Source organism: Liolophura sinensis, chromosome 5, assembly GCF_032854445.1.
Source record: "Liolophura sinensis isolate JHLJ2023 chromosome 5, CUHK_Ljap_v2, whole genome shotgun sequence".
Lineage (NCBI taxonomy): Eukaryota > Metazoa > Mollusca > Polyplacophora > Chitonida > Chitonidae > Liolophura > Liolophura sinensis.
The window spans coordinates 8,389,482-8,461,570 of NC_088299.1; the positions used below are offsets into that span (position 1 = coordinate 8,389,482).

The window sequence follows — 72,089 nt, forward strand, 5'->3', positions numbered from 1 at the left end:
GAGAGGTTTTGCACGCTAACGCGGCGCGATGACCCAGATGCCTCTCATCAATGCAGTTGCTACTAGTTCAAGTCCAGCTCATGTTGGCTTTCTCTCTTTTCGTATGTGGAAAGGGCTGACTGCAGCCTGTAACCAATTTTCCTCCCACCATAATGCTGGCCGCCGTCGTATAAGTGAAATACTCTTGAGTACGGCGTAAAACACCAATCAAATCAAAAAATCAGTCAATCCTAGAACCGCAAATCAAGATTGTAAACCAGCTCCATTCAAACATAAACATTGCATATTTGATGCATTCTTTATATTATCTGATAATTAAAAACTTTCTCCTCGATTTCGGGTAGACGAGATAAACTTTAAAAAAAGAATATCCTTAGTTTTGCAAATTTCTCCTGAGATATAAAATATATTTCGATTTCAGGCTGAGATCCCTTGTTTGTTCTACTTGCATGTATGAGGGATGGTAATGCCTCTAGGAATCCCTCTACAGCAAACAACACGTAATAAATCTGAATCATGCAAATCACGAATTCCCTCAGGAACTATAGCCGTTTTCCCACCAACAAAAGAAAGAGAGAGAGAAAAAAAAACATTTTCTGGATGCAGTAAATATATTTCACAAAAGATGTTTTCCAAAAAAAAAATTCGGAAACAGCCACGCATATAGATAACTCCTAGACGTAACTATTTAAACCGTATGTTCATAACAGGAAATCCAAACTTGATATGTGGAGAGATCTGTTGAACACATGTTACTGAACCGTTGATTTACCAGATGCTACTTAGACTGGTTTCACTGAAATGTGTTCCTTTTCCTGATACAGCTTACGAAACAGTGTGCTTGTGTCATGTTACATGCCAGAATGAACAGTATTCTATACTTTCGACAGAAACGGTATAAACTTAGAAATGAAAAAAAAAGTAAGGCAATACCATGACAAATGAGGAAAAGATGGCTGATCACAAGACTATTTATTTATTTATTTCTCTATTTATTTATTTTTTTATTTGATTTGTGTTTTACGCCATACCAAAGGATATTTCACTTATACGACGGCGGCCAGCATTATGGTGGGAGGAAACCGGGCAGGGCCCGGGGGAAACCCACGACCATCCGCAGGTTGCTGACAGACCTTCCCACTTACGTCCGGAGAGGAAGGCAGCATGAGCTGGGCGATGACAAGAACATCATGTAGCAATGTTTCGGTTACGTCATTTTATCTGGCTTCATATGGCATTGGACCACATGGCAAGAGAGAGAAGAGCCAGGTTTAAACTAATTGGATATAAGATTAAAATTTCTTACTTCCTGTCAAGTCATTGTGATTTAATTGTTAAGATTAGTATCCCATATACATGTTCGAAGACTGTGTTCCAATACTAAAACTTTCTACACTGAAGTTCAGAGCATCAAATTTCCTGATGACACCGAAATCGCAGCCCAGAGCAGCCACGATTTTTGCAAACCACTCCGAAGTCCAAAGCAGCAAATTTCCAAAACACATACTGGTCAAATGGCGTTTTTATCTCCATATACGATATGTATCTGTATGTCCTGACTCTGTAAGAAGGTTGTTACCGGTTAATCATAAAGTCTTTGGTATAGACCTACTAGAAAACACGACTGTTTCAACTTCGATGCTCATTCATTGATAAGATTCACCAATGTCTAAAAGCATTATGGTTCGTTTTCTCTCTGCCGCCTGCCCAGAGATTGATTTTTCCAGACAAAAATGTTGTGTTTTTTCCTCCACTCCAGCATCCTGATGTAGATAAAAGCCCCTCGACATCCTGGCGCAGACCGTCTTTTGGTGGCTCCTGTAGAGACGTCTGTCATATCGCCTCCGTGTAGCCTCAGACCTCAGCTGGAGAAAGAAGTCCCGTTCCGTTTTTTAACCCTTTTTTCTGGCCAACATGCCAGTAGCGATTATGATTTTTCATCAAGCCAGTTCTGTGGCTTTTGACTGTTCCCTTTAATCCGAAGACGGTATGTCTCCGCCGGAAAAGGACTTCATACGGATGAGTCTAATCGTTCTGTAATAACTTGGTTTATTGCACTGAAATTTAAGTCTGGACAAAATTATGAAACTTCTCTTAGACAAATTATTTAATGTTTTGGAAGCGCTTAAGTACTGGTCCGTTTTCCCGCTGTGTGTTGTATACAGAGGGCTTGCTGAACAATTACACCGTAGATTTAAGGGCTATAGCATTACATGCCTCTATGCCCATGCAGAAAAACAGATTGATCAAAAGAATGAGAAAGCGATAGTTTTGATAGATCATTACATAATGATATTGGAGTTTTAGTAGCTTTGATGCATATATTCCGTCAAAACTCTACCCAGGCTTCAGTCATTTTGTTGGTTATGCTAGTTTAACTATTAACCGTTTTCAGAGTCACCTTGTTCATGTTTAACATTCAGGCAAACGAATTATCTCTATGTCTACCCAGCACATCCAGATTCTTGAATAGTCTCAGCCAATTTTCAGCACTTGAATCAGCTGTACCTCAAAAGTGCACACATATATACCAAACGACCATAATACTGTTACCTTAGCCTATTTGTTGATTTATTTATTTGACTGGTGTTTTGCACCGTATCCAAGAATATTTCACTTATACGACGACGGGCAGCATTATGGTGGGATGAAATCGGGGGGAAACCCACGACCATTTGCAGGTTTCTGGCAGACCTTCCCATGTACGACCGGACAGGAAACCAGTATGAGCGGGTCACAGCGACGGCATTGGGGAGAGGCTCCTGGGTCATTGCCCCGCACTGGCATGCTAATCACCTTGGCCATTTGACCACTTTAAAAATGGCATCCTCCAAAGTGATTGTACTTTCTAACCGTACAGACAATACTGTTAAAATGTGCCATCATTAGGGCTTGTGCGCCGTATAACGCACGGTGAATCATTAGTCGAAATGCTCAGACTAGTGACGTCTAATACATTGTAATAAACATTACTGCATATTTTTTTACCTATTTCTACTGAAGCCATGGTGCTAGGGGGTGTATTAGTTGCTACTGTTAAAGCATTTACACGAAGAGAAGAAAACCTTATTGAATTGACAAGAGACCGGATTTCATCCGTACAATACACGATTATTTATCAACTATCAAACTACTGTCACTACTCTGAATTTACTCTCTGTGCTGCCATCTTTCATGGAGCACTGCATGACGATAAGCCTCAAGCTTTTCCCTTGAAAGCCATTCCGTAATGAAGTTTTGTTCACCTAAAACGACACACTATTTTTCAGCATGCAAGTGCCCAGAAGCTTAAAAGAGTTTGGGGACCGAGAATTATTGTCCTGGCACATAACGAATGTTATTTCAGCTTTGTGTACTCAGCAACCCGTGTATACGGAGAACACTGTTGTGTAGCTTATATATTACCTCTGAACGAAGCTGACATTCATTGATTAATGAGCTCACAAATTATTCATACAAGGAAATGAACTTTCACTTCAAAGTTGACTTTTTGTCACTGTCTGCTAACATATTCGTGATAAAAAAAGAGCTTCAAACGTTGACAGAATTGAGATGTACACCACATTAAGGCTTATAAGCACACCTTGTGTACCAGACTACTTCAATGTAAGAGTGTCCAATTGACACTGAGCAGGTTTCGTTGGTTCAGTTTTGTTAGGATTTACCATGCCGTACTGACAACTTCCTTCCGTTAGAAAAGTCATTTTATTTATTTAGTTGATTGGAGTTTTACATCGTACTCAAGATTATTCTGTTAAATATGACACACATATTTTGTTAATTCAACATGAAGATTCTGTCAGACTATTATAATAGGATATGTTGAATGTTGCGTTATAATACTGATTGACCGGATTGAACGAACTCACAACGACCGCACTGGTGACAGCTTTCCTGTGTCATTGTGCTGTGCTAACATGCAGCTGACCACTATTTCTTGGAGGTGCCAAAAGCCGTTTTAAAATTGTAACTAATCAAGGAAACCAGACTGAAGCCATACAGGATTCTTGTTAAAGAGCAATTAACTTGTCGATGACCACCAGATGCATGAAGGAATTCTTGATCAGCGTCAGCATTAATCCGTTCGTCCATTCTTAACTATGTAGAACGCAACTTCAATTCCATTATTCGGTCTGTATAGCATGAAAATTACTTGATTATGGACAAGTACGTCTGTTACATATCACGCCATTTTGCAACCAGAGCCATTGATTCCTTGACACTAACCAAACCAAACTTCACTGAATTAGATTTTCATTTAACTTAGCTATGCCTTAGTCGACTTGTTCGCAGCTAAATTTGTGGTGTTAAGAACGATTCCTGCATGTATTCCTGCATGAAGGCGAGTCCGGAAAAGGAGCATTTATTGACACCAAACCATGCACCAAGAAAATTCTGCATATCTTGTCTCAAGCCAAATCTCAGCCCAAGGAAGACAATCCTTTTTGAAACTTGAAGCCAATAACTGTTCCTTGGAACTTGAAACCCCAAATAATGCTTTCGAGCCTGCATGGGTGCGTGTCCCATCCAGCTGAAAATAAGACAAATGCATCCCAGAGTCTTTGACAGTACATCAGTCGGACCTTGGAAACAGCAATCAAAGAACGGTTTCTAGATCCAAAAAAGAACGGATGGTTAACATCTAAACTCTATAAACGAAAAATTCTCTGGAACCTGAAATAAAAGATCTCTAGTCTGTTGATAATGAAACATCAGAAATGAGCGTTTCCTTGATACGGGAATCTTGCCATTTCCTTATCGCTGGCACTGGACATAACAACGAAGAACTAACAATTTTTTGATCAACCAACGACTTCTTTGAATAATTCCATGCGAAAGATTCCTAAATTACGCCTCACTAAATATTTATATGTCGAAACACGCATTCGTATACCAGCCGTCAACAAAGATGGGCATTCCAGGTCAATAATCGTAAGGCCAATTCCCAAAACAAACAAAGACAAACAATAGTCTTTCACGTATACGTTGGCTGAGGCGTTCTCATCTGTGAGAAAACACAAAAGAACAACTAGAGTAATTGTTTTTAAAGTATGGTGCAAAGATTTTTACCCGCAGAACTACAGGTCATTATGTATGCCATACTGGTGGAAGATAAGTCACCTCCAAAGAATTTCATGTGATACCACATCAAAGCCACATGGCCGCTGTGCACTGCATGTGAACAGCCATACGAGCGCTGTGGACTGCATAAGAACATACTGGCGTTGTGGACTGCATGTGAACAGCAGTGCATTCGCTGTGGACGGCATATGAACAGTCATACGGGCGCTGTGGACTACATATTGGGAAAACTTCCGATATCGTAATCTCGAAAATTGTCCGTCGACGCAAAGATTGACCTATCGTCTTTTTGTGTCCAAGAGATTGAATGAATGATTATGGCTGAACGCCAAATCGTAAATATTTCAGCCATATCATGGCGATCCTCGAGATTGAAATACAAGCATACGGGTTTCCTTGAAATCGAGACGACAGTGCATTCGTTGTAGGCCTAGTATCTGTGGTCGCTTTTAATTTTGCGACCACAGATACTGGCATTACATTCTTAAAATAATTATACACCAGGCCTCGGGATCACGAAACCATGTTAGACTTAAGTCAAAATTTTAATCATTAAATTTGGTAAATTCCTTTACAGCATTTTATCTGGAATTTAAGTCTAAGATTTAAGTCTAAGATGGCTTCATGATACTGGAGCCTGACAATTAAAAATCCGTACGACCGCAGAGGAAGCCAGCATGACCTGCATGGACTCACAGCAACTACACTGATGACAGACTCCTGAGTTTATGTGCTGCGCTAGCACTCTAACCACTAGGCCACGGCACGCGAAAACGTCTGCAGCAACCTGCGGATGGTCGTGGGTTTCCTCCTGGCTCTGTCCGGTTTCCTCCCACCAGAATGGTGGCCGCCGTCGTATATGAGAAATATTCTAGAGTAAGGCGTTAAACACCAATCAAATAAATCAAATAAATAACTAGGCCAAGAAGCCCCCTCCGCCCCTCAAACTTAGATGAAATTTTAAATAATGTCAAAATTTGTGCCAGTTTTGATTTGTAGTTTTCTCTGAAATCAATCACAAAACTCAACCGTTAATTGATACACAATATATTGAACAGGACAAACAACTGTTATTGTCAAATTCAAGCCTGATTCCATACTGCGAAGCATCATAGAATTTTAATTGAAATTCAAATATTTCACATCAATAACAGCACAGCTGTGCAATCAGTATTCCTTAGAACCACATCAACACCTCGTTTGTAAATACCATCAGCTAAACAAAACAGTTTGTAAAATTTTGGTAAGAAAAACCAATAAATTCCAAAATCCAGTTGTAAGTTTTAATCTAAATTCATTTATGGGAGGTAAGAGATCAACACTGGTTTCTAGCAGAAATGATGAATATGCCATAAGAACAAACAACTGCATAACATAATGTATTATGAATGATATGCTGTCAGACAGCGCTAAAATAATGGCGAATCTCAAATTTTCTTCGGAGTCAAAGACAAAATTGTTCTCTAGAAGGCAACGCTGAAGTAAAGAAATGAAGAAATATTGCCTGAGATGAAATAAAGGGTGCCCAATGGGGATAGCGAGAACAGTCGTTGAGAGAGCGGAAAGTTGAAGAAACAGAGCAACCACAATTTTATTTGGATTTGATGAGACAAGATAACTCTGCGAAAGCCTGAACAAATTCGGTGCTAAAGTACTCATACTGGGCTAATTTCCACCAAACTTTGCCAGTTAAATTTCTTTCAACTTTTTATGGTGATATAACAAAATTGTTTGGATCTTGAAGCCATATCAGGCGACATGCATTACGGCGATTAATGAAAGAATCATTGACTTGTTCACCACGACAGTGTAAGGCGTTCGAAAACGTTGCTGGTGGGCTGAAGTGTCAACTGAAGGAACACTTTTGTTTCCACACAATCTTAAGAGGCCTTCAGCTATTATCCACAAACAGCAATGTATCTTCTCGCCGTTTGTATAGCAAAATAATTTGTTTCCAAAATTATTAATAAAATAATATCACATGATTTTGGTTATCATTCACTCTTTATACTGTTGACATAACTTTTCTAGCTTTCAACTGGTGAAAAACATTCAACATCAAACCATTACCACTTAATATATCATTAATAACTGACACATAGCCTTAATAAGCATACTTCACATGATTATTTTAAAACTGTACTGATATGTGAGTTCTACGTCTGAATAACCTTTTGAAAGGTCAGTGAATCTGTAAAAAAAAGTCACATAACAAAAATAAATCTACAAAACGACATTAGCACCTATAAATACCTTGCTGAATGCAATACAAAAAGCAAGATTCGTAATACCACCATACACCTAAAATTTTAATATTTTTCCAGTAAAATATGAATTTAATCTGCTACCAAATCAACAACAATCATGGACAGCAAAAACATCACAAACGTGTCAAAATCATAAACTGGACAAAATTATGAACAGAGAAAATGAAACAGGACAAAATCATTGACCGGACAAAATCGTGGAAAGGAAAAAAAATTACGAACTGGATAAAATCATAAAGGAACAAAAACATGGATAGGAAAAAAATTATAAACTGGACAAAATCATGAGCTGGAAAACAAGTCAGCGCGATCATGCTGCCAAGTATCCTCATTACCACTGTCAACCAATGTCATTTATACCAATGTACAGAAACAATTTCAGTCTGAGTAATTAGAATCTACCTCTATGCCTTTCCCAAGCCAGCACCAAATTCTTTAATGTTCCTGAATATGATGTCCATGAGTTAAGTGACGAAACTCCTGTCAAAACCACTGAAACACACTCAGTGTTTTGTCACGAATCGCTGTAACTTTTTTCCCATTAATTATTTTTCAGTTTTTAGTTCCCCTCAGCCAATATCATAACTCCCTTTACTAAATACATTCAGTTGTCAGCATTATCAATTCATTTATTATTTTCCTCCATTGATAAATATTAAGCAGATTCTTGAGCGAGTTTGTAGGTGTACAGGCTGCCTTTTTGAGCATATGTAGTTACAGTCTTTTCTGACTTCTTTTCAGAAGAGCTCTCTCCATCAGTGTTTTCTTCCTTGAATTCTCCCCATCCTCCGCCACCAGGAGATTCTAGATGGAAGCAATCCTAAAAGACAAAAAAGAACACAAAATGTCAAATGATTTATAACATTCGTGCTTCAAGAATTCTTTCTTCTTGTTTATTTTTCTATTGTAATGATGTTTACAGTTTTTACATTCCACTTCGGAATCATACAATATAAAGAAACAAATTAGTTACTTATTTCTCTACAGTGTATCACTGCATCTACATACGTGGCCATGATTTGGCTGCTATACCGCTGTTGAGGGGAAAAAACCATCATCGTTCAATCGACCATTTGAATTACTCTTTTTAGAGCTGTACCTGCTATTCTGTATAAAAGAGCAAGCTTGTCCTGACCAGTGTGTCAAGACAATGGCGATGTAAGAACTTCAAGTCAATACATCAAATTTACTTCAAGCACTGACTGACATACTGACAGGAAACATTTCAGCTTTTACATAAAGGTTTCCATTCCAAAAGCAAAATGATTACTTTTTTTATTATGTCATAGGCATTACTACAATGTACATGTAAGTTCGAAACCCACCATTTGGCTTCCTGTGATCCTTTTCACAACCCACGACAATGAAATTTGTGCCCAACGTAACGTCCATGACATTATTTAGTGAACACATATGTCGCAATGGCAAAAGCGTTTGACGGAGAAATTGTTGCCGCCTTGTAAAACAAGCACCTGCACATCATGATGGTAGTTACATTCGCATACCGGCTCTTAAAATCGTTCTGCCGAGTGCTGCATTTGATCTAAAACTTTGTCCATGACAATGTTACTCATTTTCCCGTAATCGGGGAGATTTATTTATTTATTTGTGTAGTGTTAGACTGGTAATTTACGTCGCACTCAAAAATATTTCAACGAACGAGAGGAAGCCAGCATGACATTTGGAGAGATGTGTTATCCTAGTTAATCTCAGAAAGATGGTTTGAGGTTTGTTTCGAAGACAGGTTTATATTCTACTGGGAAAAATATAAGTTTCACCAGCAAAAGTAATATTTTATGAGATCCGTTTGCCTCTAAAAATGTTCTTTTTGAAGGGAATTTTAAACGCAAATACATCATTTTTCCCTTTATAGTTCACACACTGTTGACATAGTGTTCACGATTGCCTTCCCTTTTCTGTTCATCGTGATTAGTCAGTTAGCTCGTTGGAGAAAAACATCGCCAGGAAACAATGTGCTCTTCAGAACAGTCAACCTACGTATTAAGGCAAGCTCACTGAAAACTAACTTCCTTTTTGGAAAACTTGCGTGTATAACTATTCCTGGATGATCTCCATTTCCCAATCAAGCAAGAGAAGAGCTGTACTATACGCCTAACAACAATGTCACACGGAAACAACAATGTCACATGGTGACAACAATATCACATAGTGACAACAATATCACATGGTGACAACAATGTCACAATGTGTTCTGTAGGCATGGGAATATATGGTCAGAAAAAATGCCAAAGTTTCTCAAGGAAGTTTGAAAACATTTTCCCGACCTCTGAATACCACTAGCAACCATCTGTTCTGATGAAATCAGCTGTTTTAAATTTTTTCAAAATTTTTAATTAAAAATGTCTGAAATCAGCCAACTGGAGGAAACTGGAAAAGTTCGAGTGAAACAGTCACGCAAATGTGGCGGGGGTCCGGGATATGTCACAGATGACTCTCAGTGATATTCATATCCACGCATGTACCGATAGAGCACAGTCGACCTAACAACTGAAAAAGTGAAGCATGGGGATCTCGGGAAATTCTCTGTCTTATAATGGGATTGAACCCATGTCTAGTGTGACCTAGCGATTGAAAAGCAAGTACGTTAACCACCCCGTCCATGACACCCTCCAAGGGGGATAAGGCTGAAAAGTTGGAATTGTGGTTTCTTACAGTGCAACTCACATTTGATTGTCTGCACACACTTAACTCAAAAAAGCTACATGTACACGTATGTATCCTCAAATTACCTCTCAAGAGACCGTGCTTATTTTGGCTGCTAGAAAATCCTTCAAAAAATCCCTGTATCCACATGACAAACCAATTTTGTCTCCTCTGGACCTGGGTCTAATTTCCCATAAGGTTTCATGGAAAGCTTTTTTGACAATATTTTTTAACCATCCTGTTTAATTCAATCTACATGTACTTTTCGGGCAGTGAGAGAATGTTAACAAAGCAAGGAAGACAACGTACAGCTTATGAACAGCCACAGGAACTGAAAGTTTTCATTTTTAATGACGGAAAACATCCATGCATGCTTTGGGTTTTATGTTTCAAATTTAGAAAGAGTTTTGAGTACAATCTATGTAACCTCTGTGCTATCCATGTTTTCAAAGTGCTATACATGTAGCTGGTTGGATAGATATATCTATGCTGAGATTTTTACGTCGTACTTAACAATTTTTCAGTCATGTGACAACCAGGAGTTATTAGGTGTGTGTACATGTACGGTGTCTTCTTGTTGCAAGGCGAGTCCATGCCGCCAAAGTGCTGCTGCCAGAATAATCATGTTGAAGACACCAGACAGGACACCCAACCCAGCCACATTATACTGACACCGGGCCGACCAGTCCTGTTTCCTTTCTCTAACCTCTCAGTGCTGAGTGCCGAGGTAGCAACAAGTGGCATTTTTAAAGTCTCTGGTATGACCTGACCTGGGTTTGACCCTGGGTGTCCTGACTTCGAGGCAGATACTCTAACCAATAGGCCGCTGAAGTGGTCTAAGTGTCTATGGACCCATAAATCCCTGATGGAAATCAACCCCCGGCGGCCCTGATGGAAATCAACCCCTGGTGGCCCTGATGGAAATCAACCCCTGGTGGCCCTGATGGAAATCAACCCCTGGTGGCCCTGATGGAAATCAACGCTCAGGAAAAAGTACCTGTCAACCCACCTGACCCTGAGGCAACTAGATTTCAATGTGACGAATGATCATTTTGTATAGCAGTCAATCTATTTCCGCTCAACATATTATAAAACTGTACCCAGTGAAACTATTGCCAGATTTTGTCATTATTTGCTTCTGCTTTTCAATACGATCCATTTTACAGGAACCAATTAGACTGCAGGTTGTAAATGGCATACCACAAGATCACCACTAGCAAACTTGTAGCTGGCTTCTAGCACTCTACTACCATTCACCTGTTGTAGCTTTTATTTGATGATGGGTAAGAGATACCATTACTGCTGTGTTCAATAGACTAATTATGAGCAAATCATTTTCCAAATATTTGACTCTTGTTCAATGCCATACTAAAAAATATGTCACTTACTGAAAAATATGTCACCATGATGGCTTAAGGTGGAGAAATCCAGCCCTGTATTAATCTTTGGCAAGCGAATGAGGTATTTTCCCACATGTGAGGTCAAGATATGCACACCATGTTGGTGGAAGACAAGTAGACTTCAGCGAATATTAGATAGCACAAATGACCAAAAGAAAATACTAAAATAAAGTATTTATCAGAGGAAAGACCATTAAACACTGTCCACGAAAATAGTTTGATATATTTTTTGAGAATTTTTCTAACGACTAAAATGCATGTAAAACATAGGATTCTATGGTGGTCTGTTGGGACCCAGAGGGTATCAGTGATGTCACAGCAATATTTTTGGATTGAAACAGTTCGTATCAAGATCCATTTGTTGAATGCATTCATAGCTCTACATGAAGATACGCTTTGAATGATGAAATATTGCAATCTACGTGTGTCAAGTGGCAAAAACCTGAACTGGTCCCAACATGGTCAGAAAAGGCCACAACAGAATCCAAAGTTCTAAATGTATTGTACTACGTCGAAAGATATTCCAAAAAAAAAAAAAAAATTCAAACTATTTCCCAGACAATATTTAATGGTCTTTCATTTGACATGTACTTCATGCTAGTGTGCTCTTTACCTTTAACCACTTCAGATCCACTGCCAATTTAAATGTCCAAGTATAATATTTTATCAGTTTTCCTGTGACAACCAATCTACATCAGGCTCACCTAACAGGTAAGCTGATGGTTCGGTACTGGGTGGCCTCTAACGAAACTGAAGTCTGCCTTGTAGTAGTAATTAACTAGGACAGGCTATTCTTAATCTACTATCTTTTTCTGTAGACTTTCATCACCTGTACTTGAGAAAAACAATTCTCATTTACTGAAGACAATTGAGAACTTGACAAACACATAACAAATTTAATGTACATGTAAATCTGTCTCAAGTTATACATCTACACGTGTCATATACAGCAATGGACAACTGTACAGTGTACAGGGTTCTGCAAATTCATTTTTGTTCATTCTGCCTCAGCAGATTTGTGCCTGATGTATCATGGTCTATGAACAATTTGGTACTGAATCATTTCAGTTGTCACCTAAAATTTGTCTGGCATACCGTTGATTGCAAATTCCAGTGGTTAAATATACAGGCAAGGACAATGTGAGACACCCATTGCTTTATGTACTAGTGTTAACACGGCTGGTACAGCTGTATGACTGATCATTGTTAATTACATCACCAACATCACATATGTCAAACACTATCTGATAACAGACAAGTTTGAGGGATACTGGAATATTACAATCATGGCCAAAAATTATCACTGAGGAATACTGGAATATTACAATCATGGTTAATAATTATCACTGAGGGATACTGGAATATTACAAGCATGACTTGTAATTATCACTGATGGATACTGGAATCTTACAAGCATGGCTTGTAATTATCACTGAGGGATGCTGGAATATTACAATCATGACTAGTAATTATCACTAAGGAATGCTGGGATATTACAATCATGACTAGTAATTATCACTGAGGAATACTGGTATATTCCAATCATGACTAATAATTATCCCTGAGGGATACTACACTATTACAACCATTATCACTGAGGGATGATAGACTATTACAATTTGGACGGGTAATTATCACTGAGGGTCACTGGGATATTACAATCATGTCTTGTAATTAGCACTGAGGGATGCTAGAATATTACAATTTGGATGGGTAATTATAACTGAGGGATGTTGGACTATTACCATCATGACCAGTAATTATCATTAAGGGATACTTGTAGTTATCTCTCAGGGATGCTGGCATATTGCAATTATGCTTGTAATTATGACTTATCCCTGAGAGATGCTGGACTATTACAATTATGGCTAGCAATATTCACTGAGGGATGTGTAATATTTTACATAAATCTGTCCACCTAAGTCACAAGTAGTGTTATTAATACATATCCTGCTGGTAGTAAGAACAGTTTAATGCCATACTGACTGGCTCTATTTCTCTATGTATAACTACTGTGGACTCAAATGTTGCCACTTCAACATAGGATCTCCTATCTCTCATCACAGTCAATCAGCAGAGATTCTCTATGTCTTTGCTCTTTGCTAAGACATGCTATATTATTTTCAATGCTTTTATGGTCAAACTTTTAGGCAGATCAGCAATATTTTAACATGACTGGTCATATGGCTAACAGAGTACATACCCCAGTGTTGACGGGAATTGAGGCCTTAGCACCCACATTGATGATCCTTCCGTCCTTGTGGCACACCAGATTTAAGCCTGAACGTCCTGGAGCACCCCCTGTTGGCAGATACAGTCAGCAAGTCCTTTAAGTCAGAAGGTTTGTCAGACACCTGTTTACTCTGGGCATTTTGGTTTAGCACTGTCCTCTATAAGTTCATCACTGCTGTTGTTTACAAGAAAAATTATTGAGCAAGGAATCAAACTAACAAATCAATCATTCCACCGTAAGGCCCACCACCTGATACTACTGAGATGGCAGCGGAAAACCTTCACTGACATGTGCTTCAAATATATGCATCTTTCAGAAAATGTAACATACCATGCATGCCATATGGCTGGAACACTCTTCTTTCTGAGAGGATAGAAAGAGTCAGTGGTTTCCGGAACAGCATCTCCCTGACAACACCATCACCTCCATGGTAACGACCTTTACCCCCTGTCCCAGGGTTCAGTTCAAAGCGTTTCAGTACAACTGGGTATCTAGAAACAAGAGATTTTATGTAAATTAGTTCACTCACAGCGAACAATATTATTTTCATTCATGTTATTATAATGAGAAAAGTTTTCTCTTCATGCATCAATATGGTGAAGTTGACAGACAAAAGTCTTGAGGCAACATTTAACGGAAAATATTTTAAAAGAGTTAAATATTTTAAAAAGAGTTCTCAGTGTGCTTACTTCTGAGTTTCAGGTTTGCCAAAAGGGTAATGTATTCAGATTAAAAACCCTACCCTACCTGCACTGATCAAATTACATGTATGCATGACTTCTGACAAATCTTACTCAGGGCTAAGCATATCGAAAAGTCCTTTATTTTTATTATTCCGCTTTGTTCATCATATTTTTTTTAGATGCACAAAAAGGATATTGACACTCATCAACAATTTGCTTATGACCACTGCAAAGCACAGAATTATCACAATAAAACAAATGCACTTTTATTTCACCTTCTCTCTAGGATTTCTGGATCAGTAATTCTTGTGTTTGTCATGTTGGTGTGAACACCACTCCGGCCGTGCCAGCTGGGACCCTAAACAACAACAACAATAAATATTTATTTATTTATTCGATTGATCTAATGCAGTACTTAAAAATACTTTATTTAAACCACAGCAGCCAACATTATAGTGGTAGGAAACTGGGCAGAGCCCGTGGGAAACCCACTACCACTCAAAGTTTGCTGGCAGACATTTCCACATATGACTGGAGAGCAAGCCAGCATGAGCAATGACACTGGTGAGAGGCTCCTGGGTGACTGTGCTGCACACAAAAACAATACCAACAGCGACTAAATTATTTATTTACAGTGGTGTTGTTGCCTGTTCACAGTACAACTGTCATAAAGCAAGAGCACTCAGCTTTCTGCATTACAAAAACTTGCAGTTAAGCCACAGAAAGTGTGCGCAATACTTGGCCAATAAGTTTCATCCATATGCAATCAACACAGTTGTAATACAATGTAAGAAGCATTTTCGATGAAATTTTCGATGAAAATACAACTCTACGTATAGACCTCACAAATCCGTCCTCACTTAGCCAGATTTTAAAAGTGCATAAATCAGCAAAGCAAGTAAAAATAAAATAATATTTCATTTTTGCCCCAATAAGCAGCTCTATAAGTCGCTCAGTCCGTTGGACAGTCAATAAGAATTTTTACCTCCTGTCTATCAACATGGGCCTTACAGTCAAATTTTTGACAACCTCCGTGTACCTGTGACTTGGGCCATTTACTTCAATGATAATGAAGAGTGAGTGAGTGCTTGGGGTTTAACATCGTACTTAACAATTTTTCAGTCATATGACGATGGAGAGCATGTAATGTGCCTCCCTGTTGCAGGACGGATTTCCCACCGCTCTTTCATTTAGTGCTGCTTCACTGAGACGCCTTACCAAAAGCAAGTAAGGCGCCCCCCCCCCCCCCCCCACCCCTTTCCGAGTTATTATACTGATACGGGTCAACCAGTCATTGCACTATCCCCTTCATGCTAAACGACAAGCGGGGAAGTTACAACTTCCTCTTAAAAGTCTTAGGTGTGACTGGATCCATTACTGAGCCTGGGTCTACTGCTCCCCGAAGAGGACGATCTACCAACTGTGCCATCAGGGCTTGTTTGATAACGCAGAGCCTGAATGCAAAAAGACTTTGACTTCTTACAAGACATCAGAGGTATGATAAAACTGTGCTTGTTTATGTCTACACGGAATTTGTGGAGCAGCTTACCGCACCAGCTCCGCCTGCCACTGTCTCATAGTACCCTCCGTCCTCATCTCCGAAAGTTGTGTTGTTCATACAACCCTGTGACAACACAAACGCCCAAAGTAACTCCTCCATACATTCCCAGTGAGATATCTGGCAACCTTGCTTACACAAGTAGAATTGGATGTCAGAATGCTGAACAATTTGGGTGACTGAAGTTTTGAGTTCAAACTCTTCTCTCGCTGAAGGTATAAACAGTCCTTACCTTAATCATCATGTGTCAAAAATGTTAGGCAACCTTTGTTGACATTATTTCTACTTAGATCCTGACTCACTGTGTTTTGAAAGCAAAAATGGCGTATTTTTCCGTCAAGTTCACAAACACTCAGCACCTCAATTTTCTCAATCATTTGTCTACTCCAAATAACTTTTTATAATCTTTTTTTTTTAGACGCACATGCTATAGTTTTTACCTTCAGCGACGAACTCCAAACTTCCCTAGAGAAATGGACTGAAATGCTTTCTACATGTACAGATTGTCACTGAGCATTACGCCCTACAAAGTAAAACCAATTAGTTTCTTATTTTTAAAATCATAACAACATAGGGTAATGTTCGGCATGACAGTTCTTTAATAGTTAAAGGGAGACAACTTTGAAGCTTTTTACAACACTCTTTAATAAGCCTTCTGCCACAAAATCCACAAATCATCATCAAAACTGATGAAAACCTCACAAGCAATTAATTACACAGGACCACCCTTACCTGGGAAGCAGCACAGGTAGAAAAGGCCTTAAAGATGACATCTGTTACTCGCTGTGAGGTGAGAATATTTCCTCCCACTACCGCAGCGTTCTCAGATGGATTCAAAAGAGAACCCTCTGGGATGATGACCTTCACGGGTTTGAGACAACCCTGACAAAATAACAAGAAATTCAGCATTTTCAGCATACTACCAGCATACTTTCAGGATACTACCAGCAAGGATTTTTTTTATTATTTATATCATTAATGTTTAACTCTGCCTTCAGGAATTTTTCTCCTTCACATTTATAGGTGCTGAGCCCAGCATAAACTGGTAGACAGCCCAGCTTCATGAATGTGTCTTTAGCCAGTAATGAAATATGTATAGCCTGACTGTTTATTGTTTATTTATTATGTCTTTATTTAATTGACATTTAACACCAAATTCAGGAATTTTTCATTTGTATGTGTATCATAACATACCTACTGAAGTGCCTGTTGTTAACCACTACCTTCTGCTAGGCCGTTGTTTATTGAGTTTAATGTTTATAGACAAACCAACTGTGGAGTTATCAACATAGACAAATCTGTAATATTCATAATTAATAACAGCAGCCTGCAGATGGTCGAGGGTCTCCTAACACCATAATGCTGGCTGCCATCAAATAAGTGAAATATCTGCGAGTACGGCATAAAACCTCAATCTAGTGAATAAGTGAAATAAATATAATTAATGTAAATAATGACAAATGGTTTGTAATAGCTACTTTTTGCAAAAGCATATAGGATAATTATGATCTGACAGTACTGAGTGGGAATCCCTTATCACCTAAAACACAAGGAAAATTTCAACAGCATGAGTCATCGAGGCATTAGCCTATACAACCATAAATTAAATCATTTTGCAAAAAGTCTTTTTCAAAAGTATCATCACTACAATCATTTTCTCTCTAACCTGATTCAGGGGAACGTCATGTCCCACCATGCACCTCAGGCAGTAGATCAAGGCTGACAGAGTTACTGCCCTTGGAGCATTGAGATTCCCATACACTTCATAACTTGTGCCAGTGAAATCTATCACAGCAGTTCCCTGTTGACAAAAATACACACGACAAGTTCTGTTAAGATAAAGCAAAGCTACTGAATGTGAAAGAACATCTTAAGGTATTTAAAAAGACATTCACGAGACGTCTCTGCATCGCTTCTTCATTTCAGTCTTTCCTTGAACATTAAAGTTTCTGTGAAGCTAATCTTGATAAGCAGATAGTTTGTAAAGTTAGGCCATACCAATTAAAATTTTTGTTTTCACAAGCTGATCACATTTTTTTTTTATGTAGAAGGATGCTATAAAAATCGACAAGAAACAAATCACCAAATTCATGGGGAATGAGGACTCTCCCAGCAATTTTCTCTGCTTATTAATAAAGATTAATACACTTGACCAGAGAGCCTTGAAAAATGGGAAAATCATTGTACAAAAAATCATCGGACAAAATAAAAATGAGAATTTAACATATTTTTTTTCTCAGATTTATTAATGTCAGATTACCCATAAAACACAAAATAAGATTGATCTGGCCTTATATTAAAAGCGTCTCTATTCCTCTCATTACTTTGACCAGAAAATATACCACAAGAAATTTAGCCAGTCAGACATTTCTCTGAAGATTTGACAGCAGATTTGAGATTTTCTTACTTTGTTTTCATCGATGTCCACACGCAGTGCAATTTTGGATCCATCATCCATAAAGTCTTCTGCGTACAGACTCGTCTCTCCAGTTCTCTCCCTTGTATTCTTCGCTATTTCTTTCAGCATTTCTCTCACAGCCACCTCAGCATTATTCTTAACATACAAAAACAAGCCTTTGTTTTTGGAGTAAGATATACAGTGATAGAGATAGTACCACAATGAATTTTGAGCCATTCAATCGAAAGTGTATTAAACTTAGAGCCGAAAGAAACTGGCTGAAGATTTGCAATACATAAGTTTCTTACATGGACAGGGCTCAAAATTCAAAGGGTTCAAAATTCAAAGGGCTCAAAATTTGCAGGCCAGGTGGTTTCAGCTGTCATGGTTGTGTTCCCATGGGGGATGTGAGATTTTTGTAATGGTTGCCCCTAAAACAAGTTGTCAAAACATTAATTTCACACCCTCTAGGATATATCCCTGTTAGGGAAAGAGTTACTTCTTCAGAAATTAAGATTCTTTTGATATTCTTTTCAGGTTAGTAACATGTAAGTATAAACAAATGTCACAAATACAAGGGAGATAATCACCATTTGAGATACTTTTAATTTTTTTTTTTTTTTTTTTTTTTTGATTGGTGTTTTACGCCGTACTCAAGAATATTTCACTTATACGACGGCGGCCAGCATTATGGTGGGTGGAAACCGGGCAGAGCCCGGCGGAAACCCACGACCATCCGCAGGTTGCTGACAGACCTTCCCACGTACGGCCGGAGAGGAAGCCAGCATGAGATACTTTTAATGACCTCATTATTAAAATATTCCCGGTATATTTACCTGTATGTGGGTCATATAGGCCTGTACAACCTCTAGTCCATACTCCGCAATCAGGCCTAAGATAAGACTCACTCCCTGAAAACAGAACAATCACACCGAAATGGTCAGAGACAAGTATTAGCCTTCTGTTTCACAAAGTCCTATTGCTGCACTTCCCAACATGTTACTATAATAGAGCAGAGAGTACTCGTGGTATCACAGCTGGCTAGTAAACCTGACATAAGGTGTCGCTTACCGCTTTACTTTTATGGCACTCAGAATACATCCAGAAACCAGACTGGGCATAATGACGTCAGTATAGCAATCATGTTTTGAATTTCTGTTGTATTTATTCTATTTATTGGTTTGGGGTTTTACATCGTACTCAAAAATATATTTCAGTTCTATAATGGCGGCTGCCCAGCATTATGATGGGAGGAAACTCGGCAGAGCCTGACAATCTGCAAGCTGCTGTCAGATCATCCCAGCAATTCACCCAAATTTCCTACAGCTATTTTATTATTATTTTCTTTTCATTATTTTTAATTCGTCGTCATATGATTAAAAAATTGTTAAGTATGACATTAAACCCCAAGCACTCACTCACTCATTCACTCAATAATTTTAACAATGCCGTTATGACAAATTTTAATCAATGAACACACAAAGGACACTTCAATCCCTGTTGGTTGCCATGGTAACCAAGTGACTATTAACTAGCCTACCTTCTGATTGGCTGCCACCTGTGCCCTCAGGTCACTTAGGTTATCGTGAAGGTTTCTGGTGCCACTGCTCCCGGGGTACTTGCCCGGCTCCATGAAAGCCTCAGTCACAGCTAGTTAACACATGAAGGGGATGCATGTTGCCATGGCTACACATGTAACCGTTCTTATTTATGTGTGCATGTATGACATCCAAACCTACCAGAATGATTCCTGTTTCAAAAATGTTGTCACAAAAATATGGCAGAAATAGTTTTGATGGGGCAATTAACAAAAAAATACTCATTCCCTCAATCGTTCCTTATTCTAAATGTAACCGATGTCTAAATGTTTAAAAACACAAACCAATATTCTGTGGTTTCAATCAATTTCATTACAATAAAAGACATTTTATCATATTAACATAAAAATTATGAGCAAATACATGACTTACTAACCTATCAAAGAAAAGATGATAAATTTCTGTGTCATAAACGTCTAAGAATGTTTAGCTTTCAGCTTTGATACTTTTTAACTTCGTTGTTACAAATGTCAAGGAAGTTCTGAAAAGCTTTCATCTTAAACCACACACCTGTCTATACAATATCTTAATCTCACCTTCTTCCTGGAAAATGCCATCAATGACCAGTTTGAAGGACTTGAACACAGCTCCTTCTTCATAAATTGTTTTGGAGTGTGCAGGCATTGAGCCAGGAGTTATCCCCCCTATATCAGCATGATGCCCCCTACTGGCCACATAAAATACTGCTGAGTCACAGCTTTCATGAAAGACCTGAAGTAAAGAGAAACTACATGTGAAATCGAAACTTTTCATAGCATTTGATCACAATGAAAGATACCAGTCCATGTACAGTGACATGTAGGCAAGGCAGAATGAAAATTTTGTTCTGAAATATCAACTTCTATCAGAAAAGTATAATTTCAGAAAAAGGGAAGTACGGATTGAACTCCTTTGAAAATATTTAATTAAAGATGGTGTCTGTCAAACTGAAAATGCGACATTGGTAAACATCAAAAAATAACAAGTAAATCCTTATTTATGACATCAGCGATATGGTGGGTACTTACTGGTGTAATGACGGTAAGGTCAGGAAGATGGCTACCCCCTGCCTGAGGGTGGTTGCTAAGAATAACTTCACGAAATGACCTCCCCAAAACCTTCATCTACACAAACAACAACAGATCAGGAGAGTATAAAACCCGGATTAAATGAAAACTGGTAAAAAGGGTATAAATACATTAATCAAAAGGCAGCAAAATTCAGTTCTGATCTCCGCTACCTGGCAGATCAGCTAATATCAAACACAGCTCTGCTACACATCCATTAGTGCTCCACATGGAAACCATACAGTTTTTGTTTCAGTTTTATGTAATCCAAAGTGGCATTTAAAAAAGAATATAGTGAAGTGAAATCTGTTAAATAAAGCCATTTCAGTCAATGTTTCAGTTAATTTCAAAACTACTGAGACACAAGACTCCCTTACAAAGTCAAAATAACAGTTACAAAAACATGCAAAAAACAAGGAATACTTTAAATGACCATAAATTTCGTTTTTGGCCAACTTGCCCATTTTTCCTGATTCCGAGAGTTCTACTGATTTTAGAAAAATGTTTTGAGGTTTGCTTGGAACATGGGATGTTGTTCTACAGGAAAGCTGGAGCATTCAGTTCAGCATCAAAAAAAAATTGTGACATTTATTTGCCCCTATAAATGCACTTTTGTCAGTGGCACAGTACCAACAAAATGAGAATACATCAACAGAAGGAGGGGCATTCACTGAAAAAAAAATTTAGCTCTTTGCTGGCACACAGTCACGAGACGACTTCAGGTTTCTTTGCACTTACTAAAATGATAGACTCTTAGTTGAGTCTTACCTACTCTCTCCAAAATAGACCACTGAATCACTTGACCTGATGCTCAGTTGAAAAACTCCCGATACATGCGACAACTGATGTAATCTGTGTTGGCCCATGAATTCTTTGAACCAGAAAAATACCTTGGAAAACAAGTCAAAATTCTGATTGGTCCAAGTGGAGCTTTGTCTTCGTTAACATTGACAGAAGTTATACAGGTGCAGGTTGTCAACTAACAAGCCTAGTAAAATAAAAACTACTTCATCTATACCTGGTGTCACCGATCGCCAACAAGTGGACCATGAATAGTCTTCATTGGTCACTTTGGCTTATGTTAATTAGCCATCTGTATCAGATTTGTAAGCTCTATCAGTAAAGGTTGTAGACGGTAGACTATGGGCTTCTACATAAGCATGACAAGGAGAGCATGCCTCACCTGATACTGCACTGTTTCCTGCATGGCCCCGAGATGTACAGGAATGTGGGGAGCATTAGCAACCAGACCACCATCTGGTCCAAATACAGCACACGAAAAGTCCAGGCGCTCCTGAAAAGGAAAAAGGCCAAAGAAAAATGTTTGAATAAGAAATCATGATCATAACAAAGGAAAAGGCAAGGAAAATATTTGAAAATAAAATCATCTTTGAAAAAAAACGCAACATTTTCATTTCTTAAATATATACTATAATTCTTCAACCTTTTCGGATGTTTGCAAAGGTGCTTCTTCAAGCATATTCTGAAGGCATTATTCTGTTGGAACTATACTTTTTGTGAAGCCCTGAAACTGGCCAATCCAAACAATGTAGTTTTGTCTCCAAATTTAGAATGTGCATAAATTGCACTGAACGCTGCTCTTTCATATGAAAAAAGGTTGAGAAATTAGGGTAATGTCTAAAATATCTTTCTTCAAAGATTTTGAACAGTGTCTTTAATAACTGTAAAACCAATGTGACCAACCAAAGGGAACTAATCAAAAAAAAAAAAAACATATAACTACATTTAATACTATAAACACTTTTGGAAGTTCTCAGGACAATTTTACACGACTTTTGAACCTCAAAATCTTTGAAAAACTCAGAAACTTTCAAAATGTTGTACTTAGAGGAGGATATATAGCACTGAGAACCATAAAATGGGCAATATGTAAGTTTAATGCAGGGTATTATTCTTTAAATTATTTCCTTCTCTCACAATGCCTGTGCCTTCATATCTATTTCCAGATGATCTGTGATAAAAGACAAAATCAACCTTAGCCTGAAGACTTACGAATCTGGCCAAGGACCATTCAGATACCTACTCTATTTAGAAGGACAAAGCGGTGGTTGATTTGTTTGACTGGGATCTAATTTTGATTTCAACATGTATAACACAGGCATTTCCTGTACCAGACACCTCTCCCAGTCACGTTAATTATGACAACTATTTGGCCAACTCTTCTTATGCTGAGATCCTCCTGACCATGTACATGTCCCCAGGTTACCAATTTTATTAACACCTGAGTCAGGTGGTTACCTTTATATTTGTAGATATAGAGGTCCTTTGTAAAACTCTGGGAATAAAAATAACACAAATTATATATGGATATGAACACGAAAAAAAACACCTATACACTCATCTTATTGACGATATATATTAAGGTCAATTACATTCTTGTTCTTGTTTCCCGTCAGAAAATTTGGAAAATTGATACGAGCTTCGAAACAATTTTCATTTTTCAAAATCATTAATTCAGCTATCTTTCATGAGATTATCATCTTCTGTGACAATTTCTGGTAAAAAACAAAATGATGAGTTCCTATGTCAGGGGTAAAATGGTGTGCCAGTGATGAGCGAGACCTAGTAATGAAGTGTGATTGGTTTAACACAATTGTAAATGTAACAATTCATCATGGTGCATGAGGATATGAATATTAAGAAAGGCTCACTGAATTCAAATTCAGTATGCATTTCAATTTTCTCTGTAGTCTGACAACTCTACACAAATGTATACTTAATACAGCCATAATATTCATGGTGGCGCAACTTCCTGTACTGAAGTTAAAATGAGCCCAACGAAGTAAATTTGGTCGCAATAATGGTCACAGGTGGTTCATATGGTCCTGAAATTTGAATTTTTCAACAAGGCTATCATCTTACCTTCCAAAATGCCATCTGGAATGTGCATCTCTAAGATCAACATCAATTCCAATGATTGACAAAAAGGAGTAACTGGAAGTTTTAGATCAAACACAGTATATGCAACAGAAATGTGATCCAAAAGTCCCCAAACCGGCACGCTTGTTTTATTCTACCAAGCCTCTTTTACAGGAAACAGGAGATAGCGTCACCCCTAATGCCCCCTCCCACACACACCACCTCTTACCTGCCCATCTGCTCAGCAGTGCTCATAAACCTATGCGAGAAGATTGACAGCTGAATGGCATCAAGTTCTGTGCCTATAGCTTTCACTTCACAAGACTCGATCTGCAAATAAAACACAGTGACTTTGACTAATCTGTCTCAATAAACTATAAACTATTGCGGATACAATGTTTCATCCTTGGGGAAACTGTGCATTGCACTTCATGTGAGATGGCTAAAGTGTGAAACACCATTAATCCCTCTCAGTTTTTGAGGGGTGGGGGTGGGGTGGAGGTTGGGGTGGGGGTATTAATCTGTTACAAGAAGCTTCAGAGACGAAAAGGTTGGGTTTCTCCATTTGTATTTTTATCCCATAAATATAAATGTTGTCATCTCCATGATATTCATGCCTTACACTGAACGAATAAAACTATCTCATTTTCTCTCACTCACATTTATAGGGGTGTTAACAGATTTCACTTTTCAACAAAAAATAACTCCAATAAAAGAAAGTACATCCTATCATCAAAACAGTTCCACACACTACATGAAATAGCTAGGATGAATGTAATGACTTACATTTATGAGGATGTCCTTCTGCCTTGTTACAGTTGCCACACAATCTGGCTCCACTAATATTGTGCTACAAAAAACACAATGTGATACAATTTGAAGGTGTAAAGCAACAGGCAAGTCCTGTTTTTGAAACAAACTCTGTTCAAAAAATGATATAGTAACCTGCAAGGAGTACACATTAACCATCTACAGCGTTACTGAATTCCATAATTATGAAAAACGTGTACATTTTCAGGATTTGATTTGATACAGAACAAGCTCCAGCAATATCCGGTTACACAACAAACACCAAGACAAAGGTGTTGAATGATTTTCTCTCATCTTAATGTTTTATGACTTTCTTGTTTATCAAGGCATTCCGATAATGTAAATGTTGTCAGCAAGAAAAAGTGACGAGACAGTCTCTATTTCCCACAAATTAGTTTTATTTTTTGTATCCTCCTCCAACAATGAAAAAAGATTAAACCAACAATTTAAATTGATTTATTTATTCAATTATTTATTTGATTGGTGTTTTACGCCGTACTCAAGAATATTTCACTTATACGACGGCAGCCAGCATTATGGTGGGTGGAAACCAGGCAGAGCTCGGTGGAAACCCACGACCATCCGCAGGTGGCTGCCAGACCTTCCCACAAAAGGACGGAGACGACTTGAACTCACAGCAGCCGCATTGGTGAGAGACTCCTGGATCATTGCGCTGCACTAGCGCGCTAACCAACTGAGCCACTGACGCCCCCCCAATTTAAATTGAATTGGCCATGGGAGCATCTCACAGTGAAATCATCTCCTTTTTAATTTTACTTCCAATTGGTGTGGCCATGGGACCATCATACAGTGAAATCATCTCCTTTGTCATTTTACTTCCAATTGGTGTGGCCATGGAAGCATCATACAGTGAAATCATCTCTGTCATTTTACTTCCAATTGGTGTTCCCGTGGGAGCATCATACAGTGAAATCATCTCTTTTGTAATTTTACTTCCAATTGGTGTGGCCGTGGGACCATCATACAGTGAAAACATCTCCTTTGTCATTTTACTTCCAATTGGTGTGGCCGTGGGACCATCATACAGTGAAATCATCTCCTTTGTCATTTTACTTCCAATTGGTGTGGCTGTGGGACCATCATACAGTGAAATCATCTCCTTTGTCATTTTACTTCCAATTGGTGTGCCCGTGGGAGCATCATACAGTGAAATCATCTCCTTTGTCATTTTACTTCCAATTGGTGTGGCCATGGGAGCATCATACAGTGAAATCATCTCCTTTGTCATTTTACTTCCAATTGGTGTGGCCGTGGGAGCATCATACAGTGAAATCATCTCCTTTGTCATTTTACTTCCAATTGGTGTGCCCGTGGGAACATCATACAGTGAAATCATCTCCTTTGTCATTTTACTTCCAATTGGTGTGGCTGTGGGACCATCATACAGTGAAATCATCTCCTTTGTCATTTTACTTCCAATAAGTGTGGCCGTGGGAGCATCATACAGTGAAATCATCTCTTTTGTCATTTTACTTCCAATTGGTGTGGCCGTGGGACCATCATACAGTGAAATCATCTCCTTTGTCATTTTACTTCCAATTGGTGTGGCCGTGGGAACATCATACAGTGAAAACATCTCCTTTGTCATTTTACTTCCAATTGGTGTGGCCGTGGGACCATCATACAGTGAAATCATCTCCTTTGTCATTTTACTTCCAATTGTTGTGGCTGTGGGACCATCATACAGTGAAATCATCTCCTTTGTCATTTTACTTCCAATTGGTGTGGCCATGGGACCATCATTCAGTGAAATCATCTCCTTTGTCATTTTACTTCCAATTGGTGTGGCCGTGGGAGCATCATACAGTGAAATCATCTCCTTTGTCATTTTACTTCCAATTGGTGTGCCCGTGGGACCATCATACAGTGAAATCATCTCCTTTGTCATTTTACTTCCAATTGGTGTGGCTGTGGGACCATCATACAGTGAAATCATCTCCTTTGTCATTTTACTTCCAATAAGTGTGGCCGTGGGAGCATCATACAGTGAAATCATCTCCTTTGTAATTTTACTTCCAATTGGTGTGGCCGTGGGAGCATCTTACAGTGAAAACATCTCCTTTGTCATTTTACTTCCAATTGGTGTGCCCGTGGGAGCATCTTACAGTGAAATCATCTCCTTTGTAATTTTACTTCCAATTGGTGTGGCCGTGGGACCATCATACAGTGAAATCATCTCCTTTGTCATTTTACTTCCAATTGGTGTGGCCGTGGGAGCATCTTACAGTGAAATCATCTCCTTTGTCATTTTACTTCCGACTGGTGTGGCCGTGGGACCATCATACAGTGAAAACATCTCCTTTGTCATTTTACTTCCAATTGGTGTGGCCGTGGGAACATCATACAGTGAAATCATCTCCTTTGTCATTTTACTTCCAATTGGTGTGGCCGTGGGACCATCATACAGTGAAATCATCTCCTTTGTCATTTTACTTCCAATTGGTGTGGCCGTGGGAGCATCATACAGTGAAATCATCTCTTTTGTAATTTTACTTCCCATTGGTGTGGCCGTGGGACCATCATACAGTGAAATCATCTCCTTTGTCATTTTACTTCCAATTGGTGTGGCTGTGGGACCATCATACAGTGAAATCATCTCCTCTGTCATTTTACTTCCAATTGTTGTGGCTGTGGGACCATCTTACAGTGAAATCATCTCCTTTGTAATTTTACTTCCAATGCCTTACACTGATCGTCACCGTCATCATACATTAAGTAAAAAATTCTGAACTATGATGTTCAGCAACAATCAGATAAGTAAATAAATAAATCTGTTACATTACTCATACAAACACTAGTATCTCGGTAATTGGAAATCAACAACTTACCTGTTTTTATCAATGATAATAGCCGGTCCTACAATGGAGTGATCAGCTTTCAGGTTGTCAAGGAGATAGACCTGGGTATCCAGGTAGCCCGACTCAAAGTAACAGGATACTACCTGTCAGGTGCAGGTGTGGAAACAAGTGATGTTCAATTGGATGTGATTTGATTGATTGGTGTTTTACGCCGTACTCAAGAATATTTCACTTATACGACGGCGGCCAGCATTATGGTGGGAGGAAACCGGACAGAGACCGGGGAAAACCCACAACCATCCGCAGGTTGCTGGAAGACCTTCCCACTTGCAGACGAAGAGGAAGGCAGCAAATTGGATGTGATACATTCCAGCAGATGACATAAAACATACATACAATATACATGTATATCACCGGAACAGAATGTAAACATTAGGAAAACAATAAGATTATGGCAAATCAGGTTATTTGTGGAGACCTAGAGAAACCACAGCAATGGTTTCCCAGCCTAGTTGTCTCCCAGTTACATGTACAAAGCTTATGAGTTGAGGAAACCAGGCAGAGATCAAGAAAAGTTTACATGGCATTGGTCTCCCAACCTCATGGTTTCCAAGCCGCACAGCTTATGAGTGATAAGGACGTGGCAGTTTATGAGAAACCGCAGTGCCTCACTAGACATGCTGAAGATATGAAACAAGGCATTCAGAGAACTCCAATAGTTTGCCCCAGTTCAGAAGTCTGTGAAACTGCATAATGTTCAAGTCAGGTGATACGTTCAAGTGCTGACCTCTAAACCAAAATTAAAATAAAATGAAACTGTCATACACAGGTATTACATGTATTTTATTACATTCGATAGTGCTATGATCTTGCCATTAAATTAACAGGAAAGGCCAAAGTTATTATACTATCACATAAATAACTTTTCTTCCCTCTCGCAATACTTCTCCTTACTTCATGCAGACAAGCTAAAAGCCATTTGTGTATGTTGGAAGGTCTGTCAGCAACCTGCAGAAGGTTGTAGGTTTCCCCTGAGCTCTGCCTGGTTTCCTCCCACTATAATGCTGGCTGGGGTCATATAAGTGATATACTCTTGAGTATGGTGTGAAACACCAATCAAATAAATAAATAAATAAATAAATAAATAAATAAAGGCATTTGGGTAATTTTCTGAGGTAACCTCTCCATGATGCAGCTAACAGTACATAGCTTATATGTACAGCTATCATTACCACCGGGTGTCTGTCTGATCTTATTTTTCTATTTACTTGCTTGGAGTTTTATGCCGTACTCAAGAATATTTCACTTTTTCAACAGCAGCCAATAATATGGTTAGATGAAACCTGACAGATCCTGGGGAAACCCACAAGATGCTGGCAGTCCTTTCCATGTATGAGAGGAGGTCAGCATGGGCTGGACTTGAACTCATGGCCATTGTATAGGTGAGAGACTCCTGGGTCATTGCACTGCTCTGTTACATTAAAGTACACTCCTAAACCCGTTTACCAATTTCTTCCTTTATTTCACCCTTTATACCTTCTTTTCTTTCGCGCATTTGGTCCATTAACAATTTTTTTATTTCTAACAGCCGTACATACCGTTTGCACAGGTGGTGGTCCATCAGCAATGTCGGCTTCAACTTTCGACTCCACATTAGATTTCCCAAGACCTCGAACTCTGATGTCATCAATTATGATTGGTCGATCAGGAATGGTGAAACCAAATTCTCGTTTGTATCTGGAAAGAAAGGCAGGTGTGTTCCAGTTAGCTAATGTGAAACTAAATTCTGTTTTATGTTTGAAAATCAAACACGTCTCATCACATTTCATGCAGTCCAATGTAACATTACGCAAACTTCATCTCTCGTATACTATAAGTTTTGGGAGAAATGTGGAAGAATTTTATAAAGTTGATTTATGTTCACCACACAGCAACATTATGTTTGTCAGCTGACACAATTTTAGCAAGATTACCCTAAATAATCTAAAATTTCGACCATGACTAAGTTACTCAGGTTTCCAGATTCTGTGAGTTCTACTGATTTTAGAAAGGTGCTTTTAGAGTTGCTTGGAAGGTAGGATGATATCCTACTGGGAAAATGTAAATTTTAGCCCCAGAAGTAATATCTCAAGACATTTGCTTGCATAAATGCTCTTTTGTGGTCGAATTTTTAGGTCATTTACAGTAAGCATAAATCATCCCCACTCCCCCCGCCCCCCCACCAAATATATTCGTGAAAATCTGAGTCTAACCTTTGCGTGAAAGCTTCCCGAAAGTTGCCATAGCGACTACTGGCGCCACCCTGTTGACAATCCCCAGCGGTCACCATTAAGGCACAGTCTGTTTTGTTGTATCTCAGATGAAGAAATGACGTAGTCTCAATCTGATCTCTACAAAATCATGTCAGATTGAAATTTGAACAACGCCTTCAGAGAATTCCACCAGCTCACCTGCTATAGATGTCAACTAGACAGTGGAATCAGAATAAAGATAAAAGTTGTAAAGTGATATGGTGGTAAAGACATCATTGTGGTGAGATTGTGCACAAAACTGAGGTAGTGGTCTTTGATATGTTAACTGTGAACTGCACGCAGCAATCCGTGAATGATTCCAACACTGTGATTGGCTGAGCAAATGCTGAGTAATTGTAGTAATAAAACTTCATTGTGGGGTATTCGAGTACCAACTCGCCGGAGTGGTCTATTATATGCAAATCTCTTCCCATGATTGGCTATCCGTGTACTATGGGTGGCCACTGCAGCCCTCTGATTGGCTGAGCAAATAATCAGTTGACAACAATCACTGTCTGCCTGGATGGTTTAAACTTTCTGTCACAGTACAGGAGAGCACATGCATCGGCCAGTGTTATAGGCTCCCAATACTAACACAGATGTGGAAAGCTTTCTACAGATACCGTGTATACCAGATAAATCGGTACACACCAAGGTAAATTCTTACACTCTACAAATCTGGTAAACTAGCTAGAGAGACAAAAAGCTTATCTAGATAAGTGATTGCATAATAAAATGTAGCCCTTCAAGAAAGTCTTGTAGAAATCCATGTTTACAGGAGAACAGAATGAAGTCAATCTGAATGTGTGTCCACAAAACAGTAAAATGCTGACAAATCTGGTAAAATCCACAGAGGAACCCAATACAATAAATCTGGCAAAGTCCATAAATCTTAAAAAGCCACAGAAACCCTGTACACAAGAAACTGTGGAGACTTAATTTCTAAAGAACGTGTTTACTACAGAGAACAAATTCAAATTTCTATAACTGGTGAATTTTTCAATTTAAGTCCATCAATTAAAATTATTAAATAACATTCACAAAGCCTATAAAACTAAAACAATAAAACATTTCAACCTTCCAAACAAAAAATAACTTTAAAAACACACCATACCTTAAAGCCAAAAAAAAAAGACTAACCTTCAATCCAGGTGTGATAGCCAAAAATACAAGAGCGAAAAAAAAAAAGCTTAACCTGCCATCCAAGAATGTGCATTTACACACCATACCTTAAAGCAAAAACCTCTCTGGCCTTATGTGGGAAGGTCTGCCAGCAACCTGTGGATGGGTTTTCCCCGGGCTCTGCCTGGTTTCCTCCCACCATAATGCTGGCCGCTGTCGTATAAGTGAAATATTCTTGAGTACAGCGTAAAAACACCAATCAAATAAATAAATCAATTAAAGCAAAAAAAAAAACAAAAAAGACTAACCTTTAATCCACGTGTGATAGCCCAATATACAAGGGCGAAAAAAAAAGCTTAACCTGCTATCCGAGAAAGTGTATTTACACACCATACTTAAGACTACAGAGCCCAAAAAAATTAAGCCTAATCTTCAATCTATGCACAATAGCCCAATATACAAGAGCTAAAAAAAAGCTTAACCTTCAATCAATGAATAAGAGCCCATTGTACATGTACAGGAACTAAAAGAGAAAGCTTAACTTTCAATCCATGTATAAGTGCCCACTATACAGGAGTTAAAACAAAAAAAAAGCTTAACCGGACACCGATACTTTCCCTCCCCATCTCACAATACCTCGCCTTACTTTATACAGGCAACCTAAAAACACGAATCCTAATCCACTTTCAGTGTGATTTATGCACTTTTGTAACACTATTTTGAATTCACAATAAGTATAATTTTACCACACATAAAACAAATGCCTGCAGAACAAGCTTGAATAAACACCTTGGATGTGAAAAGTTTAATGAATTAAAGCATTAGGGTACTACAAGCTAATTTATCCAGAGGCTTGTAACAAACTGTGGGTAGTCACCAAACGCTGCCCATATTACCTCACCTCTTGAAGCCCTGTTTTAACAGCTCCTCGACACAGCTCTGTCTCAGATGGTCTATCCTCTCATCAATGAAATTTAAATTTTCTATAAAGAGTTAAAGACAAACATACACAGTATTATTAAGGTAAGGAGAAACTATTCAAAACAATGTATTGTTAGTACAATGATTAATGTCTAGACAGTGATGTTTATAGTGTATAAAAATACACTAAACATAACCAAACATTGTAACTAACTTAGTTTATTAAGCACGATCTTGCAGATCACATCTTCTGTATCACATCTCGCATATCATGACTTGCAGATAACATTTTGCTTAATATCACTTTGTATCACTGGTATCTTTCATACTAGTCTACCTCTATCATACCTTATAATTACATAAATATCATACCTTACACATCACACCTTTGTGCACAAGTCACACCTTACACATCACACCTTACACAAGTCACATTTTACACAAATCACAACTTACAAAACACACCTTACACATCACACCATGCACAAGTCATACTTTACATACCACGCCTTACACAAATCACAACTTACAAATGTACACACCACATCACACAAATCACACCTTACAAGTCACAACTTACACAAATCGCAACTTACACATCACATCTTACACATCACACCTTTACACAAGTCACACCTTACACATCACACCACACACAAATCAAAACTTACACAATCACACTTTACACATGTCACACCTTACACAAGTCACACAAATCACATCTTACATATCACACCTTACACAAATCACAACTTACACATTACACATATCACACCTTACACAAGTCACACCTTACACATCACACCGCACACAAGTCACACCTTACACATCACACCTCACACAAATCACAACTTATACATCACACTTGACACATGTCACACCTTACACAAGTCACACCTTACACATCACAACTTACACACCATAATTACACATCACACCTTACACAAGTCACACGTTACATATCACACCTTACACATCATACTTACACATCACAACTTACACATCATACTTACACATCACACCTTACACAAGTCACACCTTACACATCACACCTTACACATCACACCTTACACATCATACTTACACATCGCACCTTACACATCACACAAATCACAACTTACACATCACACCATACACAAGTCACATCTTACACATCATACCTTACACAAGTCACAACTTACACATCATACCTTACACATCACACCACACACAAGTCACACCATACACAAGTCACACCTTACACATCACACCTCACACAAATCAAAACTTACACATCACACTTTACACATGTCACACCTTACACAAGTCACACAAATCACATCTTACATATCACACCTTACACAAATCACAACTTACACATCACACATATCACACCTTACACAAGTCACACCTTACACATCACACAGCACACAAGTCACACCTTACACATCACACCTCACACAAATCACAACTTATACATCACACTTGACACATGTCACACCTTACACAAGTCACACCTTACACATCACAACTTACACACCATAATTACACATCACACCTTACACAAGTCACACGTTACATATCACACCTTACACATCATACTTACACATCACAACTTACACATCATACTTACACATCACACCTTACACAAGTCACACCTTACATATCACACCTTACACATCACACTTTACACATCATACTTATACATCGCACCTTACACATCACACAAATCACAACTTCCACATATCACACAAATCACATCTTACACATCACACCATACACAAGTCACATCCTTACACATCATACCTTACACAAGTCACAATTTACACATCATACCTTACACATCACACCACACACAAGTCACACACAAGTCACACCATACACAAGTCACACCTTACACATCACACCTCACACAAATCAAAACTTACACATCACACTTTACACATCATACTTACACATCACACCTTACACAAATTACAACTTACACACCACACCTTCACATATCACACTTTACATATCACATCAAACTACACACCGCACCTTACACACCCACACCTTGACCCTGCCTCACAGCCTCACCTGTCTGGTAGACTTTAGCACAAGGTTCCTGACATTCGTGCACAACATCAGCCTGCGCCATCCCATAGGCTGACAAAATACCAGCATACCTGGGGACAAGGGCATTCAGTTTCCTCATCAGTAAATGTCTAAGAATTAACAGTGTAAATGTATTAGTTTACTCCACTGGCTTATTGTGGGGCTATTAAAATAAATTCTCTTCATTTCATCAAGGAAACACAATATAGGTTCCTATTTATTTCCTAATTTATTTATTAATTCAATAGTGTTTTATGCGTGCTCAAGAATATTTCGCTTTAAAGTATGTGACTGCAGCGAGCTTTATGGTGGGAGAAAACACATACGACACGAGAGGAAGTCATTAATTTGCCCTAGCACACTGTAAACAACTCGGCCAAGGAGGTTTTATGTGCATTTCGGTATTGCTGAAACTCGACAATTTAAAAAATACAACCACTGAAATGAAATACTTTCATGAGGATTAGCTCAGAGCAGCTATGACCTCACTGCAAAACTATTAATAAACATAATTCCTAGGGTCACTAACTTGTGGATGAAGACTTGAGTCATGCCCAGTGACCTGGCTATAGCACATGCATGTTGACCTCCAGCACCTCCAAAACAGGACAAGATGTGACGTGACGTGTCGTGACCTTGGGCCTGAAATGTCATTCATGTGTCCACATTACACTATTAAAATCAGGATGTCACTTGTCCTAAAATCAGTGAGAGACACACTAAGGTAAAGTGGAAAATACATAATGGGGATGGGGGGGGCCCCAGATTTTTTAATCCCATGAGGTGGCGCTGGTGTGAAGCAGGACTTTGCAGAGCCATTGTTACGTCCAAAATGGATTGTTGCATAAAGTCTACATCCTTAGAATGTATCAGTTTCTACTAAAACATATTTACTGTCTTTAACGTGATGTCATCATGATGAGCTGGGAAGGAAACATTCGACGTCAACAAAATGACGTCAAGATCCTGATGCAGGGTGTTTGACAGGTCCTCACTGTATCTTAATTAGCATTTCTACCTTTGATCACATTGGAGGTTTCAGCAATTATACAAAAAATCTTTGTCAAACACTACCAAAAAAGTCAAATCTAGTAACAAACCTGAGTCAATGCTCTTATTGGTCGACACATTGTCTCGTTAGCAACCTGAATGAATCCCATAGCAACCTCCTCAACAGTCATTGGCTGTTTCCTAGACACCTCTGATTGGCTGATTATAAACTCATTGACCTTCAAATACATTGGAAATCTGAGACGTCTCACAATGCTTTTTGAAAATATAATTCCAGCATTTAAAGTATGTCTAAAATATTTAACATAAGCTGAACACAGTCATTGCACATATATAAATTTACATGAAATATAAAGAAAGCAAAACATAATTGATTTAGGTTGCTGGTACAAAAAAAAAAAAAAACATCACTAAAATTTATGGGATCTTTGGGTGTCAAAACCAATAAATTGACTGAAAACCTTTGAAAATGAATTTCACACCTCATCAGCCAGTTTTTTCATTGTGTTCACAGTCAAAGGCTTATCCAATGGTTGGTCCTCCGTTGGTCCAAAAATGTGCGGGAAATACTGTGGGAGGATTCTGCCAAGGCATAAATTTGCATCTGTCACCGTGAGAGGGCCTCCTGGTGTGAAAAAAACAACAAAAAGATTGTAATTTATTGTTCATTCTTGTCCTCACGACAAAATTTTGTAGTATTCATTCATTTTACGAGAATAATGTTTAATTTGGCTTGGACTGAAGTTGAAATAAGATGAGAAAAGGTACCTATGCAATTTCTGTCTGATAAACACCATTTGATCCTAAAAAAGATGACACCAATTTCAATTTGTGCTTTTTGTCAAAAAACAAAAATAAAAACAAAACTGAAAATGAATCTTTTTATTTTGTCTGATCTCGAAATTTCTAAGTGAGCTGAAGGATATATCAGATAAATGATGGCAGTATGGACCACGGGCAGATGAAACGGTACTGCCCAGAATTTAGCAAACCTTTCTGATAGCAGACTGGTCCTGGATGAGCCCCAGCAGACTCTGGGCCCACTACAAACATCCCTGCCCGGAAAAACAGCATGGAACCTCCCCCAGCCGCTACCGTGTTGATGTCCAGCTGCAAGAGACAGATGAACATACAAAATTCTGTTTTTAAAATTGTAATTTACGGGACATGAAGACTTTGACATTCATTTTACTTTTGTATTTTGACCTATACTTATCAAATCTCTGAACACAAGAAAAACCAAGCCAACAACATTAGTACCTTGAGAAAAAAGATAAAAGAGGGAAAATATTGGTTTCTTAAGAGATAAATCAATATTTTTTTTTTTCAGGAATTCAATCGTGTAAACATACAAATAAATTTCAGATAACAGAAAAGCAAACCTGCCTGAGGCGCTTGGATGGTGACACCAGCTGTTGTGGTTTCAAATACATGTTCAAATTCGCCTGCATATCGACTCACATCTGTGGATGTTCCTGAACAAAATTAAAACACATCTGTTCAATGTAAAACCGTGTAGCATTGATCTTACACATAAGAGTCTATTTTTCACATACATGTCCACTGTGTGTGGTATCTGTCACCTAAACACAATTTAAAGGATACATGAAATGTATGATTTTCATTTATTAATATGCAATTAATATGAAGTTCCACAAAAATTATCATCCTCGTTTGTGAGAATGGGGTGGGTATGGGTGGGCATTGGTTAACCAACACACATATCCTAAGCCTACAGTGGGTCAGTTACAGTTACAGTTGTGACATTCAAATTGATAGCTGTCAAAATAACCCTGTGGAAGGCAGATTGTGAATAGTTGGTGCTAAGCTTGTCTCACCAAGCTGGTAAATTCAGGGATTTACGCCATTTCCAAAAAGTTTCGACCATTGGCAAAAAGCATGCATAAAATAGTTTGAGATGTAAAATATGTCCCCAAAATGAAAGTATTTTTACATTTACTTAATTTTGGTAGGAATTCATTTTTCATATAAGCATAATTTTTGTTCTTGGTTTACTTTTCATGAATGCACTAAATGTAATGACTACACATTGAAAAAGAGATACATGAAATATTATCTGACACACTGCTGACAGTCAACACCACATTATCATCCATGAGTAAGATGGACACCCACATGATATTAAATATCAGTGTAATAAAAAATATGCAGAAATGCCAGACATGTTTGATATCAACTTCCACACTACTCCCTGACTGGCAACACAACAGTTCATATATTGCCATATGCATTGTGCTTCCTCACTGAAACCACATGTTTCAGTCACAACAAGCCACAAAGTTATAAAATAATGACACCACATCAACCTACATGTATCAATCAAATACTGTGTAGAGCAAAAAAGGTTGTTTTTGGCTAATTTAAGGCAATGGAATTAAATTCGAAATTAATTTTAGGGTATTTTACGTCTGGACAAATGAGACTTCCTTACCACCCATATCAAAGCCTATCACAGGTAGATCGGACACTTTCTGATATGTCGTTAAGGCATATCCCACAACGCCACCTGCTGGTCCAGATAAAATTGCACGCGATCCGTTGAACCTGTGTCAGAGAGCTTTTTTATATATCTTTAAAAGGATAATGCCTCAACTCTTCATACACCCAAGAACATGCAATAACACGCCTTGCAGTTTAGATCAAACTTTTTTATCTGTATAATTTGATTTTGTGGATGAAACTATAATGGCTGTTGGTCAACATAAAGGTTTAAACAATGTAGCCATGCTTACAATGCTGCTTCACTGGGAGGACTTTCAGAACACAACATCTTGCAGGAAATGAGCTTACGCCCTTATGATAGCTTAAGAGCAAATACTAGCATTGTCAGTTTTATTTTGCTTATCTGACTATTCTGGAAACAACATACTCGAGAACTTTTCACTTATAGCTCTGCGTAGTGTAACATTAGCAGAAGACCATTGGTATTCCATTAACAGATTAACAAAAAGAATAGATTTACCTCTCCATGGGAGTTAACCCTCCGTCAGACTGCATGAATAATGTCCTGGTGCCCTGTAATATACGTGTTGTTTAAGTGCCTGGCTCTTTGTATCAGACTAAGAGGTTCCTTCCATTAGACAATGGGGTTCTTTCTATCAAACTTATTGGTTCTTTCTGTAATATTAAGAGTCTTTCTGCCAGGTCAAGGGGCTCTTTCTATCAGGACAAGGGGCTCTTTCTATCAAGCTAAAAGTTTCTTGCTGAGATTAAGAGGTTCTTTTAATCACAGGATTGAGTGTATTCTATCAGTAAGTGTTTCTTTCTATCAAGTTAAGAGGCTCTTTCTATCAGACCAAGGGGCTCTTTCTATCAGGTTAAGAGGCTCTTTCTATCATACAAGGGGCCCTTTCTATCAGACAAGGGTCTCTTTCTATCAGACTAAGAGGCTCTTTCTATCAGATCAAGGAGCTCTTTCTACCAAGCTAAGAGGCTCTTTCTATAAGACTAAGAGGCTCTTTCTATCAGACCAAGAGGCTCTTTCTATCAGACCAAGAGGCGCTTTCTATCAGACCAAGAGGCTCTTTCTATCAGATCAAGAAGCCCTTTCTATCAGACCAAGAGGCTCCATCTATCAGACTAAGGATGCTTTTTACATGAACCTGAAAGGATGTTTCTGTCTTCATTACAGGCTATATTTGTTTTCTAGGATATCTTTCTATTTCTAATGATGTTCATGGCAAATGTAAAATATTCATGCAGCCTTTAAGAAACACGGAGATGTGACACAAAATCATCTCTGCTCATGTTGTTCACTGGCTGACTTAATTCAGCGATTAGATTTGTAACGTGGTATCTCATGTACAAAAAAAGGAAATAGACACACACACAAAAACCAAAAGAAGTGTGAAATACAAAGCAGTCCAACTTCTTCTGATATAGTTTTGTTTTTCTCCCACGTGTACACTTTATTTTCAACAAATGAAATGTTCATGACCTTGATAGAAGAAATGGCATTCATGATATAGCCATATTCTATAACCATATATCTCACCTTCAGACCATTTTGGAATCCTCTAGCAAAGCCCTGTACATATTTCTGTATACAAGGTGTGAGGAAGGCATCGGCACAGGCTGTCAACAACAACAATATGTTACACACATTTACACACTATATGTCAATGACAGCAATAAACATAGCAGTTTTGGTCAACAACCAGAACTGCCCACAAAAGTATCAAATAATAAACAATGCATTTAGATATCTGATTGTTCTCATGTGATTGCAAAAAAATCATCAGCGCAAATATGACTGAAATTTTGATATTATTTTAGAGTAGTCCACATCAAGTAAAATATCAGCCTCATCTGTGCATATATTAAAGTTCATAAAATTTATGAACTGGGTTGCATTATAACTTTTTCAAACATCATTTTAACACTATAAAGTGTACAGGTATGTATTTATTTATTTGATTGGTGTTTCATGCCTTACTCAAGAATATTTCACTCATACGACAGGAGGCAGCATTATGGTGGGAGGAAATCGGGTAGAGCATGGGGGAAGTACAGGTATGAGTCTGATATTTACTTCAAGCTTTTTCTGGCAAATTCAGAACATTTGATTCAATTAACGAAAATTAATTAACAGGCTTACCTGTGAACCCCCTGGGAACAATACGCACCATGGGCATGACCCCTGAGGAGAGAGAGACATGGCTCAGGCCCATCTCACGCGCTAGCTTTTCAACCACTTTCTCGTGGCCACTGTACCTGTGTCACACACAAATCACACACAGTCACTATCTACGCTTAAAACTTGTCCCAGCCACTATGGATACTAATTGTAGAATTTGACAGGTGTTTTACATGATCCTGAAAATACTGTGTTTGGCCGAAAATTCCTCAGAAAAATATATTTCATGCGCAAAGAAGCCACAAAATATTACACTTGGTGCTAAAAATGACATTTTTAAAATAGGATATCATACTCCTCATGAAAAAACACTTTGAAACATTTATCTAAAAGGTCTGCTTCAGAGGTGGTAGATCCAGGGTCAATCCTGGGTTGAGTCACAACTAAGACCTTAAAAGAGGAAGTTGTAACTTCCTAGCTTGGTGTTCAGCATGAAGGGGATAGTGCAATGACTAGTTGACCCGTATCAGTATAATGGCTCGGGCGGGGCGGCTTACTTGCCTTCGGTAAGACGTCTCAGTGAAGCAGCACTAGATAAAAGAGCGGTGGAGATCCTTCCCGCAACAAGGAGGCACATTACACGTACATGCACCCTAATGACTCCTTCGCCGTCATATGAGTGAAAAAATTGTTAAGTACGACGTTAAACCCCAAGCACTCACTCACTCACTCTGTCCAAAAGTAGGAGAACTCTCAAAATTAAGCAAAGAGAGCAACTTAGCCATAGTCAAAACTTTAGGTGAACTGCAGCATTTTCACTTAAAATATGTGTCCTCTTTTCATTGTCATGTTTTTATTCCATTTTCCAAGATTCTAACATAATTTAGTTAACTTCAAAAGGTGAACTGCTCCCGCCAACACTAAGATGCCGAATTAATCATTTCTTACGTGTATGAATGCATCAACACCACAGCCACAGAGTTAATTCCCTTGTTTTTGATACGCTGAAAATCATCTCTTAACTTGTCCAAGTTCACGGGCTGCCAGACTTCCAGCTGAAAATTATAAAACAATGAAGACATGGCAACAATCTAAACATGGCAACAAAACCCTAGGTAACATTTTTATTTTCAATAAATATTTTACCTGTTCACCCGTCAAACCTGTGACATGTGACATGACTTGCTGCTCTCACATTTCTTCTGTTTCAGTACAAGTCTCTCTTCCACTTCAATGGTTTCTTCATACAGAACATCAGCTTTATCATACTAAACATGGCAATAAGACCCTAAAAAACATTTTTGTTTTCAGTAAATATTTTACCTGTTCACCCGTCACACCTGTGACAATGTCACATGACTTGTTGATCTCACATTTCTTCTGTTTCAGTACAAGTCTCTCTTCCACTTCAATGGTTTCTTCATACAGAACATCAGCTTTATCATACTAAACATGGCAATAAGACCCTAAAAAACATTTTTGTTTTCAGTAAATATTTTACCTGTTCACCCGTCACACCTGTGACAATGTCACATGACTTGTTGATCTCACATTTCTTCTGTTTCAGTACAAGTCTCTCTTCCACTTCAATGATTTCTTCATACAGAACATCAGCTGTCACTATTTCCTGTAATAATTAAAAATAAAAACAATAAAACAAAAATTAATATTCTTATAAAAAAAAAAAAAAGTGAACAGATGAAGAGTACTAAAACACTGTCTGGATAGTATTACAAACAATAGGTCACTCATCAGAATATTTCTCTACCAGGATAAAATTAGTTTTTGAGTGAGATAAAGGCTTTTTCCACATATATCATGACATGAGTTGGCAGGTGAAGTTGAATTTTAATAGATATGTTGTTGACAAAGTTACTCATGGTGGTGCGATTTATCTTCATGTGAATCTCTGATGATATAAATATCAGCAATATTAAAAAAAAAAAATGGTTTTGTTTACTTTATGATGTAGGATGTGCACATCAGGGGAGATAATTTATACTCCAGTCACACTACAGGGGGATAGCTCTGACTAATGTAAATGAAAAACAATCCAACCCACCAGAATGGTATTTTGAAATAACAAAAAATGTGGTGGTCCATCAGTTAAAGAGCTGAAGAGGTTTTCACTCAATTAAATTATGCCTTAAATATTTCAACAGAGACAAAATTAAATATATTTTTTAAATATTTAAACTCAGCTATTTGCTTCTCATCACTCTTATTCCTTATGGGTTTATCCTAATTGTTAATACAGTACATGTATTATATTGTACATGTAAACTTGCTAACCAAACTTCACGCAGTGAGAACAGAAAGTTGTGGACATAAATACATGTACATGAATGAGTACGAGCTCAGAGGGTTCATATCTTACAAGGTCAAATATATTTGGACGTGACTGGTTTCCTATGTGCAACAGATCCCGGAAACCCTTGGTTATGACAAGAGCCATTCTCTCCCCTTTCCTTTCCAGGAGTGCATTTGTGGCCACGGTGGTCCCCATTCGTATCCAATCAATGAGCGAAGCATCCAGTGGTTTCTCAGGAGGGAAACTTTTCCCAGTTTCCTGTTAAAAATGAAGGGAAGTTTGAATCATGTTTTACCTATATCTAAAAGGCATACTGGTCTCTCAGCAACCTGCGGATGGACGTGAGTTTCCCTCCAGTCCCTAGCCGGTTTCCTCCCACCTGGCCGCTGTCGTATTAGTGAAATATTCTTGAGTACGGCGTAAAATACCAATGAAATAAAATAAATAAACAAAAGGCATACTCCAAGATCCATTTAAAACTGTTTGCAGAACACAAATTTGTTCCCCCATTTTTTTTTATTCAGTTAGTTTAATGAAAAATTATTCCGTATTACCAAGATTATTTTCACCAACGATGTGGTAACCTGTTCAAAATAGCATAATATAAATTGTCACCAATAACTGTGTCACCGAGAAACATGTAATACAGCGAATTTGGCGTAAAAGCCATATGCCACTTTAGTCAAATGAAAATAGGATAATTTATCTTACTGAATAAAATCAACAAACATTTTTAAATTTGTCAATCTTACAAATCTCAATGTGAGAACAGAACTTAAGACATTAAAGTACTTTTTGTTGACTTAATGATAAAATACCCTGTTCATGTCCAGCAAACCAAAACCACTTATAAATAAGATTTATTTGATTTATTTATTTGATTGGTGTGTTACACCGTACTTAACAGTATTTCACTTATACGACGGCGGACAGAGCCACTACCATCCTCAGGTTGCTGCAGGACCTTTCCAAAAACAACACACGGTCAGAGAGGAAGCCAGCATGAGCTTGAACTCAAAGCGACCACTATAGTGAGAGGGTTTCGGGACATTGCGCCATGCTGGCATGCTATGACCACCTCTACCACGGAGGCCCCTAATAAAACCATGAAAATATCGATCAAACAAGGCCTTCATAAATGAATCAGGCATTTCACAAGTGAATCAATTCGGACGTATTTATTTCACTGATTGTTGTTTAACGTTGTACTCAAGAATTTGTCAGTTAAAAGTCATATTTATGAATGGAGAAAACCAACTGCTTCGGGCATGTTACTGATGAACTTTCCCACAGGTGTCAACAATTAGGAAAGAAGCACTATTAGATCCAAGGTTATTTTCCACAAAGATTCTTGTTTTAGGGGGATTTTTTCTTCTTTCCACTCCTGTGCAAAAGAATTAACATTGTAAACAGCGCTTACCTGTTCCAGGATTCTGCGTATTCCTTCCCGAGGGGCATCAGGATAATTTTGGGGGTCCTCTGATAACAGTTTTAGCACTCTAATCTCTCCCCCTGGACAGCGAGCCCACACATCTGTGAATGTCCCTCCCCTGTCGATGGCAAACTGAAACTTTCCTACAGAGCTCATTTTCCTGGGGAAAAAAGCATCACTTGTAAAAGGTGGATGTCTGTGAATATTACCTTACACAGTTAGAAACTGGTACTATGTAACAAGTATGAATGTACTGACCATCTGCTTATATAACTGGATCAATGTGAATTTGGATCAAAATAGAAGTGTAGGCTACAGTCCCAAAGGTCATTTGTTCAAACCCCAACACAGCCGATTCATCACAACTTAACAGCTGAGTCAAAATATTACCATTTATACACTATTTGGAATGGCCAATGACACTCTCAAGGTGAAAGCACAGATTCTAGTGCTGATTATTATGTACTACATGGCCAAACAAACACTTACGAAGTGCTGGTTTGCAACATGTAACAGCCCTGAGACTAAAGCCAGAACCATTAAGGTTGAGAAAGAAACAACAGGAAATAATTAACATCAGCTGATTAAACATTCATACTATGTCAAATTAAACAAATTTTTTTTGTTTATTTATTTGAATGGAGATTTTCACCGCACTTAAGAATATTTCACTTATACGGTTGCTGTCTAGCTCATACTGGCTTCCCCTCCGGCCGTACATGGGAAGGTCTGTCAGCAACCTGCGGATGGTCGTGGGTTTCCCCTGGGGTGTGCCCAGTTTCCTCCCACCATAATGCTGGCTGCCGTCGTATAAGTGAAATATTCTTGAGTACGGCATGAAACACCAGTCAAACAAATAAATATAAATATACAGTTGCTTGTTGAAGTTAACAGGTCATACATAATGACGTACGTTTGTTTTTCTTTATTTATTTCAAGACTATTTCGCTTAATTACGACAGCAGTCAGTAATCACTACGGTGGGAGGAAACCTGGCAAAGCCCAGGGGGAAACCCACGACCATCTGCAGGTGGCTGGAAGACCTTGCCATGTATGACTGAAGAAGAAGCCAGTATGAGCTGGACTTGAACTCACAGCGAAGACATTGGTGGGAGGCTCCTGGGTCATTGCGTCCTACATGCTGGAAAGCTAATCTCTGTTTTATTTGATTCTACAGATTTAATTACTGGTACCAGAATCTCTCCCTACAGCATGTACTAAATAGTTTTAGCAGCATACTGTGGACAAAAAATTGAAATGAAAAATATCAACACCACAGTTCCGACACATTATTGGAATATTAAATGTCACAAAGTTTTTTAAAATGCACTGTTCGTGAAACGTGTACAGGATAAGAAAAGTACCTGTATATGCACTAAAAAAAACAGTCTGAAAAGTCGCACACGATTTCCATCAGCTGTATGGTGTTGTCGTTTTTCTGTTATCAGCGATCAGATCGATAATCAGAAGTTAGTAGCTGCAACTTAAGTACATCTTCCCTGTTGTTTTGCCCTACCTCACCGTACAAATCACGTGTCTCTTTCATCTTGCTGCCACACGATATAAACATCGCATTAAACTCATCTTGATTCTCCTTTCGGAAACCAACTCTGACCTGCACAATTCTCGCCTCCTCACACGCGAGAGCGTTCAGTCAAAACATGGCGGGACTCGAGCTGCTCTCGATCAAGGTTTGAGAATTGACGGACGAAAAGCACATGAACTGCGAAAAATACAGTGTCGAATGGGTGTATTTAGTCAAGCAGATGGCTCGGCTTATATAGAGCAAGGAAACACCAAAGTTCTGGCCGCTGTCTACGGGCCGCACGAAGTAAGCTGTCAGTGTTGTGTTGTTGCTGTTTTGCACTTTTTCTCCCACGTGGGTTTCAGTTTCACTGTTGTTTTTGAACGTAAAACCTTCTGAGAATATCAAATGGGGCTGTAAAGATTACGCTGCGACAGTTGTAAAGACTAGGGTGACCGTATTGTTAGTCAATGAACTCCTTCTCAGATGTTCATTGTGAAAGTTGAGTGTTCAGTAAATTGAGTGAGTGAGTGCTTGAGGTTTAACGTCGTACTCAAGAATTTTTCAGTCATATGACGACGAAGGAATCCTTAGGGTGCAGGTACATGTAATGTGCCTCCTTGTTGCAGGACGGATTTCCACTGCTCTTGTATTTAGTGCTGCTTCACTGAGACGCCTTACTGAAGGCAAGTAAGCCGCCCCGCCCGAGCCATTATACTGATACGGGTCAACCAGTCGTTGCACTACCCCCTTCATGCTGAACGCCAAGCGAGGAAGTTACAACTTCCTCTTTTAAAGTCTTAGGTGTGACCCTGGATCTACCGGTCCCGAAGCGGACTCAATAAATTGACGTCGCATTAACACGGTAAGCTAAGCTTATGGAACACGAGAGGGCTGTGATAGTATAGGTAATCACAGCCCTACAGAGCTAGGTTGAGCGCAGTTATCATGTGAGGTCAGTTCATTGAAGATCCAGCTTTGACAATGAGCATCTGAGATGGGGGCCATTGACTAACAAAAGGACAAACTAAGTGTTTGCAACAGCAGAATCAAGTCCCTCTCAAACATGCCTATAATATCATAAATACCCTATTTAATGACAGATGAGAATAAAAATGGTCAAGTATTATTGTTACATTTCTGACCTAATTCATCTTCAGGTGGTGGATAGTAAAATAAAACTCTTCAAATTTTTGTAACCAAGAAACCAAACCAAAAACATAATTACATTTCAGATTCGAGGTGGACGTGGAAAGGCTTTAGCGGACAAAGTTCTTGTAAACTGTCAGTACAGCATGGCGACTTTCAGTACCGGGGAGAGGAAGCGGCGACCGCGGGGAGATAGAAAGTCCACAGAGATGACCATGCATTTGAAGCAAACATTTGATGCTGCCATTATGACCAGTCTCTATCCTCGCTCTCAGATTGACATCTTTGTTGAGGTAAGCTTTTAAACGAAGAATTTTGTGATGTTGTTGCTATTTAAAGTTTGAGTACTGTTTTGAATTTCTACTTGAATTGCATGCAAAGAAAGCCTTGACATTGTAACATTTCTCTCTCAGATAAAACCTGAAAGAAATATATTAGTATTGACAGAAATGATGTCAATAGCATAAATAAGCTGACAGTGAAATAAAATCACATTTATCAGTTTCTTAATTAAATACACCTCACCTTCATTACAAAGCTAGTGTTGGAGACAAACCTATTAAGTTATTATGGGCATTGTGTAAGGTGTGAAACCCATTCAAGGGAGGTAATGATTCTAACCTGAAGTAATATCATTCTTCAGAAAGTTGTCTCCCTTAGACTTAGTGATAAATATGGTACCAACCACTTTCAGGTATTGCAGTCAGACGGGGGTAACTATTGCGCGTGCGTGAACGCAGCCACTTTGGCGCTGATTGACGCTGGTATTCCGATGAGGGACTTTGTGTGTGCTAGCTCAGCCAGTTTTATAAATGACACACCCGTAGTGGATATCAGTTACTTGGAGGAATCATCTGGAGGCCCGCAAATGATTATGGCAGTGCTTCCAAAATCTGAACAGATTGTACTATTAGAAATGAACTCAAGGCTTCACGAGGATAACTTGAGTAAAGTTCTGGATCAGGCCATGAAAGGTTGCCAGGATGTTTATAATGTTCTGAACACAGTTGTTAGAGAACATGTCTCCAAAGTAGCACAGAACTGGGACCAGTAATTCTAAGCTTCATTTATGTACACCACTATTTGTTTTTGTTTTTTTTTTAAATAAAACATGTACATATTTAAATGAAAGGAAGTGTGTGTTTTTTTAATTTTTTTTTACATCAGTGTTAATTGTTTACATCAATGTTAAGTGTTCACATCAATTTTATTCATTTACTATGTCAGTGTTATTTGTTTACATCAATTTTATTCATTTACTACATCAGTGTTAGGCTATCTGTTTACATCAGTGTTATCTGTTTACATCAGTGTTAATTGTTTACATCAATGTTGTTTGTTTTGATGACTGTGGGGTATTTTCCTGGATTGAGATGTTAATGAGAAAGGTGGAATTTTGGTCTCCTTGCACAAACCATGTTATCAACATGGGACCAAATGCAGCTTTTTAATTTGGGCACACTTTTGGTAGCCTAATTTAGGTTTAACTATTTGCAGATGTTACAAAACCTGAACCTAAAGCCTTAAGTACAAATTTATAGAGGCAAACATTGAAGTTAAATTTATCAGGCAATATGCCCATCATTTGCGCATCTTTTTAAGGATTTCTGTAGTTTGAACAGCAGCAAGTTGAATGAAAATGTCTTTGCATTTGACCTTGAAACATCCATGACCTTGAAGCATACATGACCTTGAAGCATCCATGACCTTTTGCTGTGCAGAGCTGTAGAAGTCTGGGAAAACAAATTGATGAGATTTCAGGGCCCTTGGAAAACGTCGAAAATTTGGAAAATCTAGTAGCAATGTTGCCAGTACTGAGCACATGCTGGCTCCCTCACCAGTTTCATGTGAGAAAGTCTGACAGCAACCTGCGGATGGTCATACATGTAGGTTTTCCCCTGGGCTCCGCCAGGTTTTCTCCTGCCATAGTGTTAGCCGCTGTCATATATTAAAGTGAAATGTTCTTGAGTATGGAGTAAAACACCAATCAGATGAATAAATCAAAACGAATACTGTGTAGAGTATATGTGGCTGTTTAAAGCCAGCCTAAGAGTCCTACTGTGCAATGTTTCTGTAAAGATGTAATGCAACCCTCTGAGATACAGTGTTCTAAAATAGCTCTTAGGAGAAAAAAAATTGTGATATTGCACCTTAATGCTTTTCGGTGTTGTTATCTGATATTATTCGGAAAATCGCTCAGTGGGAAGCTGGCTTCCCGGATCGAAGGATCGATCCCGGGCTGTGCCAGGCCATTACTTTAGTAGTGGTATTTTCTGCTATCCTCCTTGGCGCTCAGGTGTGGAGAAAGATCTTGTAAATGTAGATTTTACACTGAGACATTAGGTCAAGGAAACATGACTTGTGGACCACTTTTACAAAACTTTGTAAGTCACATTTCTCGTAACTTTTTCTGAAAGGTTGTTGTCATTTCAGAAGGCATTGTCATTTCTGAAAGAAAGTTATGAAACAATAAATTACAAAGTATGGTTAAAGTGTTGTAAGTATAAAATGACTGGGTGCAGTATCATTTCTTGTGTCTTCAGCATGATACTTAAGTGACGGCAGAACTTTAGCAGCATGCACAAGTCCTGCCACAAGAAGACATTGTATATGTGCACACACCTTAAGACTCCTCGTCATTTGACTGATAAATTTTTAAAGGTATTTCACTAATGGGAAATTGAAGATTGAAGTGCAATGAACACTGTCTAGGAAAGTAGTTCGATTCATTTCTTTTTTAGGTGGGGCCTTTGTGGCTCAGTTGCTTAGCGCGCTAGCTCAGCCTAATCACCCAGGAGTCTCTCACCAATGCTGTCGCTGTGAGTTCAAGTCCAGCTCATGCTGGCTTTCTCTCCAGCCATAAGTGGGAAGGTCTGTCGGCAAACTGTGGATGGTTGTAGGTTTTCTTGTGGACTCTGCCCAGTTTCCTCCCACCATAACGCTGGCCGCCGTCGTATAAATGAAATATTATGGCGTAAAACCTCGATCAAATAGATAAATAAATTTTTTTTTTGGCATTTTGCATTGTAAATTGGCATTTGAAACTTTTTTTCTACTGTGGCCTTTCTGAACGAATTGGGACCAGTGAGGTCACATCAGGTTTTTGACACTTGACACACATAAACTGCTAGATATAATCAACCAAAACACACAAACATACAGAAATATGATTGCATTCACCGAGTATAGAACTTGAAACGAACTATTCCATGCTAAAAATATGGATGTAATATTGGAAATTTTCAAGGCATTTTACTCCGTTGGAAAAATTCTAAAGAATAAAACCAACAATTTTTCTGGACAGATTTGGATGGTCTTTCATCTGACATATACTTCATGTTAGCGTGTTCTTTGACTTTATGGCTGTTAACCCGGACACTGATTTTCCGAGGTTCCAGTATCTTGTACAGTTTGTGTGAGATAACATCAAAAATCCCAGGGGGCCTCCATGGCTCAGTCGGTTAGCGCGCTAGCACAGCGTAATGACCCAGGTGCCTCTCACCAATGCGGTCGCTGTGAGTTCAAGTCCAGCTCATGCTGGCTTCCTCTCCGGCCGTAAGTGGGAAGGTGTGGCAGCAACCTGCGGATGGTCGTGGGTTTCCCCCGGGCTGTGCCCGGTTTCCACCCACCATAATGCTGGCTGCCGTCGTATAAGTGAAATATTCTTGAGTACGGCGTAAAAAAACACCAATCAATCAATCAAAAATCCCACATGCTCAGGTGGTGTCACACCAGTGTCTTGTCAATCGCTAGATAATGAGCGAACATGTTAGCATGTACGTGGGATGTGCATCAGCTTGCAACCTGGTTGACAGAGTCAGTTTTAATTGCTGTCAAATCAATCTTGTACGTCTTCAGTTGACAAGTCATAACAGCGTGGTTGAATCGTACAGACATGTTTATCGTGAGTAGTCTAACATTTGTTGAAGACCACTTGTCTTCCACCAGTACTGTGTGCATAATTGTACATTACATCTGGGAATTGAGAAAGTTTATGAGTAACTTGCCAAAAGTCTGTGGTTTATGCCAGGCACTTAGGTATCCTCCGCCTGATTGCCATTGTGTTAGTGCAAACATTCCTCACTATGCTGTTAAACAAGTATCGGATAAATAAGTAACAGGATCTGTTTTCTCAAATAAATAAATCAAATACATGCGCAAGCTTGTGGGGGCCTGCTGGCACCTAAAATAGCCGGGGTCACGTGGTCAAATCCAGCTGTTGCTGTTTTTGAAGTTTGTTGTGCATTGCAAATGTCAATGGTTACATGTAACTCTGGGCATTTTTTTGTATACTGGGTCATACACTTGACCTTCATCATATCAATGAAAATTTCTCGGTTAAAAATTTGGTGTTAAACAAATTTGAATCAACTAAATAAATACATGTGTGAGGGTGTACATTGTATGTGCATATGAAGTTATTGTGTACATATGCACAATAACGGATCTGCTTCAAAGCCAGCGAGACCTGGGATCAAATCCAGGTCTGGTCACACCAAAGACATTAGAAATGGTGCTTGTTGCTGCCTCGCTTGGTGCTCAGCACTGAGGGGTTAGATCAAGGAAACAGGACTGGTTGGCCCAGTGTGAGTATAATGTGACTTGGTGGGATGTCATGCCTGGTGTCTTCGACATGATACTTCAGTAGCAGCAGCTCTTCATCATCATGTGACTAAAAAATTGTTACCTGCAAGTACAACATACAAACCTAAGCGTACATACCTCCATACAATAAAGGTTTGTACCTTGACATAGAATGAAACAATTTTGTCCAAGTTACATTAGTATTGGACATCAACTTTACAGTCCTGCAACAAGGAGCACATTACATGCACTCTAAGGACCCCTTCGTCGTCATATGACTGAAAAATTGTTAAGAACAACGTTAAACCCCAAGCCCTCTCTCACTCACTCAAATTTACAACTATACATTCTGACAATTTTAAAGTTATGCCAAAAAAATTTTTAGAAAATGTTGCGATGATGTTTGTTTAGAATTGGACTGCCATAGTGTACTGTACAATCTAAAATGGATTTATGTATTGGCTGCCTGTCTTCGTAGTCAATATGCCTCCGTCTGCTGTGATCTGTAATACGTAGTGGTGGAAATACACTCATCCAGCAGCTCGGAGGTCTGAAACAACATGACTTTTAAGAACTTATCGAGACGGAGTAGCGTCAACACTCCAGTGAATATACAGCTAGTTTTACTTTTAAAGTGACAAGGACATAAGCCATGTGTGCTTGATCATCTGCTAGTTCTGTCTAATATAATAGTGCGATCGATCAAACTGTCACTGTTTTGTCCAGGTCATTGGAGGCAAGCAAGATTTACCTTTGCAGCGACGTGGACTTGTGCCATATATCATGTCTGTCCTACAATATCAAAAGATGTACCCATGTGGCTTTTATTTTTTTTTTTACCTTTTATGTCCAAGTTTACTTGTTCAATGACTTGTTTACTTGTTATGATGATTGATGTTTACTTTTTCTTTTGAAGATCATGCGAAGGAACATGTGTTTGAAACTTGAACATGGTTTAAGTTTACAAAGAAGATGGCATTAAGCATCTGTGTGGTGGGTTCCTGTGGACAATGCAGTCGTAGCGTATTTCTGATAAAACTGTGACGATGATTTGATGTTAACTTTCATTTTGTCAAGGTCAGGAATTGATTTTTGGATTTGAAACCCATTTTCTCTGCTTATGTCTGAAAGGGGATTTGGGGGATTGTAAAAATCTTGAAAGAGTAGCTTGTATCGTGTCCTTTTTTGTTACCTCTTGTAAAGCTTTTAAGAAGCCTATGTCTTAACCCGTTTATGTGAAAGCCCTCAATCCATATAGAGTAGCGCACCAGCAGCTTAAAATCATAAAGCCTGAACAGTGGAGGATGGATCCAGGCAAAATTGGGGATTTAAACGAATATGAGCCCCTGAAAGCAATCCTTTAATCTGAACTTTCAGGGTTGTCAATATGCTTTTCTTGTGTGCAAAGTGCACCAATTCTGATACTGATTTGCTTCAGCCGATGTTGTTTCCCCAGGAGGTGTGCAGATGTCGTTGCCCTAAACAGAGCGTACAGGGTATGTGCGAACAAAGCCATTACAAAGCCATGGATAACAAATTCGTACTTATTATACTCGACCTTTCGATGCTGGTACTTGCATCGTCATCAGCATTGAAACGTTGTGCGCCAGGGTCCTGTCGACTTGTAAAATGCCACTTGATTAAGATAACATGTACACCATAGCAGCTGCTGCTCTGCTACTGAGAAATGGAGCGGAGCAACTGCTCTGCTACTGAGAAATGGAGCGGAGCAACTGCTCTGCTACTGAGAAATGGAGGGGAGCTACTGCTCTGCTTCTGAGAATTTGAGCTCTTGGTGAGCTGAATAGTAAAAAGTGTTGGCATTTCAGTGCTAACAAGACAAACAAGAAGTTCTTTCAAGTAAAAGAATGCAAATCTTTAGTACCGGTATGCCCTCTGCCATCTGTACTCTCACGGGCCCGCGTGACAAATTGGCAATTTACCGTATTAAGTGGGCGACATTGGGTGATAAGGCTGTTCAGGGGTGACCTTACAGAGAAAATCTGTCTGTCAGGTGATTTACACCTGGTCCGCTAATTTCTTCCACCTTTATATCACACTGACCACTATATTACAGGTAAATCTTGCACAGCATATTGAAAATTTTATGAGATGAGATTATACACTGGTCATCTAACATGAAATAAATAAGACAAATGAGGAGGTGTTGTGCACAGCAAGAATATTTGTTGTATATTCTGGGTGCAGTAAAAGACCATGATAACAGATTTGTTTTTTGTTTATTTTTTGTGGGGTTTTTTTTCACAGATAACACTTATATTGAAGATTAATATTCCCATAAATATTTATTTATGATAGTATTGTCTTGTTGATAGTATTGACTTTTTGAAGATACGTTTTGACACATAATTGTATAAATGTCATTGTCAGTGTATTAAGGACAACATTGTTGTACTGAGGACTTTAGTGTATTAAATACAACATGGTTGTACTGAGGACTTCAGTGTATTGAGGACAACATCGTTGTACTGTGGATTATATTGTCATATGGAGGACACCATTGTGCTGTGGACTTCATCAGTATATTGAGGACAACATGGTTGTACTGAGGACTTCAGTGTATTGAGGACAACATTATTGTTCTGTGGATTATATTGTCGTATGGAGGACACTATTGTGCTGTGGACTTCATCAGTGTATTGAGGACAACATTGTTGTACTGTGGATTATATTGTTGTATGGAGGACACCATTGTGCTGTGGACTTCATCAGTGTATTGAGGACAACATGGTTGTACTGAGGACTTCAGTGTATTGAGGACAACATTATTGTTCTGTGGATTATATTGTCGTATGGAGGACACCATTGTGCTGTGGACTTCATCAGTGTATTGAGGACAACATGGTTGTTCTGAAGACTTCAGTGTATTGAGGACAACATTGCTGTACTGTGGATTATATTGTCGTATGGAGGACACCATTGTGCTGTGGACTTCATCAGTGTATTGAGGACAACATGGTTGTTCTGAGGACTTCAGTATATTGAGGACAACATTATTGTTCTGTGGATTATATTGTCGTATGGAGGACACCATTGTGCTGTGGACTTCATCAGTGTATTGAGGACAACATGTTTGTTCTGAAGACTTCAGTGTATTGAGGACAACATTGCTGTACTGTGGATTATATTGTCGTATGGAGGACACCATTGTGATGTGGACTTCATCAGTGTATTGAGGAAATCATTGTCATCACTTTAGGGTAAGGCTTTGTTTAATGATTTATTATTTGTATTATATATGAAATGCATATTTTTCATTGGTTATTTTTATGCCATACTCAGGGATATTTCACCTATGGGAAGGCTGCCAGGATAATGTCCTTGATGGCAGATTTCATAAATCATTATGAAAAAGACGCATTTTTCATCTTACCTCTTTAATACATCGAGGATTGCATTGAATTTGTTCTAAGGCTTGTTTACCTGTAGTGTAAATCTTCCTCCTTTTCAACAACTAAAACACTTCTTTCAGTGGAATTTATGCATACATAAATTATGAAAATGAGGCTATACATGATATTCTGTGTGTCATTAAGATGCTAGCTTCATAAAACAATTCAAATTATTTCTCTACACCGCAAGTGTTTCAAATTATTGGTTGCCGTAGCGGTTGAAAATGGAAGTATTATGGTATATTTTGTTAGTGTTTCGTACCCCGACAGAGAACTTGTATCGGGTATGTGGGTGGAGGGGACTGTTCGAAGCCCGAGAAAAACCACTGTACTTTGTCAGGTAAGTGTCCACGAAATTTTCTGACTTACAGCCTTTATCATTGGGAAATGACTTAAAATTTTGCCACACACCAAACTGCACATTTTCCCAGATTTCGTGACTTCTATTGACCCTAGGTCCTTCGACCATAATATTGGCTGCTGTCATTTGAGTGAAATATTTTTCAGTACGGCATAAAAAAACAATCAAATAAATAAATCTATTGACCCAAGGTAGAGGTATGTTAGGAAGATAACATAGCATTGATCTGGATCATTGATCTAGAAGAATGTAAATTTGAACATGAAATTGCAGGCGACATTTTTTTGGATTACAGGTGATGTTTACCCTATTTCTTCAACCTTTTTAGCCGCCTCTGCAACCAATATGTTCAAACATGCTGATGGAGACATGATGTGTAGAGAAATAGTTTGCACACTTCTATGAAGCTTGAATCTTGCATAATGATACAAACAAATCATTTTAGCATCATTTTCATAATATTTGTACGCATAATTTCCACTAAATAATGCGATATAGCAGTTCAAAAGGTTGAAGATTTACAGTTCATTTGCACTTAAGAATTTTTCACTTGTATAGTAGGGATAACATTAATGTATGGAGCAGAGCTGAAAAAAGCCATTAAGATGAATTTGACAATGATATAGAGTTAGACATTTCATTACACATCTGTCACTAACTAGACACTATACTTTTTGAGGGAAATTGTTTTCTATCAAATGGCAATAATTGACATTATTGGTGATTATATTACTGATTTAATCATCAGTTGTCAAAGCCCCGGGAATGAACTTTCCTGTGGTCCTTGATGTAAGATGACCTGATCTGTCCATCAGTGAGATATTCCATGGCTTCCCAAGATTCCTGTGGCTTCCCAAGATTGCTATGACTTTTTTAAGATTCCCATGGCTTTCCAAGACTTCTGTCAGAAGACCATTGATCCTACTAATGATGCATATGTAAGCGGGCCGAAATATCTGTCTGAACAGCTGAGGGCTTTTGTTTAATCCAGTTTTGTCCGCCCAAAAAGTCAACTGTCATGTACATGGAAAATTCTTGAGCCTTGCTGTGCTTTGAAACAGTAATCAGATAAATAGATAAACCAGTTGACAGTTGAATTCTTTGAAGGCAAAAAAAAAAAAAACGCACTAAAAGCATACATAGGGGGAATAACCATTAAAAACATTAGATTCTACAGTAGTCTGTAGTAACCTGAAGGTGATCAGTGACATCACACACTTGTTTGTTGCTTCAAATAGTTTTGACATCCATTTAGTGAATGTATCCATATATATATGGATTTTGAATGCAGAAATCTAGCCGTCCATTTAGTGAGTTTAGTGGCAAAAACCTGATGTGACGTCACTGGTCTAAATACGCTCAGAAAAGTTCACAGTAGAATCCTTAAGTTTCAAGTGCATTTTTCTGAGTTGAAACAATTATAAGAAAATAAATCCAACTATTTTAGGGGACAGTTTTAAATGGTCTTTCATCTGACATACTTCCCCCTTAGTGTTTTCGCCGCCTTTAAAGGAAATGACGTCTAAAATTCAAAGTAGGCATCACTAAATAGACCACTTAAAACTATGCATAAATATACTTTCATTTATTTTTTAGATTTTTGTGAAGAGAGTTAAAGGCGCACAAACATTTGACTTCTAAAGTGAGGTTTATGGACCATACAATCAGACGCGAGGAATTCTGACCTCACAGGAAGTTTATCTAACTCTAAATCACGACACTGGATGTTGGAATAACTCCTTTTACACATGAGGCGGCCAGCATTGTGGTGGGTGGAAACCGGGCACAGCCCGGGGGAAACCCACAACCATCCACAGGTTGTGGGTAGGTCTGCCAGCAACCTGCGGATGGTCGTGGGTTTCCCCCGGGCTGTGCCTGGTTTCCACCCACCACAATGCTGGCCGCCGTCGTATGAGTGAAATGTTCTTGAGTACGGCGTAAAACACCAATCAAATAAAATAAATAAATAAATAACATGAGTGAAAGATTACTGAAATAATGTTCCAAAAAATTCCTTCCTTTTGGTGAACATCGAAAAAAAAGGTGATGTGACATTCCTCGCTACCGTCATTATGGCTCATAAGGCTCACAATAGTTTTCAGATATTTTTATTCCTTTCAACACTCTCCAAAAAATCTGAAAATTAAATTTATTTATTTATTTATTTGATTGGTGTTTTACGCTAGACTCAAGCATATTTCACTTATACGATGATGGCCAGTATTATGGTGGGAGGAAACCGGGCAGAGCCCGGGGGAAATCCACAACCATCTGCAGGTTGCTGGCAGACCTTCCCACTTACGGCCGGAGAGGAAGCCAGCATGAGCTGGACTTGAACTCACGGCGACCGCATTTGTGAGAGACTGTTGGGTCATCACGGAAAAATTAAATGAAAGTATTTTTATGCATAGTTTTCAGTTGTCTCAGGGCTCAAAATCTCCTTTGGCCTGCACCTTTTTTACAGACACAAAGTCTTAGCAGATGACCTGCAATTTTTAAACATGGCCTGCCAATTTGGTGGTTGAGGTCTATTTTCAACAACTTTCTGATATTTGCCTGCCTCAACATTTAATCATTGAATTCCAAAATCCAGTCGGTCCATAACGAAGTGGGCTTTTAAATTCACCCTAAAGCAGGAGAGAATAGGACTTTGCTTATTACTTCTGCAAGCAAAAATCCAATCCTGAGTCAAAATGTTTTTTGCAGTTCACAGAAATATTTCCTTTTCGCTCATCAAAGTAATTTTTTGCAGTCGTGGCAAGTTGGGTCTACTAAAGTTTTGAAACCTTGCGCCAAAAGACATGAAAATCAACCGAACAGGGCCACGCAGCCCAAAATGACAAGTTTAGCAATGGTTTCATCAGTCATCTTGAATGAAAAATAGACGGAACAATTTGCCCAGTCAGTCAAACAAGAAACTGAGGTTTCAGACAAGGCTTGCGACTGTCATTTATCGTCTGTGTTATCCATTTTTTCTGATCGTGACCTTAGATTTAATCCGGACTTTGAAGAGAGAAAAGTTAACACTTCATCAGATTTTCTGCATAAAACTAGTCTCAAATGGATTTAAATGTGACCCAGTTACTGAAAGGATCCTCTTATCTTAAATCCAAACAATGGAGATAATTTTGTTCTTAAGTAGCTTTCAGCACAGGGACGAGTTTCATGAAGCTCACTTAGCTAAGTTTGACCTTAAATACCATGACGACGTATGTTGGAAGAGATATAAAGTTCACTTAGCTTAGGCCTACTTAGCACTAAGTTTGCTTCATGAAACTGGCCCCAGAGTTATGTGTATCTCTTGTAACATCTCTGTGGTTTGCATCGGCCGTGAACGGTGTTTCCGTTCAGTGAATAATAAATTTGTTGTATCTTTGTCATGCCACCATTAATTAGAAAGCAGAGCTTCTAGCTGTCCATACATTGACATCTCATGCTTGGCCTGCCATTTTATGTGTTGATTTTTTTAGTTGGATAAACACCAGCATCTAGTCCATAATATGACTTAACATTGTGCAACTTTTATACATTGCACAAAAACAAGGCAAGAAATTTGTTAAACAATTTTAAACACACAGCTAAACCTTGCAAACAAAAATACGTGTAGTAGCGGTATTATTAAATGTAGAAGATTGTTTACATTTTAATGCCTGTGGAAACTGACTTATCATCCACTACACAGCAAGATGATGGGCCTATAACAGAGATAAAATCATGTTATCCTTTTCAACCCACAAAAAGCCCTCTCATTTTCTGGCGCCAATACTTTAGTTTAATTCGCAGGCCCCCATTTGGAACTCTGTGGCTGTATGATGAACCTTACTTTATATTTTAGCTTTCTTTTACTTTAATAGTCACAAAGACACAAATCTTGATGATGATAAAAATAGTCTGTTTTATTCACTCGTGTTGGTTAAGATGCTGTGCTGATATGTATACCAGTAGTATATATATATATATATATATATATATATATATATTTGTAAGGGGCCTCCGTGGCTCAGTCGGTTAGCGCGCTAGCGCAGCGCAATGACCCAGGAGTCTCTCACGAATGCGGTTGCTGTGAATTCAAGTCCAGCTCATGCTGGCTTCCTCTCCGGCCGTATGTGGGAAGGTCTGCCAGCAACCTGCGGAAGGTTGTGGGTTTCCCCCGGGCTCTGCCCAGCTTCCTCCCACCATAATGCTGGCCGCCGTCGTATAAGTGAAATATTCTTGAGTACGGCGTAAAACACCGTTTTTTATTTTATCAAATAAATAAATAAATATATATTTGTACATGATGTTTTCAGTTGGAACTAATCACCCTATAAATGGCATACAACAATTTTTTTTCTGTTAGAAAGTTATTTAGCCGTTTCATTTGTAAATCTTGCATAAAAAGCATTTTAATAAATGCACTCATGATATGAAGAGAACACAATTAACATGACCACAATAATACAACAACATGATACAATTAACATAACCACATGTGTATGATTTTCAACACCTATTTCGAGCCAAACATTTTCGCTTTGGATAATTGTTTGTATTTAAAATACGTTTTGTATAAACATAGACTATGTAGAAAGGAATTTCCTGAAATGCCTGCTACCTGTATTAGTGTAGAACTTGCTGAAACATAAGAGTTACAGGCATCTCTGAAAATTTTAAAATGTTTAGTATAGCAAATTGCCTGGCCCTGTCAACACTACAAATTTTGTTATATATACTCGTAGTACACTATATTTGACCGAGATGAATCTTCAACATATATACCCAACTAAAAATGACACAAAAGTGTATTTTCAGAGGCAAATAAATGTCACGAAATATTTTTTGTGGCTCTGAAATTTACAATTTGCCAGTAGAATATTATTCCATGTTCCAAGCAAACCTCAACACACCTTTCTAAACTCAGTACAAGTCTCCCAATCAGGAAGAATGGGCAAATTAGTCATGGACGAAATTTATGGTCATTAAGGGTAATTATATGTGTGATATCCGTTTATAGTGACACATTAACAAGACTCATCATCATTGTAAATACATCATTGAATTGTACACCATTGTTCTCTACATGTCACAAAATGAGCCAATAAATAACGAACTTAAATCTGAATTCTGTGTAATGATGCGTGAGAATCCCCTTGTTGATTTTGAGGTCGTTTTCATCTTCGACATTTTAGCGACGAAAATTATTGAAAGGTACATGTTAATATTGCACCACACTAATGCAACATTATTTTCAGTCTTTTTGATTGCCGTGAAAGTCTCTGGAAAATGCTACCATCTCCTCAAAACTGATTTAAACAATTTCATAACATTTGTGACATCTCACAGAAGTCATTGTCATCAGGCTCCTTGTTAAGATAAATAGACCATGTTAAAACACAGGATGTTACTGATTTGTAAAATTTTGCCCAAAAGAAAACACATTTTTAGGGGCAAATAAATGTCATAAAATATTACTGACATAAAACTTACATTTTTAAAATGAAATATCATACTATCTTCCAAACAAATATCAGAGGCCAGTTGCCTTTTAAAATTAAACACTAATATCACCTATTAACCCTTAATCCTAGATTACCTAAGACGGACGTTTATTCCCGTTTCCTAGACATTAAATCAAACGGCTATTAACTAATAGCACTATTAGATGGGAAATCCCTGATTAGCGAGTGTGTCGTATCCCACAGTGCATCGCCTGTTTACATGACGCACGTCCTGGTTACAATATGGATGCCATGAAGCTGGGAAAAGTTAAGCGTGATAAGGTGACAAATTTTCATAGATGAGAGAAAGATTATGTTGCTGACCAGTTTATACTAAACCGTAACATTTTGACGTCTAAATTGATGATGACTGTGACCAACGCAAGAAAATCAGTTATTTGTCAATCACTTACTGACGGGGTGAACAGACTTGGTTTTTCCGCGGACACACAAAAGTAAATGCATGAAAGTGCGTGAAAACTTGCAAGAAACAGCAATGGCTGAGCATGTCAAGTGTGTAAAGTAACTCTCTAAATGATTAACGTGCAGATGAAATTCATTAGTTTTATGGCCTGGCCGCAGTGTGTGAAAAGCGCTGTCATTGTTTTTAATCGCTCTCTAAACCACCTGCAAGGTGTCTTAAATTTAATAGCCTATTAGCGTGACGTTTATAGCCGATTAGTGCTAATAGTTCTTTGAGAAAAGTAATCAGGGATCGGTTGTTCAACGGCCTGTAAAATGTCTATTAAGACAAATTGCCAATTAGCCAAACGATTAAATTCAAAGTGTTATTTGCACAAAATTTCAGTACCCTGTCAAGAGTCGGAGAGCTACGGAGAGATTTACAGAATATCTTCTTGTTTCTAAAAATAAGCAAGGCTTTGAAAACTCGCATGGAATGGACACAGCACTACAGCATTTAATCATCTGGGGATGTGGCAGTTTTTCTGTTTTATGGTCTCATTTCCTCTTCACTGTGCCTAGTCAATAAAATTAATTTTCTGCTTAAATAAGTGTGTTTGTGGTCAGGCAATCATCCATTAAGGAGTGTTTATAGCATGAATTGCATACCATTAAGATCACAGTTAATTGTGCCATGTAGAAAGCCAAGCCTGGAATTGCAACATTTCTATCACCTATAAAACGCTCTTTAAGCAGCAAATGGATTTAACTGACACTGAATCTAGGTGGCTTCACTCGTGCTGGAGTTATTGTGTCCCATGTGACGAACTTAAAGGGATGGAGAATCGATTCTGATTGGCTGGTGTAAGAGACCAGCAAGCCCAGGCTATGTCTAGTCTAAACTGAATTTTAGGTATGGTACATTTATTCAAATGTGACCAAGGCTGCTGGGTTTAACCAAGGAAAGCCTATCTCCTCTGTCAGCCATTCAGCATTGACTCTGTATCCCTTTGGACTTGAGTAAGTGACGCATGGCATGTCAGCATCAAGACATAAAAGAGCAGAACAACATAGCTATTAAACATTGTGTGGGCTTGCAGCGTTGGCGTCCCTGCGTTTCAAATAGGGAGAAACTTGGCATTCGCCCTTTCTTCTTTATGACGGAATGATGCTGTTCTGAACAACCAAGAAAATTGATAATGTATAAATGTATAGTTGTATTAGATCATGGGCAATACCTTTGTCCTAGAAAAAAAGCTCTGCTCATGCAGACAAATTTCAATTCCTATATAAGCTAGACAAATAAGGGTTAAAATGAGATTTCAGACTATGACTTAAGTCAGAGAAACGTACATGGGAAGGACTTCCAGCAACCTGCCGATGGTCGTGTATTTCCCCACAAGCTCTGCATGGTTTCCTCCCACCATTATGCTGGCCTCCATCATATAAGTGAAATATTCTTGAGCACTGCGTAAAGCACCAATGAAATAAATAAATAAATAAATAAATTGTGTAATAGGAGATTTGTTCTCTAGTATAAATGACAACCAAAAGATTCACAAGAATTTCTGAAGCTGTTAATCCAACTGTTGCTATAAAGCATTATGTACATTATGTTTCGGAATTTAGAATTTGTCCAGGATGTGAAATGGGTTTTTTTAAATTTAAAGCAGGTATAACTTTTTTTTTCAGATATGTATAACTAAGTGCAAGCATTTCCAGGACAATATGTGTTTATGAAGTTACCTGTAACAGAATACCTGTATAAAGCAAGGAACAGAGGTAAGTGCTACATCAGTTTGTTTATTTTGAGGGTTTTTATGGCATCTTAGATGTTCGTTTACAACTCACAAATGCAATAATATCTGAATTGGCCAAAAAAACGGCTTGATGTAGCATTCTCCTCCAGAGGCATTAATCAGTTTTGAAAAGTCCAAAAAAAAAAGAAAAAAAAAATTGTCATGTCATGCAATGTTTCTATTGCCAAGTTAAGCATTTTGAATTTTTTTACCAATAACAAACATTGTGAAGTCAAACTAGTTGGAAAACCTACACAGTTGAAAGTGTGATTTGCTTTCACTTTGATGTTTAAAGTACATGTAGGTGGATCAACCAATTGAAGCTGAAATAGCAATAAATCTTTATGAACAGCTTATTAGAGGTCACAATCGGCTTCCTCAGGCAAATTGTAGGTCTCACTGGCATGACTGGCTCTCATAGACAGTTTAATGAGGTTGCGTGTTTGAATCAAGCTCTTTAGACTTTTATTTGATTTATTTATTTATTTGATTGGTGTTTTATGCCGTACTCAAGAATATTTCACTTATATGACGTTGGCCAGCATTATGGTGGGAGGAAACCGAGCAGAGCCCATGGGAAACCCACAACCATACACAGGTTGCTGACAGACCTTCCCCTTGAACTTTTAATAGTAGAGCAGTTGAGATATACATGTACATGTAGGTTGAGAGATCATGGTGATGTTCAAATATTTTTGTGATGTAGACATCAGTACCACATTTTTATCACAGCGTTCCTTTGATATTGATGATATGATATGTGTGAAAGTATGTCTATACATACATGTAAGTATACATACCTGTATATATATATATATATATATATACATATATATATATATACAAGTAGGTACCATTACCATTCCATAAAATATGTGTTTCATAGAACATCATATCTTTCACACCACCTGCATTCAAATTTTTGAGACACTCTGACATTGATATCTGCGTGGTTTATTTTATGTGTGTTTTCTTGATACTAACTTTTAATACCCATGTGCTTGTATCAGAACACTGGTCATTTTCATATCCAGATTAGTTTGATGTTCGTATGTTGCGAATCATAGGATGAACATTTCATAGATCAAGTCGATATCTATACTTATAAGGGAACGTGGGATGTTCAAATGTATTACAATGCAAAGCATCAAATGCTTATATGTGAAGATGTCTTTTTTGACCTGTTTGTTCATAGCTGAACAAATGGATAAACTGATGTTCACAAATGCTTTTTATATGTGTGTTCATGTCATGTGAATCTAACTATGTTCATATCAGGTGAATCACCTTGTGCTCATATATTTTAAATCACCGGGTGTTCATAACTTCACATCTGCGATCCTTTTTGTTGTGTGAATCACCTGGTGTTCAAATCGTGTGAATCACCTGGTGTTCATATCAGTTGAATCAGCTGGTGTTGGTTTCTGTGAATCATCTGTTGAATATAACCTGTGTGATACTTGGTGTTCATAAAGTGTGAATCACCAGATTTTGATATACTGTGAATCACCTGGTGTGTATATCCTGCAAATCACCTGGTGTTTGTGAGTGAGTGTTATGGTGTTCATATCCTGTAAATCACTAGGTTTTCATACCCTTTGAATCACTCTTTGCTCATATCCTGTGAGTCACATGGTGTTTGTATCCTGTAAATCAACAGATTTTCATATCCTGTGAACCACCTGGGTGTGCCACCTGGGTGTGCCACTTGGCGTTCATATTCTGTCATCCCTAGTATTCATATCCTTCGAATCATGTGGTGTGTATGTCATGTGAATCACCTGGTGTTCATGTCCTGTGGTCCCTAATGTTCATATCTTGTGAATCATGAGGTGTTCTTGTGCTGTGAATCACCTGATGTTAATATCCTGTAAATCAGCTGGCATTAATATCATGTGAATCACTTATTGTTCATATCATGTAAATCACTTATTGTTCGTATCCTGTGAATCACTTATTGTTCATATCATGTGAATCACCGGGCATTCATGCATTGTAAATCACCTGACATTTATGTCTTTTGAATCACCTGGTGTATAAATCCTGGAGACCACCTGGTGTTTTTGCCCTATGAATCACCGGGCTCTTATAATAGGTGAGTCAGCTAGTTTTCATATCCTGTTAATTACCTGGTGTTCATGTCCTGTGAATCACCTGGTGTTCATAACCTGTTAATTATCTGGTGTTTATAACTTTATCTACCATGACTACCCTTATGTTCATATTCTTTGAATCACTTGTCTGTGTCCTGTAAATCACCTGATGTTCATAACTTCATACTCTGGGACTCCCCTAGTGACCATATGCTGTGAATCACCTGATGTTCATAACTTCATACTCTGGGACTCCCCTAGTGATCAAATCCTGTGAATCACCAGATTTTTATAACTTCATACTCTGGGACTTTCCTGGTGATCATATCCTGTGAATCACCAGATTTTTATAACTTCATACTCTGGGACTCTCCTGGTGATCATATCCTGTGAATCACCTGATGTTCATAACTTCATACTCTGGGACTCCCTAGTGATCATATCCTGTGAATCACCTGAAGTTTATAACTTCATACTCTGGGACTCCCCAAGTGATCATATCCTGTGAATCACCTGATGTTTATAACTTCATACTCTGGGACTCCCCTAGTGATCATATCCTGTGAATCACCTGAGGTTCATAACTTCACACTCTGGGACTCTCCTGGTGATCATATCCTGTGAATCACCTGATGTTCATAACTTCATACTCTGGGACTCCCCTAGTGATCATATCCTGTGAATCACCTGATGTTCATAACTTCATACTCTGGGACTCCCCTGGTGTTCATATCCTGTGAATCACCAGATGTTTATAACTTCATACTCTGGGACTCCCCAAGTGATCATAAGCTCTGAATCACCTGATGTTCATAACTTCATACTCCGGGACTCCCCTAGTGATCATATCCTGTGAATCACCTGATGTTCCTAACTTCATACTCTGGGACTCCCCTGGTGATCATATCCTGTGAATCACCTGATGTTCATAATGTCATACTCTGGGACTCCCCTGGTGTTCATATCCTGTGAATCACCTGATGTTCATAACTTCATACTCTGGGACTCCCCTGGTGTTCATATCCTGTGACTCACCTGATGTTCATAACTTCATACTCTGGGACTCCCCTGGTGTTCATATCTTGTGACTCACCTGATGTTCATAACTTCATACTCTGGGACTCTCCTGGTGATCATATCCTGTGAATCACCTGATGTTTATAACTTCATATTCTGGGACTCCCCTAGTGATCATATGCAGTGAATCACCTGATGTTTATAACTTCATACTCTGGGACTTCCCTAGTGTTCATATGCAGTGAATCACCTGATGTTCATAACTTCATACTCTGGGACTCTCCTGGTGATCATATCCTGTGAATCACCTGATGTTCATAACGTCATACTCTGGGACTCTCCTGGTGTTCATATCCTGTGAATCACCTGATGTTCATAACGTCATACTCTGGGACTCTCCTGGTGATCATATCCTGTGAATCACCTGATGTTTATAACTTCATACTCTGGGACTCCCCTAGTGATCATATCCTGTGAATCACCTGATGTTCCTAACTTCATACTCTGGGACTCCCCTGGTGATCATATCCTGTGAATCACCTGATGTTCATAACTTCATACTCTGGGACTCCCCTTGTGATCATATTCAGTGAATCACCTGATGTTCATAACTTCATACTCTGGGACTTTCCTGGTGATCATATCCTGTGAATCACCTGAAGTTTATAACTTCATACTCTGGGACTCCCCTAGTGATCATATCCTGTGAATCACCAGATGTTTATAACTTCATATTCTGGGACTCCCCTAGTGATCATATGCAGTGAATCACCTGATGTTTATAACTTCATACTCTGGGACTCCCCTAGTGTTCATATCCTGTGAATCACCTGATGTTCATAACTTCATACTCTGGGACTCTCCTGGTGATCATATCCTGTGACTTACCTGGTGTTCATAACTTCATACTCTGGGACTCCCCTGGTGATCATATCCTGTGAATCACCTGATGTTTATAACTTCATATTCTGGGACTCCCCTAGTGATCATATCCTGTGAATCACCAGATGTTCATAACTTCATATTCTGGGACTCCCCTAGTGATCATATGCAGTGAATCACCTGATGTTTATAACTTCATACTCTGGGACTCCCCTAGTGTTCATATCCTGTGAATCACCTGATGTTCATAACTTCATACTCTGGGACTCTCCTGGTGATCATACCCTGTGAATCACCAGATGTTCATAACTTCATACTCTGGGACTCTCCTGGTGATCATATCCTGTGACTTACCTGGTGTTCATAACTTCATACTCTGGGACTCCCCTGGTGATCATATCCTGTGAATCACCTGATGTTCATAACTTCATACTCTGGGACTCCCCTAGTGATCATACCCTGTGATTCACCTAATGTTCATAACCTCATGCTTTGTGACTCCTCCAGTGTTCATATCCTGTGAATCAGCTGATAATTATATCCTGTGAATCATCTGGTCAACTGAAGCTGAAATCACCAGAATCACCTGGAGTCCATATATTGTGAATCATCTGGTGCTTATATCCAGGGAGTCAACTCCTGTTCATATCCTGAGAATCACCTGCTGTTAAAGGTCTTGTAAATCCAGTGATATCCTGTGATTGTGTCTTCCAAGATGTTGATGATTGTCTTCCACACCAAAGTAATTTGTATCGTCTGCAAGACTGGTTACTTGTACCTGGGCAGATGCTTTACTGTTGCAAACTGTATTGTCTTTTTGTCTTTATCCCCCAAGTTGTCCGTATGCGTATGCTTTTGAGACATAACAACTCCAATTTCTGGCGTCCATCAGGCTATCTGATTCACGCAGAGACCATAGCTGGTTTCACTTCTACAATTCCCAGTGTATTACAGCACTTTGCACAGCACAGCACAGCACAATCCTCTTCATTATTATTGAAATTAATAGCAGACATTGGCTATCTAAAGTGACATATGCAGCCATCTTGGCTCTCTGAATTTCCACACGTACACGTAAGCAAAGTTTACACTGTGGTTTGCTTGGCCGTTGTTACCACAGTAAATGTTGCCTCTTCATTGTCAAAGTCATCCAAGTCCAGGTCTTCATCATCAAGGTCATCTTCAAAGTCAAGGTCAGCTGTGTCATCAGTGTTCGTCTGCTGCTTTGTTTCGTCCTCCATTTTGAGTTCACCTTTGCCGACACCTTCCTCTATGGTTGTTGGGGTGTTGCTGAACTCCGTGAAAATGTAAGTGGTATCCATGCAGGACGTTGGGAGAGAAATGTGACGGGCTTGCATATGATCTGTACAAACAAGCAATTCCACAAACAGCAAATGAATGACACTGATAATACAACTATGCAAGTATTGTAAGGAGATGAAAACATAAAAGTGTTGCAGATTTCATATGGAAGCATGACAAGTTGTATGGTAAATATGACCTATGGCCTTCAATATGTCTTTTTTTTTTTGTAAATTTCTTTCAGTAAAAAGTCTTTGAAAATGTTTTTTGTTTGGCGGGTACTGGGACCACCCCTTGGTACAATGTATATGTTTTTGAATAATAATGTTCTAATCTTGTGATGCATGTCTGATTATTGTATTTGAGTGTAAATCAATACATCTAAACTATTTATCTGATTAAAATTCCACTGAACAGCGATGTTTGGTGAAAAGACATATTTATTATACAAGCATTACACCCTCAGCTAGAGCATAATTATGCAAAGAAAATATATACAAAAAATACTTCAAGAATGGTCCAAAATGCCCGCTACATTTTCAAATGTACTTTCTTCTTGATAGACAAATCTAAAACATAATGAAGACTGTATTATCAAATAGCTTTTCACATTCTTCCATCTGAAGTTTACATGCTTTTTATGTTTTCTCCACCTTTAATACTGCCTAACACAAGGAATATTTACTATACTGGTACACCTTTTTTTCTGTTTGTTTTTCAGAAAACCTATTACATGTACATTAAAGCACAGTAATACAACACTAGCTGTCCAGGAAAAAGAATCAAACCTTGTACACATTTAGCCTCTTTTCTTTCATACAAGCTCAGCTTTGGAAAAGAAAAAGACATATTCTTTCAGACCGAGATCAGTGGTACAGAATTAATTTTCAAGTTCCTGGGTACTAGGTGATGAATGATCCATATGAAAGAAAACAAAAAGCTGGCTAGGATAATAATTATCAGGGATCTCAATGGCTTTCTACATTTAAGCCTCCCTTAACCAGTGGCATCACCTCATCTGGTTCACCTTTGTCCAGCTGGCGCTGTTAAAATCTTGTTGACATGGGCTCCTTCTCTGGGGAACTTTGTAATTCTGTATGACTCTTTGTTCTTAATACTTTGTCATATGCATGAAATGGGTTTGAAAGGAATCGTCGGTCAAAAAATATGCTTCACTGGGCCACTGAGCAGAATTACGACCCGTTTTGCAAAGCATCATAATTTTAATATATAGGGTAAATTTTTTGTAACATGCATAGCTATAATTATAAGCTAAAAATACAACCAATAGTCTGCCATTTTCCTATACTTTACGTAAGTGAGAAGGTCTGTCAGCAACCTGCGGATGGTCGTGGGTTTCCCCCGGGCTGTACCCAGTTTCCTCCGACCATAATGCTGGCCGCCGTCGTATAAGTGAAATATTCTTGAGTACGGCGTAAAACACCAATCAAATAAATAAATAAATAAATCCTATACTTTACCATTTTACGTGTTTCTTTAACCTCACTGCTGTGGCAAGTCAAGGATAGTGCCTAGTCCCGTGCAACCTCAGATAATTATGCTGGATGACATGAGGTCAATCAGATGTATAGGGTCATTCCATATCAAACCTAAAACCAATTTTCGCAGAGACCCCCTTTCATTTTTTTTTTTTTTTTTTAAATTGTTGATAACACATTGCAGTACATGTATATGAGAAAAGTTTGCCAAGTGTCAAGTGGTTTTTGAGATATGGCATTTTAGAAACACCATGTTGACAATCTCAAAATGCCTATTTGTTATGGAAGCATTTTTAGATGGCTTTAATTCCCATCCAATAGGTCTGAGAATCCCCCTACAGAGGTTTTTATACCCAGGCTTTCAGAATATAGAAAAGTTATATCATCAATACGTTTTGAGATACCAAACCTGAAACATCACACTTTGATTAAGGCTTTTGTTGGATTTTGTATTTCCAGTGAGCTGCCATAGGTCAAGTGAAAGACGTACATAGGAGATCTTTGTTACATTTATACATTTACCCATTAAACTGAGTAGGGGGCCTCTGTGGCTCAGTTGGTTGGAGCGCTAGCACAGCGTAATGACCCAGGAGACTCTCACTGATGCGGTTGCTGTGAGTTCAAGTCCAGCTTATGCTGGCTTCGTCTCCGGCCGTAAGTGGGAAGGTCTTGCAGCAACCTGCGGATGGTTGTGGGTTTTCCCCGGGCTGTGCCCGGTTTCCTCCGAACATAACGCTAGCCGCCGGTGTATAGGTGAAATAGGTGCGGCATAAAACACAAATCAAATCAAATAAATAAAACTGAGTAGTTTAATTGAAAGGGTTATCAAGGAATCAAGGAGGGCCAGTTTCCTCCAACCATAATGCCGGCCATAGTCAGATGAGTGAAATATTCTTGAGTAGAACGTAGAACACTAATCAAATAAATAAATAAATACAAAACAAAGATGTTGATGGACATTTTCTATCAGGAATGGTCATGCACCTTGGGTTTTCTTTGCGTTTTGGGAGTTGATTTTCAACGGCTTATGTTAATGGAGAGTCCTATACTTACACAGTGCTCTACCTGCGATTCCACCCAGAATAACCATAACAATGGCAGAAAGTGGCAAAATGATTGACACTGGCTCAAAATGTATCTTGGTTTCTGAAAATGTAACACAACAAAACTTGCATAACTGTAAAAGCAGAGAAAGGTGTTCAGAAGTCATATTTGATATATAACAACAGTAGACCAATGACTAAATATATGAGAAAATGTACCCAAATCTCTGCTCTTTTTGTATACCATATTTCACCTGAAATTCTCTCTGTCACTGTAAGTTATTGTACTCATTTTGCAGGATTCTTGAGTTGGGTTAAACAGTTTTTACCAACCAAATTTTTGGTGAAAGACAGTATATGTAATTGCATGTGACAAAATTCAAAACATTGAAAATTGCTTTTGGCAAATTTCAATTCAATTTTTATTGCCTGTCACAAACTTTCAAACAGATATAAACATTGTATGTATATTGTACATGTACATGTTAAGCATTACCGAAATTTTAGTTTGCCACAAGCTATCCAACCTTCAAACTATATAAATGAGCTTGTTGAAGCTCCCTGCCAGCTTAATGAAGCTCCCTACTTGCTAGCTTAAGTTTCCCACTAGCTAGCACAAGCTCTCCAGTTAACTTGTACAAGTTCCCAGATTTGCCAGTAGCTAACAGGAGCTCCCCGGTTGTCACTACTAGCTGGTACAAGCTTTCCAGTTAACTTGTACAAGTTCCCCAGATTTGCCAGTAGCTAGCAGGAGTTCCCCTTGTTATCAACACTAGCTGGCATAAGCTCTCCAGTTAACTTGTACCAGCTCCCCAGATTTGCTAGTAGCTAGCAGGAGCTACCCGGTTGTCACTGCTAGCTAGCACAAGCTTTCCAGTTAACTTGTACAAGCTCCCCAGATTTGCCAGTAGCTAGCAGGAGTTCCCCTTGTTATCAACACTAGCTAGCACAAGCTCTCCAGTTAACTTGTACAAGTCCCCCAGATTTGCTAGTAGCTAGCAGGAGCTACCCGGTTGTCACTGCTAGCTAGCACAAGCTTTCCAGTTAACTTGTACAAGCTCCCCAGATTTGCCAGTAGCTAGCAGGAGTTACCCTGGTTATCAACTCAAGCTAGCACAAGCTCTCCTGATAACTTGTGCAAGCTCCCCAGATTTGCCAGTAGCTATCAGGAGCTCCCCGGTTGTCAAGGCCAGCTAGCACAAACTCTGCACTTTTTACTGCTAATTACAATGATAAATCTTTGTAATAAAGGTCACCTCCATCCATGAAACTGATCATGGCATAGGTGAAAGATTCTTGAATCTCATATTAAGCAAAATTGTTATATTGTAAATCACACATAGTTTAGCCGATGATTTTAAAAAGGGTATCCCATGATTCCTTGTGTCTAATTGTGATTCTTGGTAGTTTGACACAGCTGGGGGGTGTGGGTGGGGGGTGGTGTGGTAGTGAGGGTCTGAGATGACTGAACATGCAACTGTTAGCTCTGGTAGAATCCCTACACAGCTACGGCCAGAATGCATATCTCACGTATGATGGGCCACAAATATGTGTCTAGTCTTAAGTGAATACATATCCATGTGCATATTAGAAGGTAATTTACAAATATAAATACAACACTTCACTGCTCCGACTTATCTCGATTAGATTCAGCTTTACAGGTTTGCCCTTGTAGGAATAAGAAAATCCATTTTCACGCAATTTGTTTGAATCAGAACTCGTGATCACACCTTATCAGTTGTAGGCCTTGATGATCTAACAATAGCATTCATTATGGGGAAATTTGGGAGGAGGAGGTGCCAAACTATAACCTATTGAGTATTCAGACGTAAATGGCTGAATTGTATTGATATCATGGTTAATCCCAACCTTTCCCACAACTCTGGATGTAGGCGTTGAAGTTTCGGAGACCCGTCAATCACAGCAGAGACCCGATCCAACCACCTAATGTTTTGGCAATTGTTTTTAATTCTACTCTCTGTAAATGGGTTACGTGTGTTGTGTTAACCAGTGAAATACATGATTATGTGGCTTTATTGAAATGGTTTAGTAGCAAAGTCCAAAGCCGTCTCACGAAAATTACTGTACATGCATTTCACTGGGCACGTGGCTGTACGTAAATTAATGGACCTCGGTCTGCTAGTCTAGATTCAGCGGGAGATTCCACATTCTACGGGGCAGATCAGTGAAAAAGAAATGTATCTAATCAGTCAGTGTTGAAATTGGTACACTGTCAGTTACCTGTAGACATTGCCTACACCCGTGACTCTGATTTCACAGTCCAGTGCTTGGCCATCGGCTGTCACAATGATGTTAGAACACATGGTATATCTAGTTTCAGAAT

The 72,089-nt window shown here is 38.6% G+C and overlaps 2 protein-coding genes and 1 long non-coding RNA gene across 3 annotated transcripts in view; 2 read left to right on the forward strand and 1 right to left on the reverse strand.

The window, feature by feature from the left end:
• Positions 1-6,113: 6,113 nt before the first annotated feature.
• LOC135465682 (5-oxoprolinase-like) lies at positions 6,114-44,710 on the reverse strand. The gene is made up of 35 exons (XM_064742988.1): positions 44,564-44,710; positions 43,188-43,359; positions 41,834-42,025; positions 40,958-41,083; positions 40,405-40,511; positions 39,478-39,593; positions 38,875-38,954; positions 37,843-37,895; positions 37,312-37,424; positions 36,246-36,334; positions 35,852-35,969; positions 35,342-35,484; positions 34,949-35,077; positions 34,378-34,490; positions 33,831-33,919; positions 31,753-31,834; positions 29,691-29,828; positions 29,037-29,175; positions 27,469-27,581; positions 24,596-24,659; positions 24,039-24,139; positions 23,189-23,225; positions 22,113-22,223; positions 20,891-20,986; positions 20,420-20,594; positions 19,826-19,935; positions 19,122-19,196; positions 18,295-18,441; positions 17,554-17,688; positions 16,620-16,769; positions 15,879-15,953; positions 14,605-14,687; positions 13,977-14,137; positions 13,617-13,714; positions 6,114-8,169 (listed from the first exon to the last, which is right to left on the reverse strand). Exons 2-35 carry the CDS (start codon positions 43,353-43,355, stop codon positions 8,005-8,007), a joined length of 3,891 nt encoding a protein of 1,296 aa, XP_064599058.1. The 5' UTR covers positions 43,356-43,359; positions 44,564-44,710; the 3' UTR covers positions 6,114-8,004.
• Positions 44,711-44,860: 150 nt separating this feature from the next.
• LOC135466018 (exosome complex component RRP41-like) lies at positions 44,861-47,002 on the forward strand. The gene is given in 4 exon segments (XM_064743407.1): positions 44,861-44,879; positions 44,882-45,030; positions 45,960-46,166; positions 46,568-47,002. Coding segments are annotated over 4 exon segments (735 nt in total). The 3' UTR covers positions 46,928-47,002.
• A 14,732-nt stretch (positions 47,003-61,734) lies between these two features.
• The window catches only part of LOC135465833 (uncharacterized), an 88,084-nt gene continuing 77,729 nt past the window's right edge, over positions 61,735-72,089 (forward strand). The window contains exon 1 of the long non-coding RNA XR_010444071.1: positions 61,735-61,892. This is a non-coding gene — a long non-coding RNA (uncharacterized LOC135465833). The remainder of the gene's footprint in view (positions 61,893-72,089) is intronic.

Coding starts and splice junctions, on each gene's coding strand:
- LOC135465682 (XM_064742988.1), bottom strand. CDS start 43,355: ATGAGCTCTGTAGGAAAGTTTCAGTTTGCCATCGACAGGGGAGGGACA. Junction 35,078..35,341: donor TGAAAAAACTGGCTGATGAG/GTGTGAAATTCA, acceptor ATGTATTTGAAG/GTCAATGAGTTTATAATCAG. Junction 29,176..29,690: donor CGGGAAGCTTTCACGCAAAG/GTTAGACTCAGA, acceptor CTTTCTTTCCAG/ATACAAACGAGAATTTGGTT.